The 72,089-nt window shown below is 38.4% G+C and overlaps 1 protein-coding gene and 1 non-coding gene across 2 annotated transcripts; both read left to right on the top strand.

Annotated features, from left to right (window-relative positions):
• The first annotated feature begins 34,544 nt into the window (after positions 1–34,544).
• Positions 34,545–40,706, top strand: LOC104241681 (alpha-dioxygenase PIOX-like). Its single transcript, XM_070167360.1, has 9 exons — positions 34,545–34,872; positions 35,475–35,738; positions 36,476–36,609; positions 36,732–36,945; positions 37,911–38,056; positions 38,141–38,368; positions 38,846–39,048; positions 39,311–39,554; positions 40,297–40,706. Exons 1-9 carry the CDS (start codon positions 34,765–34,767, stop codon positions 40,523–40,525), a joined length of 1,770 nt encoding a protein of 589 aa, XP_070023461.1. The 5' UTR covers positions 34,545–34,764; the 3' UTR covers positions 40,526–40,706.
• LOC138886673 (U5 spliceosomal RNA) lies at positions 37,699–37,813 on the top strand. Its single transcript, XR_011405719.1, has one exon. It is a non-coding gene; the product is annotated as a U5 spliceosomal RNA (small nuclear RNA).
• Positions 40,707–72,089: the final 31,383 nt, after the last annotated feature.

Genomic DNA, 72,089 nt, shown 5'->3' with positions numbered 1-72,089 from the left:
CGACTTTGCAAAAGCCCTTTGTGACTTAGGGGCAAGTATCAATTTAATGCCATATTCGGTCTTCAAGACCTTGGGAATCGGACAACCTCGTCCAACTTCTATGAGGCTTCAAATGGCAGACCGGTCAATGAAGCGGCCTTTGGGAATTATTGATGATGTCCTTGTTTATGTTGATAAGTTCATATTGCCGTCCGATTTTGTAATTTTGGATTGCGAAGTGGATTTCGAGGTGCCTATTATTCTTGGGAGGCCCTTCATAGCTACGGGGAAGGCCTTGGTTGATGTGGAAGCAGGAGAATTGACCTTCCGTGTTGGTAATAAAAAGGTGGTGTTCCACGTATGCAAATCAATGAGGCAACCAAATAGCACCGAGGTGTGCTCGTTTGTTGACATTGCCACGACGATGATAGTGGATGACACAAGCGCAATGGCAAATGTTGAGGACCCACTTGAGGCCGTACTATTGAACATGGATGTTGATGATGATTCTAGAATGGTGGAGTGTGTGAACGCATTACATGGCATGGGCTCGTATTCTTATGAACCGAGGAAGTTATCTCTTGATCTTGAAAATCGCAAAACTCCTCCCACCAAGCCATCTATTGAGGAGCCACCAGTGTTGGAGTTGAAACCACTTCCTCCTCACCTCAGGTATGAATTTCTTGGTCCTAATTTCACTTTTCCGATTATTCTTTCTTCTTGCTTGACTACCGTGCAGGTTGATGCCACTTTCGCGGTTCTTCAAAAGTGCAAGCGGGCTATTGGATGGACCTTGGCGGATATTCGGGGTATTAGCCCCGCATTTTGCATGCACAAGATAATATTGGAGGAGGATGCTAGGCCATCTCTTGAACATCAAAGGAGACTCAATGAGTCCATGCAAGAGGTGGTTAAAAAGGAAGTCATCAAGTGGCTTGACGCCTGTGTGGTGTATCCAATTTCTGACAGCGTGGACTTCTCCGGTACAATGTGTGCCAAAGAAGGGAGGAATGACGGTGGAGACCAATGATAACAATGAACTTATTCCGACTCGTGCGGTGACAGGTTGGAGGGTATGCATGGACTACCGAAAGTTGAACAAGGTGACTAGAAAGGATCATTTCCCATTGCCGTTCTTGGACCAAATGCTTGATCGTCTTGCGGGCCGGGCTTTCTATTGTTTTCTGGATGGGTATTCAGGCTATAACCAAATTCTCATTGCCCCGGAAGACCAAGAAAAGACAACCTTAACATGTCCTTATGGCACATTCGCCTTCTCTCGAATGCCATTTGGATTATGCAATGCACCGGCGACCTTCCAACGATGTATGATGGTAATCTTCATCGACATGGTGGAGGACATTTTGGAGGTCTTCATGGATGATTTTAGTGTGGTTGGGGACTCATTTGGTGATTTCTTGCAAAACTTGGATCGTGTGTTGGCCCGATGCGAAGACACAAACTTGGTTCTCAATTGGGAGAAATGCCATTTTATGGTAGAAAAAGGAATTGTGTTGGGTCACAAAATTTCAAAAAGAGGGATTGAGGTTGATAAGGCGAAAATTGAGGTTATCTCAAGGCTCCCTCCCCCTACTTCTGTCAAAGGGGTGAGGAGTTTTCTTGGTCACGCGGGTTTCTACCGAAGATTCATCAAAGACTTCTCTAAGGTAGGTAACCCGTTGTGTAAATTGCTAGAGAAAGATGCCAAATATGTGTTCGATGAGAAATGTATGGAGGCTTTCGAGCTTCTAAAGCAAAAGTTGATGACTACCCCCATCATTACTGCACCAAATTGGAGTTTGCCCTTTGAGCTCATGTACGACGCTAGTGATGTTGCGGTGGGGGAGGTCTTGGGCCAAAGAATCAACAAAATGTTCCATCCGGTGTACTACGCAAGTAAGACAATTAATGAAGCTCAAAGGAACTACACGGTCACCGAGAAGGAATTGCTTGCCATTGTTTTTGCCATGGAGAAGTTTCGCCCATACCTTATGGGGGCCAAAGTGATTATTCATACCGATCATGTCGCCCTTAGGTATTTGATGACGAAGAAAGATTCTAAAGAGAGGTTAATGAGATGGGTGCTTCTTCTTCAAGAATTTGATTTGGAGATTGTTTATAGAAAGGGTAGTGAAAATCAAGTGGCGGACCACTTGTCTCGATTGGAGGAGGAAGGGAGGCCTTTGGACGGCCTTGAGATAAATGATGTTTTTCTGGATGAACAACTCCTCTCGGTTTCAATGCTAGACATGCCATGGTTTGCCGACATTGCCAATTATCTTGTTACCGTTGTGGTTCCGTATGAGCTCTCTTCTAACCAAAGGAAGAAGCTCAAGCGGGATTGCTTGGATTACTATTGGGATGAGCCGTATCTTTTCAAAATTTGCACCGATGATGTAATTCGCCGGTGTGTTTCCGAAGAAGAGCAATTAAGTATTGTGGAAGCTTGTCACTCTTCGCCCTATGGTGGCCATCATGGCGGGGCGAGGACGATGTCTAAAGTGTTGAGCTATGGTTTCTATTGGCCTTCGTTGTTCAAGGATGCTGGTGACTTTGTGAAAAGATGTGATGAATGCCAACGTGTCGGAGGGATTTTGAAGAAAGATGAGATGCCCCTTAACACGATTCTAGAGGTTGACATTTTTGATGTTTGGGGGATAGACTTTATGGGACCATTCATAAGTTCTTGTGGCAACACTTACATCTTGGTAGCGGTTGATTATGTGTCGAAATGGGTTGAGGCCATAGCTTTGCCAAATAATGAAGCTCGAAGTGTGGTGGCGTTCTTGAAAAAGAGTATCTTCACGAGGTTTGGCACTCCACGTGCTATCATCAGTGACGGGGGTTCTCATTTTTGCAACCGGGCTTTTAACTCTTTGCTAGACAAGTATGGGGTAAATCACAAGGTGACCACTCCTTATCATCCTCAAGCGAGTGGCCAAGTTGAAGTGTCCAACCATGAGATCAAGAGTAGTTTGTCCAAGACTGTCAATGCAAATAGGACCGACTGGTCGAAGAAATTGGATGATGCTCTTTGGGCTTATCGTACAGCTTTCAAAACTCCGATTGGTATGTCGCCGTATTGTTTGGTGTTTGGGAAGGCTTGTCATCTTCCGGTAGAATTGGAACATAAGGCTATGTGGGCTCTGAAAAAGTTGAACTTAGAATGGGATGTAGCTGCAAATCTCCGGGTTGAGCAATTGAATGAACTTGATGAGTTTAGGTTTCATGCTTACTCTAGATCGTCCTTGTTTAAGGACAAGATGAAGTACCTTCATGACAAGTATGCCCGAGGGAAGGAATTCAAAGTTGGTGACATGGTTCTTATTTTCAATTCCCGATTGAGGTTATTTCCAGGCAAGCTGAAGTCTAAGTGGAGCAGCCCTTTTGAAGTGGTCGGTGTAACTCCCTGTGGTGCCATTGATCTCAAAAATAAAAATGGTGAAGTTTTCCGAGTCAATGGACATCGTGTCAAGCACTATTTTGGAAAGATTGATGACAGCCACATGGTGGCACGCATTCATTTGAAATGACTGTGATGGTAACATGCATCGTGCCGCGACGTTAAATCAGGCGCTTCTTGGGAGACAACCCATGTCTTTTCCTTTTCTTTATTTTTCTGTTGTAGAGTTGGATTTTTGAGCTGATAATTTGTGAAGTGTTGCAGGGAATAATGTTGAACCAGTGCAGGACAAAAGTGCAAAATATGGTCAGTCCCTGAAAATGGCCTATGCGGCCGCGCACCAAAGCAGTGCAGTCCGCGTGGGCTTGAGCAACTGAAAGTTCATTCTCAGAAGATTCAACACGGTCCGCATCCCTTGCTGTGCGGTCCGCGTGCGGAAACTTAAAATGGCATGCTCTATGATAAAATTCATACGCGGCCGCAGTCCAAAGCAGTGTGGTTCGCGTGGGAAAAGCTGAAATCACCAAGTCTCTGATAACTTCCACGCGGCCGCACACCAAAACAGTGCGGTCCGTGTGGGCTGAGCAGTCAAATGTGAAGGAATGAAAACCAGCGCGGACCGCGGCCATTTTCATGCGGCCACGCTGGTAGGTAAGTTATGAGTCCCCAAGGTTTTTCTATAAATAGAAGCCTTGGGCCTCATTTGAACCTTTTCGCAAATTTTCATCTGGAGCTTTAATTTTCATTGTACATCTGCATCTCTTGCTCAGTTAGTTGATTTCTCATTAATCCCTGGTAACAACTCTTATTTATTTCATTCATAGCCTAATTTTTGTTTCTTTTAATCACTCCCTACTAGTATAACTTCTTATTTTCGTCCTTTTTCTTCTTAGTTAACTGTTAGTTTATATTTTTATTGTTTTGGTTGAATCATGGGGCATAAATGCATGTTAATTAATTGAGTAGGGACACTTAGGACTCAAATTGTGAACAAAAATGGGACTTAATGGAAAAATATCCCGGCTCAGTTATATTTGCCCTACGCGGCCGCGCAACATTCTTGCGGGGTCTGCGTGTCCCCTTGTGTGCAATGACGAACCTTCTCAGCGCGGTCCGCGTGCCATTTCTATGCGGTCTGCGCGAGCCCAGCCCAAAATAGTGCGGACCGCGTGTGAAGAGTTCAGAGAGGTTAACATTTTGGCATTTCACCTGCGCGGTCCGCGTGCCATTTCTGTGCGGTCCGCGCTGAAGCCACGCGACCGCGGTCCAAAATAGTGCGGACCGCGTCGGCTTATTCAGAGAAACATGTGTGGGTATCAGTATACTGCATGGACCGCGTGCCTTTTGTTGCGGTCCGCGCCCCTCTGTCTGTGTAACTGTGTCTGCAACTGTGCATTCAACTGAACTGTTTATTTCATATTATGTGCTTCTACTAACAATGTTAGACACGTATTCTTTGCAGACAATGGTTCAAAATCAAGTGGCTAAAAAACGAGCGGGCAAACAAATACAACCAGGGAGAGGTGGTTCCTCCCGTGGGGGAAAAGGAAAAAGAATTGTAAAGTTGAATCCTCAAACCAGGGAAGCGATAAAGAAAAACCGGTAGATAATCCGGGAAGCTGATAGAGCTGTATCTCACTCCACGGGGAGTAAGTATGCACCTTCGAGGAGTGTCACTTCAGAGTCTACCCCCACACACATGTCCACATCTTTTCAGCTACGGGATTCCCTATCTCCGGGTCGTGCTGATGTAGCCACTTCCAAAAAGCCGGTAAATGTCATCTCGGACTCGTCTGATGAGTATGGAGCAGAAAAAGCAAATGAGAACACCTACTCCACTTCCCCCACAGCTTCACTATCAGGGGAAAGTGGAGGATATGCCGAAGGAGGTGCACCACAGGTTGGAGGTATAGAGAGGACCAGGAGACCGGAGGCATGGGAAGATAGGTTTGTCAGTGAGGTCGCTTTCCACAAATTCAGGGAATGGTGGCCCAAGAGAAAGTTGATTCTGAAAAGGCGGTTCATAGATGCTGATCTTGTCCCACTCAACCCTCATGTGCAAGCACAATTCCGTACTAGAGAGGGTTGGGGATTCTTCAAAGAGCAAGTTGAAATTGCAAACGAGCACATGGTGAAGGAGTTTTATTGCAATGTCCACCACACAGTTCGGGACTCCAAAGCAACAAAAGTGAGGGACAAGATCGTGATATTTGATGGAAAGTCGCTGAATGACTTCTTGGGGTTTGAAGAAGAGGATGAGTCTCAGTATCTTGAGAAGCTGGCAATGAAAGAGGAGGTTCGTCCGTGGTTGGCCGAGCATTTAGCAGCTCCAGGTACAGTCCCTGTGTGGTTGAAGGCACAGGAAAAGATTTTTCAGAACACCCTCAACTTTGAAGCAAAAGGGTGGTTGACCTTTGTGTGTAGTCGACTTGACCCGTCTACGTACGATCACTCCGTTCCCCTTCCTCGGGCTGTCTTGGTAGCATCTATCATGGTGGGTTTCCCTCTGAATGTAGGTAATATAATGTCGAGAGTGATTTCTACTGTCGGTAATGAGACAAAAACAAACTACCCCTTTCCGAACACACTCTCCCTTTACTTCAGAGAGTTGAAAGTGAAGAAGAAAAGATATGATGTTACGATACCTCCAGTGGCCCCCTACTCGTGGTATGATCAGTTGGGTCCGGACAACCTAAAGAGAGGCAAAAAGACTCAAGCTTCTACCTCCTCCGCACCTGGCCAGTCTGAAGAGCCAGTTGCTACTGAGCAGCCCCCTGAGCCTACTACTGATGAGGCACTGCCCCTAGGCCCTTCCTCCACAGCTGGTCCATCTGTCGCAGCTGATCCGGTGATTCCTTCATCAAAGACTCACCGGTTCACTGCCAACCAGCTCACTCACTCCCTTGCCAGTTTGAACAACTGGATGTCAGTTGCAACATCCAAGTTGTCTACTTTGACCACTGTTGTGCAGACACATGGAGCACCAGCTACTGTTGAGATTCCCTCCTCCATTGAGGATGTATTGAACAAGATCCTGGCCAACCAGGAAAAGATGATGGCGACGTAGGATGCCTTGACTAAGGCGGTTGGGGCACATGGAAAGGCATTGGAAAAGTTGGCTCAGGAGCACAAGAAGCTAAGGAAGCAGAAAGCTTCCAAGGAGTCAGTTGCACAGTTGAGAGTGGATGTGGACAAGATGCTAGCGGATCAGATGCCACTTGACTTACTATTTGGAGATCCAGCTGGAGAGCCAGCAACAATGCAGCCACAGGCAGAGGAGGATGGGCCAAGGAAGAAGAGAAAGCTCCCTAGCACAGAGGGAATAGTGATCGAGGTGGCTCCAGCTCAGATGGGCCCGTCTAGTACTGCAGATGTTGAGCCCTCTTCAGTTCCACCAGTTGATGAGCCGGATCAGGAGCAGATACCTGTCCCAGCAGCACAGCAGCAGCAGGCTGGGGACCAGTTTGATGAGGCTTGAGGGGCCGCTCTATATCCTTTGCTGATTTTTGATGTTTTATTTGGTAGTTAGCATTGGGGACAATGCTAGCTTTTATTCGTGGGGGTGTGGCCCTACTATTTTGATTAACTGCTGGATTACTGTACATATTATCTTTACATTTAGCTTGTTGACATTAGTAATTGGTAGATGGTTTGTATATAACTGTTCATTCCAGATGCTCTTCAGATTCTATGTATATATTCATTCCCCCTGGTTGTATATTCTACTCCCCTTTTGTACATAATCATTCGGTTTTCATTTTGTTTTTCTATTTTTCGATAAAATTTTTCATTTTAGTTGCATGTGTTTCTATTTCTCGTTAAAATTCTTCGTCTTAGTTGCAAAGTTAGGCTCGTAGCCTTTTTGTCTTGTTTTGACGTTTGCAATAAGCCCTTGGTTTTCTTAATGCTACGATTCTTTCCAAGGGTAGATGTTGTGCGAATCGGGTGGCTCTTCCCAATGACAGATGGCGTGACAACCTTCTTAAGGGTTTGAGTCCGTTTTTTATTTTTCTTTTCTGATTTTCAAGTTTTTATAGTTAAGGGTACCTCAGGCAAAGCCTCACTTGGACCTAGCACATTTGCCTTTGATCCTATGGTCAAAGACATTATGTTGTGTTTAGGATGGTGAAACTTGTGGCCTTGAGACTCTTGTGTTGACCAAACAATCATCATGTGATCATTTTGGGCCATTGTGCGCTTGAATCATATCTAAGGTCGTTGTTGGCCCTCGATTCCGTCTTAGGCAATCCTTGAGTGTGTGTAGTGAGAATTCGAATCGTGATCCCAAGTACCGAACCGATGGTCTAGAACTTGCCCTGAATGTTTGTTGAGGCGAAATCATAGGTGGAACTTGACTTGAGACGTGATTATAGGCTCTCCTTGATCCAAAATGCAAAAAATTAAACAATTTCCATGACCTACCAATGAAATAATCCCTAGTTCAACCCTTTTGAGCCTTAAACCTTTTTCGTTCATGATCCAAGCTACAAGCCTATACCCGTTCTTAACGAAACCCTCTCTTGGCACCCAAATTTTTCCTTGAGTAAATGGCAAATGTCTAAGTTTGGGGTGGGAGAGACAAGAAAGGCATCAATGTGGTAAAAAGGCGCAAAAGCAAAAGAAAAGGAAGGCAATGAAAAAGAGAAAAAGACAAAAAGAAAGACAAAAATGAATTAGAACCAAATAGGGAATCCAAGGACAACAAAAAAGTGAAAAAGGTGTGGAAAAGGGATAAAAAGGAGAAAGGATTTAAATTGCAAAAGAAAAAGTGACAATGCGTCTCTCTAACCCCTTGAGAGAAGTGAATTACTCAATTGAGTCAAGAAAGTGTGCCAAAATAAATCAAAAGAAGTGCTTGAGGGAAGATTGAACCCATTTGAACAAAAACACGTCCTACCTTTACCCAAAGCCTTCACAATGACTCCTCAAAAGCCCTATATGATCTTGAGTTGAGGGAAGCCTACATTAGTGGATACTTACATAAGGGGCAAGCATATGGTACTTAGAGCCGGACTTAGGGCCTTTTCTTTGTGAGAGATGAGAGAGAAGTCCATTCACCTCGATTTGTGTGCAAATACTCTAAAAGGTGAGGTTCACTCAGGGAAAGTCGAAGATGTGTGAGTTTGGGTTCCACAATGACCAAAGAAATTGAGAAAGGTTCCTTGATGAAATGTGTCAACTCTTGATGCTCTTGCGTCGCACTTGATCCACAAGTTTGCAAAGTTTAAATGTGTTAATGATGCATTCGCATTGAGGGCAATTGTTAGTCCCAATTGAGGCTTGTTGAGGTTATTTTAGGATAAATAGGAATTTCTTGAGTGTTGTCCATTGAGGGGTAGGTCTCATTTTATTTGCTTGAAGACAAGCAAAGGTTTAAGTTTGGGGGAGTTGATAACTGTGATTTCTACATGTTTTATACCTATTCTAACCTAAGCTTTGTGCATTAACTGCTAGAAATTAGTCCCAAAATGCTTACAAGTTGTACTTGATTGCAAGTTTGAGCGACAAGATGACAAATACTAAAGATCGGCTCAAAAAGGAGTGAAATCTACCAAGTGTCAAAAGACAACTGAAAGGGGCGATCAAAAGGACCTGAGCGGTCCGCACTGTTTTGTCACGCGGCCGTGCAGGAGAGTTCAGAAGTTGGACATCTTCAAGTTCAACCTGCGCGGTCCGCACTGTTCTACCACGCGGCCGCGCAGGAAAGTTCAGAGGCCATGATATCTTCAAGTCAAGTTGCGCGGTCTGCGCCCCTTTTCACGCGGTCCATGCCCCTTTTCACGCGGTCCGTGCCTAAGAGTATCAGAGACTCAATCATTCAAGGTAAAAGCCCACGCGGCCGCGCACCTAATCAATACGGTCTGCGTGGATGAAGTTCACGCGGCCGCGCGTCACTTTTGTGCGGTCCGCGCCCCCTGTGCCAGAAGTAAGATATGAAGGCCCAAAACCCTACGCAGCCGCGCGTCATTTGTGCGCGGTCCGCGCCAGACCCTCAGGGGTATTTTTGTCCGGTGTTTCCTGTGTAGTATAAATAGAACATTTTACTTTTTAGCAGCAAGTTTTTCCAGATCTGTTTTGAGACCATAGAGCAGCTGAACTCGGGATTTCATGATTTTAGCCTATTTTGGGCAATTTCTTCTAGTATTAATGTGGATTTGAGTAGATTAACATTGTAGTTAATTGTTATGTCAATTTCATCTATTATTTCTTCAATTTCTATTCCTATTATGGCTAACTAAACCCATTATCTAGGGTTGTGGCTCAACCCTAGTGTGGGTAATTAATGGGTGTGATTGTTTAGTGCATGAATGATGTTGGGTATTTGTTATTTGAATTAATCTTATGTTTTCATTAAGATTTGGTGGTTGCAAACACTAAGTCTAGCTTAGTGAGTCTTGACTCTTCTTGAGAAAGAGAGTCTATGACCCCAAGATTAATTCTAACAAGGAATTGGGATGGACCCATGAGAATGGTAGTCCCAATTAACGGGTTAAACCTCGAGAGAGTAATTACCCAACTTGAACCATAAGTTGCTTGGGCAAATTGGCCTACCCAATTGGTCTCGAGAGAGTCAATTGGCAAAATTACTCTCTCTACCGAGAGGTGTAAGAGTGAGTGCAAAAGTGCAACGGTTATAGCATAAGTCCCATAGTCATCATTCTTGCATTAGGAATCTCTACCCGTTAGTTGACCACCTAGGTACATGCCACGACCCTAGTGCCTTTCTCTATATTGCATACAACTTAGAATCATAATTTTAGCATAACTTAGTGTTACAATTGTAGGTGATAAATTGTAGCTATTAATCAAAAGAAAACCAAAAATGTTAGAAGATCAATTAGGAGCTAAAACATAGTCCTAGACTATACAAACACGCAACTCCAAATTGAAGTTCCCTATGGAAAATTGACCCCGATACCGCTATTGGGTAAAAGTATTAGCGCCCACTCTTCCTCAGGTTGAGTCCGCTGCGATCAAATGCCATCAGCTAACCACCATTTTAAACTGACATAATTTTCTTAGATTGAAATAGGGGCAGAAAAATTCGTTTGATTCGGAGAAACTCTCTGTAGGGGAAAAGAGCAAGCACCAAATAGGTTTTATCGTAAACTTTCAAGACCCTCCTGGAAAATGTGGCGTAGTCAAATTCAAGAAATCATGAGTAGGATAATTTAGCATAATGTTCCCAAAGGAATATAAGTTGGTTTCAATGTTTGCATGTTTAAAATAGGATTCAATTAGGAGTTTTTCTGGACCTTCCTGGATAATAGGATGTAATTTAAAACCCTCTTAGATAACAGGACTTAGCAGAAGTAATACCTTTAGAAGATACATCTTAGGTCTATAATTGTCAATTGTCAGGACCTCCCTGGATAATAGGACTTAGTTTTCAAATTGTTAGTAACAGTTGGTAGAATGATTCAGTTTAACACTCACCCATGTGCCCAGTTACCCAAGCTGGGGCAGAAAATTTTCTTTGTTTTATCTGTTTTGTCGAAGTCAGGAGCTCGCCTGGAGAGAAGGGAATACTTTCAATTGCAGCAGTCAGGAGCCTACCTGGAGAGTAGGGAATACATTTCAAGCCAGCAGTCAGGAGCCCGCCTGGAGAGCAGGGAATACTTTCAAGCGTAGCAGTCAAGAGCCCGCCTGGAGAACAAGGGAGTACAATTTAAATTTTAACTTTCAAATTCTTTGTTTTGTCTATGTTGAAGTCAGGAGCCCGCCTGGAGAGCAGGGAATACATTTCAAGTCAGCAGTCAGGAGCCCCCTGGAGAGTAGGGAATACATTTCAAGCCAACAGTCAGGAGCCCGCCTGGAGAGTAGGGAATACTTTCAAGCGTAGCAGTCAGGAGCCCGCCTAGAGAACAACGGAGTACAATTTAAATTTTAGCTTTTAAATTCTTTGTTTTGTCTATGTTGAAGTCAGGAGCCCACCTGAAGAGCATGGAATACATTTCAAGCAGTCAGGAGCCTGCCTAGAAAGCAGGGAATACTTTCAAGCATAGCAGTCAGGAGCCCGCCTGGAGAACAAGGGAGTACAATTTAAATTTTAGCTTTCAAATTCTTTGTTTTGTCTATGTTGAAGTCAGGAGCCCACCTGAAGAGCAGGGAATACATTTCAAGCAGTCAGGAGCTCGCTTGGAAAGCAGGGAATACTTTCAAGCGTAGCAGTCAGGAGCCCGCCTGGAGAACAAGGTAGTACACTTTAAATTTTAGCTTTCAAATTCTTTGTTTTGTCTATGTTGAAGTCAGGAGCCCGCCTGGAGAGCAGAGAGTATATTTCAAGTTGAAGTCAGGAGTCCGCCTGGATAGCATGGGAATACATTCAAGTTCAGCAATCAGGAGCCCGCCTGGAGAGCATGGGAATACATATCAAGTTCGGCAGTCAGGCACCCACCTGAAGAAGGGGAAAACATCTCAGACTACAATTCAAGGCAGCAACAAAGGGACTCCACCGAGAGAATAGAGGACAACAAGGCAACAAGAAACACAAGAGCAAGTTTGAAGATCTAGATAGGATTTTGTAAAACACAGATTATAGTCTAGTCTAGCTTCTTTTATTTTTGACATGGTGTAATAAGGGGTTCAGTAAGCAGCAACAACAGTGAAAGCCCAGCTTCACGGTAGTCCCAGCTACCAAAATTTCCTGAATTATACTGACCTGATTCCTTTTTAGCCGAGGATATGTAGGCAGCCTCAGAAGTAGGGTACGATCAAATCTTTCAAAAATGCTTCCCACGGAGTATTCAAACGGGCAAAAATCGCTCGTATTCGCTCACTTTATCTTTGCACGAAAACTCTTCGTGTTTCCGAGCAAAGAGGGGCAGCTGTGAGCACGTGATTTTATCCCTATATGAATTATTCCAACAAATTCAAAACAAAATAATTTCTTTCAGTGTTTGCAATTTTGTGGATTTCGTGGCAGTTTATGTTAATTATTTGCATTTTGTTTGTGCATTTTATTTTGTTTAATTAATGAAAAAATACAAAATATGCTGCATTTGCATTTAGGATTTAAATTTTGTATTTTTGAACTAAATAATAATTTAATGTTTTATAAAAATGAGAAAATCACAAAATAGTTGATTTTTCGCACTTAAATTTTAATTTTTCGAATTTTTGTTAGTTTTCTTTAATTTGGCATTTAATTAGGGGTACTGAGCATTATTTAGAGTTAGTTAATTCAATTTGATAGGATAATTTGGTTAGGAATTAATTTAGGTCTTATTTTAATTTTTAATTTTTAAATTTGATTTTAAAAGAAATTAGAAAAAAATCAAAAGAAAGGAAAATAAAAAGAGTTGGATTTAGAAGACCCTGATTTGGGCCATTTGTATTCGAAATTCCCCAGGCCCAAGTCGTCCATCCCCGCACTCATCCAAACCCCCTCACCCGGCCCAAACCACCTTAAACCGGTCCGGTCTTCCCCCCTTTAAATCAAAACGACCCCGTTTCGTTGGCAACAGATCAGGACCGTCGAGGTTTCTTGATAGGACGGTCCTGAAGCTTGGGTCAGTTTGATATATCAGTGTCCAAACAGCCCCCCTACCCCCTCTCATCTCCTTCACCAGACCCTCATCACCTCCGCCGGAACCGCCTGCCGGAAATCATCTCCGCTGGCGGCGGTACTCCAATCGATCCCAAATTTACACCCTTGATTCCCCTCCATCTCCCCATTCCAAAACTCCAAACCATCTCCCTCGAATCCCACCAAAACGCTTCGAATTTTGGATTGAAGAGGACGACCGAAACCCTAACTCGTCCAATCGGGTCCAAAATCACACCAAACAACCACCTCCCCCTCCTCATCTTGAATCCCCACCCCGTTTGCTTCCAATCCTCCTGGAGTTTCTCAAATTTTAAATCAAAGATGCAAGCCCTAAGTCCCAAAATCAGAGTAGCAGGGTCTCGAGATTTTGAGTTTGAAATCGACTTTAATCGCGTGTTTTCTCACACGATTAAAGTCTATCTTGGCCAAAAATCAAAGGTTCGGTTGAAGATTATTTCAAGATTTGTGTCTGTTCGGCTTGGCAGGTTTTCCTAGTATTTTCTCTATCCCATTTTTTTATCCTTTTCTTCTTCTTCTTCTTTGTTGCATGCGTTTCTTTTTAAATCAGGAATAGTGGTTAGTTATTAGCTTGTTTAGTTTTGTTTGAATTCGTTAGTTTAGCTTGTTTGATTATTCCCGTTAGTCTTGGGCTGATTAAGAGCATTTGGTTCGAAAAGCTGAATGAAATCTTAATTGCCTTTCATCTTTCTGCTCTCTAGTCTCTTCTGAACTTCTCACTTGGACCTAGGTCCAAAAGAAGGGGTCTAGCCCGGGATTTTCAAAGGCCCATATCTGGTTCACCTTAGGTCAGCATTGACCCATACCCATTGGGTCAAAAGGGGAAATAACAAGGGCATGAGGGTTAGTTTGGGTATTTGGTTGAGGGAATCTCCCTGATAATAGAATAGGAAGCTTCCTGGAAGCTGAAAAGCAGGCTTACTTGGTAAACAAGCCAAAAATTCAGGGACTAAGTAGCAAAAACAAAAATATGAAAAGGGTCTAGGTGCAAGTCTGATCCTCCTTTAGCTGCCCTAGTGCCTTGCTTATAAAGGTAGCTTTTCTTGCCTTTTAAGGAGAGATTTGTTTGAGAGCTGGATATCTAAAAATACAGAAACTGCAAAAAATTTACTACTTTCATAGACTTCGAGAACAAACATTACTGTTCCATTGCATTCTCTTCTATAATTTCAAAGACTTTTAACTTCTGAAGAATTCTGATTAATCTGGTGCTGAAATGAATTGAGTTTTGGGTGTTTGAAGTTTGATTTGAGGTTGCTTTGGGTTATTGTTCGATTAAGACTGTCTTGTACTGTTTCGTATCCATTTTTCTGGTTTGCATTGGTGTTGTTGGTGCTGAATTCTATTGTTTACTGCTGAGTGTTCACTTCTTTTTCCTTGTCAATTTCCAGGTACACGCTCTACAACTTGTATAAGGTGAATGCTTGACTTGAAGGGTGAAATGAAAAATGAAATTGTAGAGCTTAGCATTAGTTTGTTATTCATAATTTAGTTCATCTCCTTCCTTATTTTCTGAATCTTTATTCTCTGAACCTATAGTAGCAAATCTGCTTTTGTAATGATAAATGAACTATGGACTCTAGCTATATAGTTTTCTTCTAATGAGTTCGAGTGTGTGCTGGGTAAAGGAGTTGTTAAGGCTTTGAGGTTTAATTTAATGCTTTGGGGGTTGTATACCTCTGTTTAGTTTGTGCTGAAGATCAATGTAGTTTTAGCTGTGATGACCATTTGAATTCATTGAAATGCTAAGTATTGGCTTGTATGTATATCAATTTACCCAGACTCTATTTTGTAAGCATGTTCACTCTCGAAGTCAAGGTTCAGATTCATGTTGAAACTAGTTAAAAACTGGTTTCAGGCGTAATGATCAGATGATTGCTTGATTTGGAAATTTGTGGTCAGAATGTTTATTTGGTCATTTCATGTGGGAATATCTAAGATTAGAAAGCTTGATAGGTAATTGGTGTTTGATATTTCAAAATCGGAGTTTAAGTTTGCTAAGTCAATTTCATGTTCCAATTAATATCATTAATTTTCATTCCTTGATTGGCATAAAATTTGGGGCATAAAACTAGGGCCTAACGCATGCCCAGCTGAATGGTATGTCGAATACAGACCCCTGGACGCCTTTGCTTCATCAAAAATTAGGCTAGGTTTGAGCCCAATTTCTAAAGACATTTTAAAAGGGGTCTGTTCAATGGTGTTTGAAATAGTTTTCCTTTGGGTCTTTAATTCTCTAATACAATACGTTTAGTAACTTGTAGGGTAGAACCCTTAGTTTAAACAAGTAGAAGTGTCCGCAAATTTTCCTTAGTTAATTAATTGGGCTTTTCAAATATAGATCGGAGGTGCGTCGTGCCAAATGAAATCTTAAAATGCATGGCCCTCTACTAATTTCTTATGATTTAGATATAAAATAACAAGTGTTCATAGTTTGCTTTAGGTCCGTTTAATATACCACTGTGATTGTGGACACGTTCGCGTGATATGATTACGATTTCTAAAAACAAAACCGGAGTATGCGTTCGCGCAACTTCGGCTAAACTTTCTTAATAATAGTAGTGCGTTATTAATTGTGGACACGTTCGCGTGACATGATGAGTACATGTACGCGTGACTCATTTCACGATAATTTTTCTTTAAGCTGTAAAAGATAAAAGCACATAGGTTCTAGAATCGAGTAATTGGACAATTTAATAAGCCACGTATGATCAAAGAGACCGTGCTAGAACCACGGAACTCGGGAGTGCCTAACACCTTCTCCCGGGTTAACAGAATTCCTTACTCAGATTTCTGGTTCGCGGACTATAATACAGAGTCAAGTTTTCCTCGATTCGGGATTCAACCGGTGACTTGGGACACCATAAATCTCCCAAGTGGCGACTCTGAATCTTTTAACAATAAATCTTGTTTCGATTGTCCTTTAATTGGAAAAACTCCACCCTTCCGGGGGTGTAGTAAAAAAGGAGGTGTGATAGGGAGGTGATTTCGAAACTCACCCGAGGCCCCCGGGACCTCAACCAAAGGCACCTACATATCCTAAAACCTTATTCAAACTTGTTTCAATCATCAAAACACCTCAAACAACAACAAATCACCCAAAACACATCGGATTCAAGCCTAAGTTTCTAAAATCTTCCACATTCCGCTTTTGATAAAAAACCTAACCAAACCACGTCTGAATGATCACACATCCCAAATGACACAACGGAGCTACTGCAACTCTCGGAATTCCATTTCGACCTTTATATCAAAATCTCACCTACCAACCGGAAATTGCCAAATATCAACTTCGCCAATTCAAGCCTAAATCTTCTCCGGACCTCCAAAACTCATTCTGATCACGCTCCTAAGTCCCAAATCACCTCCCGAAACTAACCGAACCATCAGAACTCACATCCGAGCCCTCTAACACATAAGTCAACATCCGATTGACTTTTCCAACTTAAACTTCCTTAAAAGAGACTAAGTGTCTCAAACCTTACCAAAATCATTCCGGACTCGATCCGACCAACTCGATACCACAAAACACGGATTATGAATCATAATGAAGCAGAAATGGGGAAAACAGAGCGGTAACTCATGAGACGACTGGTCGGGTCGTCACATCCTCCCCAATTTAAACAAACGTTCGTCCTCAAACGAGTCAAGAAACATACCTGAAGCCACGAATAGATGAGGATATCTGCTCCGCATCTCCCGCTCGGTCTCCCATGTAGCCTCCTCCACGGGACAACCTCTCCGCTGCACTTTCACTGAAGCTATATCCTTTGACCTCAACTTTCGAACCTGACGACCCAAAATGGTTACTGGCTCCACATCATAGGTCAAATCATCATCCAAATGAACCGTGTTGAAATCCAGAACATGAGACGGATCCCCAATATACTCCCGGAGCATAGAAACATGAAATACCAGATGCACACTCGACAAGCTGTGTGGCAAAGCAAGCTCATAAGCCACCTCCTCAATCCTCTGAAGCACCTCAAAAGGCCCGATAAACCGAGGACTCAATTTCCCTTTCTTCCCAAATCTCATAACACCCTTCATGGGTGAAACCTTCAATAGAACCTTCTTACCAACCATGTAGGACACATCTCGAACCTTCCTATCATCATAACTCTTTTGCCTCGACTGCGCTGTACGAAGCCTCTCCTAAATCACCTTCACCTTTTCTAAAGCATCCTGTACCAAATCAGTCCCTAATAGCCTAGCGTCACCGGGATCGAACCAACCAATTGTAGATTTACACCGCCTCCCATGCAAAGCCTTATATGGAGCCATCTAAATACTCGACTGGTAGCTGTTGTTATAAGCAAACTCTGCAAGTGGTAGAAATGGATCACATGACCCTCTGAAATCAATGACACAAGTATGCAACATGTCCTCAAATATCTAAATAGTGTGCTCGGACTGCCCGTCCGTTTGAGGGTGAAAAGCTGTGCTGAGCTCAACTTGAGTACCCAACTCTCGCTGCATAGACCTCAAAAACTTCGAAGTAAACTGAGTGCCCCTATCTGAAATGATGGAAACTGGGATACCATGCAAATGAACAATCTCACTGATATAGATCTCTGTCAACCGCTCTGAGGAATAGGTAGTACACACAAGAATGAAGTGCGCAGACTTGGTCAGCCAATCGATAATCACCCAAATAACATCAAACTTTCTCAAAGTCCGTGGAAGTCCAACAACAAAGTCCATAGTGATCCTCTCCCACTTCCACTCGGGAATATCTATCCGCTGAAGCAAGCCACCTAGTCTCTGAAGATCATATTTCATCTGCTGACAATTGAGACACCGAGCTACAAATCCCACAGTGTATTTCTTCATTCTTCTCCACCAATAATGTTGCCTCAAATCCTAATACATCTTCGCGGCACCCGAATGAATGGAATACCGCGAGCTTTGAGCCTCCTCCAGAATCAACTCTCGAAGTCCATCCACATTAGGCACACAAATCCGGCCCTACATCCTCAACACCCCATCATCACCAATGGTCACATCTCTAGCATCATCATGCTGAACTTTGTCCCTAAGGACTAGCAAATGTGGATCATCATACTGGCGCTCCGTGATACGATCATATAAGGAAGACCGAGAAATCACACAAGCCAATACCCGACTGGGCTCCGAAATATCTAACCTCACAAACCTATTGGCCAAGGCCTGAACATCAACTGCAAGAGGTCTCTCCCCAACTGGTATATATACCAAACTCCCCATACTCACTGCCTTCCAGCTTAAAGCATCGACCACCACATTGACCTTTCCCGGATGGTACAATATAGTGATATCATAATCATTAAGCAACTCCAACCATCTCTGCTGCCTCAAATTAAGATCATTTTGCTTGAATAAATGCTGAAGATTGCGATGATCAGTGAACACCTCACAAGACACACCATACAAGTAATGCCTCCAAATTTTCAATGCGTGAACTATGGCAGCCAACTACAGATCATGAACGGGGTAGTTCTTCTCATGGGGCTTCAACTGACGAGAAGCATAAGCAATAACTCTACCCTCTTGCATCAATACACAAGCAATCCTAACTCTTGAAGCATCACAATACATGGTATATGAACCTGAAGTTGATGGCAAAACCAATATTGGAGCTGTGGTCAAGGCTGTCTTGAGCTTCTGAAAGCTCTCCTCACACTTGTCCGACCATACAAATTAAGCACCCTTCTAAGACAACTTGGTCAGGGGCGATGCGATAGATGAGAATCCTTGAACAAACCGGTGATAATAACCCACCAAACCAAGAAAACTACGAATCTTTGTGGCTGAAGACGGTCTGGACCAACTTTAAACCGCCTCTATCTTCTTCGGATCAACCTGAATACCCTCGCTGGACACCACATGCCCTAAGAAAGCCACCGAATTGAGCCAAAACTCACACTTGGAGAATTTTGCATAAAGCTTCTCCTCCCTCAATCTCTGCAAAATAACTCTCAAATGCTCCGCGTGCTCCTCCAGACTACGCGAATATACCAGAATATCATCAATGAAGACTATGACAAACGAGTCAAGATAAGGCCGGAACACACTGTTTATCAAATGCATGAACGCTACTAGGGCATTGGTCAGCCCAAAAGACAACACTAAGAACTCATAATGACCATAACGGGTCCTGAAAGTTGTCTTAAGAATATATGAATCCCTGATCTTCAACTGCTGATAACCTGAACGGAGATCAATCTTGGAAAATGCTCTTACTCCCTGAAGTTGGTCGAATAAATCATTAAGGCGAGGTAAACGATACTTGCTCTTAATTGTTACCTTGTTCACTTGCCTATAATCAATACACATCCTCATAATGTCATCCTTCTTCTTCACAAACAGAACCAGGGCACCCCAAGGTGACATACTAGGCCGAATGAACCCTTTATCAAGAAGTTCCTAAAGCTGTTCTTTTAATTCCTTCAACTCCGCTGGTGCCATACGATACGACAAAATAGAAATGGGTTGAGTGCCCAGCACCAGGTCAATACAAAAATCAATATCCCTGTCTAGTGGCATGCTCGGCAGGTCTGCAAGAAACACATCGAGAAAATCCCTCACAACTGGAACAGAATCAATACTGGGAGTCTCAGCACCGACATCCCTCACAAATTCTAGATATGAAAGACAACCATTCCCACTCATACGATGGGCTTTCAAGAATGAGATCACTCTACTGGGAATATAATCAGTCATACCTCGCCACTCAATCCGTGGCACACCCAGTATGGCCAATGTGACTATCTTAGCGTGACAGTCCAGAATAGCACGACACGGAGATAACCAATCCATGCCCAAGATGACATCAAAATCCACCATGCTCAATAGTAATAGATCCACTCGGGTCTCCAGACCCCCAATAGTCACAACACACGACCGGTACACACGGTCTACAACAACAGTATCACCTATCGGGGTAGATACATAAACAGGTAAAACAAGAAACTCATGGGGCGTACCCAAATAACGAGCAAAGTATGATGACACATAAAAAAAGGTGGAACTGAGATCAAATAATACAGAGGCATCTCTATGGCAGACTGAAACAATACCTGTAATAACAACGTCTGAAGCAATAACATCGGGTCTGCCTGGGAGTGCATAAAAACGGGTCTGACCGCTACCTAATCGACCTCCCCCTCTGGGCGACCCCTAGCTGACTGTCCTCTACCCTAGCTGGTTGGGTGGGTGTTGGTGAAGTAACTGGCGTTGAAACCGATTGCTGACCCCTCTGCTGAGATGAACTCGCAAGATGACGAGGGCACTGCCTACACATATGAACTATCTCACCACACTCATAACAACTCCCAGGTGCTGGAGAAGGGGACTGAAGGGAACCCCTCACGCCGGAGTGACTAGCAGATGCACTAGGCATAGAAGAGCCCTGGACTAGTGGAGCATGGGACAAACTCTGAGTTGGAAGTGCATTAAGTGATGACTGGCCATGCTGAGAACTATGATAACCATGACCCGAAGACGCCCCACGATAATCTGGGCGAGTTGGCTGAGCAGACCTGAATGAACGGCCTCTACCGTGCTGAAACTGATCCCTTGAAGGAGCACCACTATAACTACCAGATCCTCGCAGCCTCTTGGCCTCCCTCTCCTATCACTCCTAGTGACGAACAGACTCAATCTCACGGGCGATATCCACAACCTCCTCGAAGGTAGCACCAGTCACCCTCTCCCTGGTCATCAGAATACAAAGCTGATAAGTAAGACCATCAACAAACCTCCTAATCCTTGCTCTATCTATTGGGACCAACTAGATGGCATGACGAGCCAACTTAGAGAACCTCAACTCATACTGCTACACGGTCATCTCCCCCTGATACAACCACTCAAACTACCTACGCAGCTCCTCTCTGCGAGACTTCGGCACATACTTCTCCAGAAAGAGAACGGAGAACTGCTGCCAGGAAAGGGGTGCTGCACCAACATGCCTACGACTGTCAAAATCCTCCCACCAAGTGAAAGCAGCTCCTGAAAAATGATAGGTGGTAAAAGCGACCATGCTGGTCTCCAGAATACCTGCAGTACGAAGCATCCTCTGACACTTATCCAAAAAGCCCTATGCATCCTCGCCCTCTACACCACTGAATGGCGGAGGCTAAAGTCTACCAAACCTCTCCAACATATGCTGGTCGTCCTCCGACATGGCAGAAACTACATAGTCCTGAGCAGCTGCAACCGGTCGGGCTGGATGCGCCCTCGGTGTCTAGAGTCCCTGCATGACTTGCTCAAGCGTGCGAGCGGCGGGAGTCTGATTGCCTCCCCCGGCCTGAGAAGTAGTTGCGGCTGTAGTGGCTGAAATCGCCTAAGCTAGGCCAGTGCAAACTAATAAGATTTGAGCCAAGGCCTCCTGAAGACCCAGAATCATGATGGGCACAGCTGGTGCCTGAACTGGTGCTGCTGGAGCATCCATAGCTGGAGCCTGATCCTGAGCTGGGATAGCTGGTGGATCTACAGGTGCTGCCCTCACTGCTCTGCCTCTACCACGACCACGATCGCGTCCACGGCCTATGGTGGCCATAGCTGGTGGTACTGGTGGTCGTCCACCCTGTCCGGTAGCGCGTGTCCTCACCATCTGTGAGAGAATAGAATAACAGAAGTTTAGTACTCGGATCAACAAGTTCGAACGATAAGAATTTCAAGAATATGAAGTTTTCCTAAAGGTTCTGCAGCCTCTCGAGGATAAATACAGACATCTCCGTACCGATCCGCGAGACTCTACTAAACCTGCTCATGACTCATGAGACCTATGTAACCTAGGCTCTAATACCAACTTGTCACGACCCTAACCCGGACCCGGTTGTGATGGCGCCTCTCGTGTAAACAATGCCAGCCAACTATTCCCAATTCGACGTTAAATAGTTAAACCAGCAGTAAAATAGTCTAAAGACATGATTAATAATACGAAGTACCAGATAATATCGATAAAAAATGCGGAAGTACAACCCAACACAACCCTAACCGGGGTGTCACATGTCACGAGCATCTAACAACACGGAATCCTCAAATGTAATTACAGGATGTAAACACTGAACTAAGGACATAAAGGAAAAGAGATAGGGAGGAGCTCTGGGCTACGACACTAACAGCTACTTAAAGACTCCTCGAGATCCGCCTGAAGCTGGAATGAATTAGCACTCAAGAGCGGGACCAGCTACGCCTGAATCTGCACACGGGGTGCAGGGATTAAAGTGAGTACTCCAACTCAGTGAGTAACAAATGTAAATAACGACTGAAAGTAAGAAAACACGTAAGGCACAAGGCATTCTATAATGAAGTAGTAAAACCATTTAAAAGCAGTAAACCAGCGAAAAGTCAAGTAACAATCCTTTCTCAACAAGTAAACATGTAATTAACAAGCAGTTAACGCAAAGTAAACAATTAGAAGTTCGCCCCTCGGGCACAGTATCAACAAATCCGCCCCTCGGGCAACATCTCAGAACAATACCAGCCTATCGAGCTCAATCTCACATCACAATGGGTACTCGCGCTCACTGGGGGGTGTGCAGACTACTGAAGGGGCCCCTTACGGGCCAAGCGCAATAACAAGTCATCTCATGGCATCAAATCTAGACCCTCGGCCTCATATCAATCAAGCCACCTCATGGCGTACATATCTCAGGCCCTCGGACTCAAATCAGTATCAGTGTTTCCTCACAATGTTGGCCTCCGGCCTTACTCAGTCAAAAATTATCACAAGCCTCTCGGGCAATAGTAAAACAATGTTTCTCAGCCCAAACATCATTTAAAATATCATTTAAGTATTAAAACTGAGTAAACTTGGTTGAGTAGTAAAACAGTGGAAAATAACATGTCTGAGTTCAAGTATAAAGTCTAAATAGTCTGAAAATATCAATAAAAAATCTCCGAAGGATTTAAATAGTTGGCACTAGGCCCAAATATGGCATTCATCCCAACTAATGATGATAGCAAATAGTTTTCAATCAAATACGTGGTAAAATAGTCATTCGGGACGGACCAAGTCACAATCCCCAACAGTCCACGACCCCACGCTCATCATCAAGCGTGTGCCTCACCTCAATATAGCACTACGATGTGCAATCTGGGGTTTCAAACCCTCATAACATCATTTACAATCATTACTCACCTCGAACCGGCTAAATCTCTAACTCGCGATGCCTTTGCCCCTCTAATCAACCTCCACGCACATCGAATCTATCCAAAATCAGAACGAGGATATCAAAATATGCTAAGGGAACAATGCCCAAGCGAAAACAATCAATAAAGGGCACAAATCCCGAAATTAGCAAAACCTGACCCCTCGGGCCCACGTCTCAAAATTAAGAAATTTTTATACCAATAGATTCTTCCCACGAGTTCATACATATCAAAAGTTCTCAAATCCGACCCCAAATGGTCCTTCAAATCCCCAATCAAAAGTCTAAATTTCCAAGCCCTAGTTCTTCAATTTTAGGCATAGATTCCATGATTTTCTAGGTGGAATTCACATAATAATCTAGTTTTTAAGTCCAAGAATCTTACTCCAAGTGATTCCCCTCGAACCCCTCTTCAATCTCCTTCAAAAATCTCCAAAAACGACCAATTATGGAGGAAATGAGCCCCAAAATCGCGGACAAGACGAGTTAAAAACATTCTGCCCAGGCCTTAATTTCCTTCTTTGCAAACGTGGTCAAAGCCTCACGTTCGCGAAGCACAAAAATAATGTTGACCATAATCCTCTTACGCGAACACGATACAACCCACGCGAACATGATGCTTTTCCCAGATGAACCATTGCGAACGCGGTCCTTCCATCGCGAACGCAATGGGTTATTTTCCACTGAAGCTTGACCTTTCAATTCCTTCTATGTGAATGCGACTACACGCCCGTGAACGCGATGCACAACCTCGCAGCCCTTTGCGAACGCGTCACCTGCCTCCCGAATGTGAAGGCTAAACTTCAACCTCCCTAAGCAGACTCTTTGCAAACACGAGGATCCTCTCGCGAACACGAAGACCAAAATGTCTGCAACTGTTGGAACTCAAAATCTAGAATTTTTCAAACTTCAAATGATCCGGTTGACCACCCGAAACTCACCTGAGGACCTCGGGACCTCAACCAAAGGCACCAACATATCCTAAAACCTTATTCAAATTTGTTCCAATTATCAGAACACCTCAAACAACATCAAATCACCCAAAACACATCAGATTCAAGCCTAAGTTTCTAAAATCTTCCAAATTTTGCTTTTGATCAAAAACCCAACCAACCACGTCCGAATGACCTGAAATTTTGCACACACATCTGAAATGACACAACGAAACTACTACAACTCTCGGAATTCTATTCCGGCCCCTATATCAAAATCTCGCCTACCAACCGGAAATTGCCAAAATATCAACTTCGCAAATTCAAGCCTAAATCTTCTCCGGACCTCCAAAACTCATTCCGATCACGCTCCTAAGTCCCAAATCACCTCCTAAGCTAACCGAACCATTGGAACTCACATCCAAGCCCTCTAACACATAAGTCAATATCCGGTTGACTTTTCCAACTTAAACTTTCTTAAAAGAGACTAAGTGTCTTAAACCTTACCAAAATCATTTCGGACTAGATCCGACCAAACCGATACCACAAAATACGGATTACGAAGCATAAAGAAGTAGAAATGGAGGAAACAGAGCGGTAACTCATGAGACGACTGGTCGGGTCGTCACATTTAAATATGAGGGAAGCTCTGTCTATCACCTTTTTAATCTTCATGTTGTTACAATTTCCATTCGTGAGCAAATCCACTATGATCTTCGAGTCCATCTTGATAGGGAAATTACTGTACCCATTCTACCTACACCATTTCCCTCCAAACTCTGCCGCTTTAGCCTATGCTATGGTATTATTATCACAACTGATAGGAATAGAAAAAGCCGTAATAAGGTCCCCTTGACTGTTCCTGACCACCCCTCCAATGCATGCCTTACCACTCTTTTTTGCAGTAGCTTCCATCCTATTAACTTTGACAGTGCCAGGTAGAGGAAACTCCCATGTAACTTGTATCCATTTTTGAGATGGTCTGAGTCTCTCGATCTTATCACATAATAAGGTTCATTCCATCTGAGTGTAGTCACCAGGTACCATATTGGATATAGTTGCTTTCAATGCCCATATGATTTGGTGTCTCATAGAGTTCAGCTGAAACTTCTTCTCTTTTCCATATCTGCAAGCATTTCTTTATTTCCAAAGTTCCCAGCATATGATTGTGGGAGCTATCTAAAGCATTTGATTGTGCACTTTATTGTTGGTCGTTGTCTCCCACTATCTTTTGAAGGTAGAAATAATAGGCTCCCATTGATGTTCGATTCCAAATGCATTTCCTATGTTGTTCCATATGAAGATGGTAGCTTCACTATTATTAAAGACATGTTGAACTGTTTCTACCTACACAGAAGAACAACAAGAACATCTGAAAATAATGTTAGTACCAAATCTACAAATAACATCATCAAATGGCAGTCTGTTTTTGAAAATTCTCCAAGATATAAAGGACATTTTAAAAGGGAGAGAATTATGCCAGATTTTGTTTATGAAGATATTCTTCTGTTTCTTGAATCTAATAGAATGTCATGCTGAGTTAGAAGAAAATCTCCCATCATTAGAAGTAGTCCAAAAAGGGAAGTCATCCTTATTTGGGTCTCCTATTTCCAAGTGAGCAATATTATCAATAATATGCGTAGGAAGAACATCATTGAGTTTGTCAATATTCCATTCTCCATTATTCATGAAGAATTTCACGTGTACTTTAGAAGATCTCCCACTACCTTGTAAGATGTTGGCTAAAGCATCTTTACCTATTCAGTTATCCCACCAAAAGCTACAATTACCTTTATGTATTTCCCATCTAATATTTTTCTCCGCTTTTTCCCTGATTTTGAGCATGTTTCTCCAAATATGAGAATCAGTGGGATTTAGTTTTTTGTTTGGTGGATGGGTTCTTTTGCAATATTTATTCTTGAGAAAGTTGGCCAAAAGGGAAGGTTGAGTTCTAAATCTCAACCATCTTTTAATGCTAAGTGTATCTATGATATTCTCCATTTTTTTGACACCAACTCCTCCCTCATCTTTAGGAAGACAAAGGTTATTCCATGAAGACCAATGGTATTTGTTTTTACCTTCATTTATACCCCAGAAGAAATTTGCAAAGTGTTTCTCCATGACCTTAGTAATTCCTTTAGGAGGGTTCATAGCATATAGGATGTATGTGGGGAGGGATTACAGGACATGTTTAATCAAAATCATTCTCCCTCCAGAGGACATCATACTGGCTTGTCATCCATTGAGTTTCTTGATAACTTTAGAGAGCATACCGTCAAAAAGATTGCTAGTCTTCCTCCCAAAATAAATGGGGCATCCCAGATAAGAGAAAGGGAAAGGCTTATCCATATAGCCTGTAGCATTTCTAATTCTATTGATTCTTGCAGCACAGGTGTGATGGGCTGTAATAAAGAAGCTCTTGTCATTGTTAACTTTCTACCCAGAAGCCTTTTCATACCTGTCAATAGCCTTTTTGATTAACTTGAGAGTCATGTTTTTTCCACCACAAAATATAATAATATCATCAGCATAGGCTAAATGATTGATCATCGGACCTCTCAGATCCAAGCTAAAAGGAGTGAAGCCAGTAAAGTCATTTAGTGCATTTAGAGATCTAGAGAGAACCTCGGCTCCAATAATAAACAAAGAAGGGGATAAGGGATCTCCTTGTTTGAGGCCTTGAGTAGATGTGAAAAAACTAGTTCTAGCCCCATTGATAATGATAGAGTACCATATATCTTGTAGAAGTCCCGAGATCATGTCAATCCAATTTTTAGAGAAACCAAATTTTCTCATAACTACCATCAGAAAGGTCCAGGATATTCTGTCATAAGCTTTTGCCATGTCAAGTTTTATTGTAACATTGCCTCCTCTGTTCTTCTTGTTCACGCCCTGAGCAATCTCCTAAGCTAAAAGGATATTTTCAGTGATCAGTCTTCCTTTCACAAAGCCACTTTGGTTCTCTGATATAAGCTTCCCAAGAATAGGATTTAGCCTTCTAGAAAGGATCTTGGAGATAATCTTGGCTGTAAAATTACTCAAACTAATAGGTTTCAAATCTGAGAAACTACTAGGAGAGCCAACTTTAGGAATAATAACTAAACAAGTATGAGAAAAAAATTTAGTGAGCCTCCTGCCATTGAAAACAACTTGAACAAAATCAGTGATATCCTCCTTAATGATATCCCAACAAGATTGAAAGAATTTTCCATTATATCCATTCGGCCCTGCTGCACTATCAGGACTCATGTTGAAGACAGTATCTCTAACCTCTTCTGTGTCAGGAATGGCAGTGAGACTTTCATTGTCTTCATCAGTTATGCATTGAGGGATACAATTGATGATATCATGATCATTGAAATGGTGATTGATGTTAAAGAACTGTTGAAAGTGATGGACAGTAGGAGCATCCAGTCGGCAATCTTTTTGGCTTAACCAAGAAGTCTTATATCCTCCGAGTCACACGGCGTTTTAACCGAAAGAACTTCTTGCACAATTCATGCCTTTCTGTTTTTATGACCAGAAATTCTTTCTTTATTTTCGTATAAAATTGTTCTCTGGACTTTTTATCAATATGAGGTGATCGTAATACAGTATATAAGACATATTGGAATCCCCTTCAATCCAGTGGCCTCTATGGTCTTTGATTTTAAGAATTTGCAGCCTTCTCCTTCTCCCTTTGATGGTGCTGTGGAAGTATTTAGTGTTAGCATCTCCTTCTTCAAACCAGTTCACCCTAGCTTTCTGTCTGAGAATGTCATCCTGCATCCCCATCCATCTCATGTACTCTGCTTGACCTTTGTTTAGTTCTGGTGGTGTCCTTACTGTGCATAAGATCCATTTATTCAAGGTCCTTCATTTTATTTTCCCAATATTGAAATTGGTTGAAAACATTGCCAATGTCGTCTTTAGACCATTGAGTCAGTCTTCTGCTCAGCATTTTAAGCTTTTGTTGAAGTCTCCACAGAGGATTTCCATTAACATGATTCCTCCAAACTTCTTCAACTACCTGCAAAAAAGTTGGTTGGTTAGTCCAAAAATTTAAAAACTTGAAATATTTAGGCCCCTGCTGGTTAGTGTCCTTGCATTGAATTAGAATAGGTCTATGGTCAGAGTCAATTCTAGCCAAATAGTTGACAAGATTTTTTTGAGGTCCTTATACTCATTATGCCTAGCATTGAATAGACTGGGTATTCACCTTATCAAGATCTCAAATCAATGATGGGGTCTGTTTGGCACCATAGTAGTCGGAATTCACTTCTGAGCTTTTCTGATTTTTTTGATAATCGTCAAGAATCGGGAACTTTCACTGCAATTGAAGAGGCTCACATATTACATCAAACTAACCTATCAATATTGTTATGAAAAATCTGGGACCAATCATCATTGGTAAAAACTCTATCCAATCTCTTTCATATTCTTCTTATTGGCTCCTAATTGTTACACCATGTGTATTTTGGACCAACAAAACCCAAGTCCATCATACCACAGTTATTCATGCAATTACTGAATTCTATACTTTTGTTCATTCTGTGAGGTCTGCCACCTTTTTTCTTATCCGGATCAATAATGACATCGAAATCACCCCTGATGCACCATAGACCATTCACTTGAAGATTGGTTAACTCTAAAATACCCCACAACTCTCTCCTTTCTTCAGGAGTACATTTAGCATATATTGCTGTGATGTAGAGATCACTTTTGGCAGCCCCATAATACAAATTGATAGTAAGTTGTTGTTCGTGGTTGTTCAATATAGCAGTCATGTTGTTGTCTGACCATATGATCCAAATCTGACCATTTGAATTTGAGATACAGTGTTGATAGTCAAGGAACCTCCTGCACCTTTCTATTTGATTAATACTGACAAAAGGTTCCATAATAGCAATTAGTTCCACCTTATAAATGGAGATCAATTTTTTTAACCTTGGTAAGACTTTTTTGGTATTCACTCTCCTAATGTTCCAAAAAATGGCATTTATCATGGAAACAGTTTAGGCTAGCATGAGTGTCCCCCTTTAGGAGGTGTAGTATCTTTGCTTTTGTCCTGTTTCCTTTTTTTTCTTTTCTTTTCTTTTCCTTGGAACATATGATCTAGAAAGACTTATCATTTGAATCAGTTTGTATTTGATCTTCAGGAACCATTACTATCATCCTATTAGGAAATGTCACCTCTATTTGGTGACTAGTCACATATCTATCTTGTTTTGATTTGGATTCCATATTGAGATCAACTATCATCTCAATCCCAAGAAGATTTCGAATTTCAGAAGGCACACTAGTAGATTCATTGACATAATCACTTATGTTTAGGGCTCTCTTTTGTATTTTTCTATTTTCAGTATCTTTCATCTCACTCTGATTATCATTTTCTCGAATGGACTCCTGCATATTTTCCTTTGTTTCACTGTTATTGATATAGACTTTCTGCTCATGTTTGTGTAGCTTTGTTCTCGAAGGCAACTGATTATTAACAACCTTAGCTTGATCGTTGACAGCCTTAGCTTGATCTCTCTGTTCATCAGCATTAGGCTGCCCTTGAACATTCATAGCATTATCAGTGGTACTGTACTGGTTCACGTTTTGAAGGGCCAAACTTATCTCTTTGTTATGTTTCTTCCTCCTGCTAGAATCATCAGATAAGTTGAGCATTGTTTTGAAAATGACTTTCGCTTTCTTCTTAGGTAGTTTTCCATATTTGCTTTTTTTGGTTTTTTTCCTGGATCTCTCCCTGATGTTGCTTGATGGCTGTTGCAGGGGTTTATCAAATTCTATCTCACTCTTTTGCTTTGGAGTAATTCTGTTTTCAGTCTGCCCATTGTTAACGACAGTTCCAGATTCTGCAGATTCAGACTCTCTATTTTGATCAATTTGTTTAGCAGCTTCTCTGTTAAAGACAGTTCCAGCTTCCAGATTTTGATCAACAATTCCCCTATTATCCTCATTCTGATTTTCAGCATGATCAATCTGTTTAGCAGCTTCTCTGTTAAAGGCAGTTCCATCTTCTAGATTTTGATCAACAATTCCCCTATTATCCTCATTCTGATTTTCAACAGTCTTTTGAGCCTCTAACTCCCCATTTTTAGCAGCTTTTTTCCTCTCTAAAGCTCTACAACTGACAAATTATGCCCCAACTTTCGGCAGAACTTGCAGTATTTTGGTACACCCTCAAATTCAATTTTTTGCACAAAGCCTTTTTGAGGTGCATTGTCATATATTTGACCAACACAGACAGAGTTCGGTTGGTCTTTCAGCAAGTCGATTTCAACTCTTACTTTGGCCATACTAGGCTTTGTTCTTCCCTTAGTAGCTAAGTCCATTTCATGGGGAGTGCCAATTGCACTCACCACTTGTTTAACATAATTTCAAGTGTGCATATGAAAAGGTAGGCCAGGGAGAAGGACCCATACCGGAGCGATAGGCAAGTCTTCCTCCGGCTTAAAATCCGACGACCATTTTTAAAGCCACATTTGCTGCCCTTCAATCTCGATAACTCTTGTAAACCAAACGGAATTAAAATCTTCTTCATTAGTGAAATCTAGGAATACATTATACATATCGTAGACTCCAATCTTGACAGAGCGCTTTAGGGGTGGGCGTAAAATCTGAAAAATTTCGGTATTTCGATTTCGGTTTTTTTCGGTATTTCGGTCTAATTCGGTATTGTATTTTTGGTATTTCGGTATGGTTCTCGCTATTATAATTTTAAAATTTTGGTATCCCAAAATTTTAAAGACATTTTTTTGGACCCTATATCACACTGCCCAGCCCCAAGCGCCCAAGCCCAAGTTTCTAATTTAATTCATATTTTCCATTGCCCCAGCCCGTCGCCCCAAGCCCAACTGACCATGCCCACTCTAAAGATTAGGGCATTACTCATTAGGTTAGGCCACTAGCAATAGCAACGCCGAGTTTCTGTTTCACTCTCTCTCAGTCTCTCACAATCACATAGTCACCATTTCCGTCTCCGATCTGGGCATCTGGCGTTGGTGATTTTGACTCCTCTCTCCTTACTCCTCACTCAATCATTGGATTACGCAGAAGCTCTCTAAAAAAGCAGTCTCTTTTATTTCGAAGCTCAACGCTCCGGCCAGGATCATATGAATTTTTTTCGTTGAAATTTTTTTGTGTATATAAAGATTTCATTATCTTTATTCTGTGATTATTTGAGGCTTCTTTCTATATTTTGTAAATCCGGTCTCTATTTTTAAGTTTTGAACTTTAATTTCTGTGTGGTCACTCTTCTCTACTGTTCATTGAGAGCAACCGATAAAGATTTGATTTTGATTTCTGGGGTTTCTTCAGTTCTTTGTATCTTGAATTTGAAATCCTCTTTGGCACGGGTCAAGAGGTCTTTGTATGTTTATTTCTCCATATCTTGATATTTTGATTTTCCTTAATAAATGTCTTGAATCTGTCGCTGAAATAGTGAAATGTATAAAAGTTACGCTCTTGTCTGTAATTGTTCTGTTTTCAGATGTTGGAGAGCTAATTTGTCCTGTAACTGTTATGTTTCAGATGTTTGGTTCTGCTACAATGCTGTATTTCTTGTTTGTTGAGCTGCATTTCTTGTTTGTATTTTGGAGGCTGATTGTATTTTAGCCTGTTGAGCTGCATTTTGGAGCTGCTACAGTGCTATCCTAGATAGTAGAATATTAAAGTTTGTTTGTTTGTTCTTTTCTGCTGCATTTACCGTTGGTATTTTGGACTTTTGGTATTAGTTGTAGTGGGTATTAACAAATTTAAGGGGTCGTTTGGTAGGGCGTATAAGAATAATGCTAAATAAGGTGTATTAGTAATGCAGGTTAGTAATGCATGGGTTAGTAATGCAAGCATTAGTTATACAGAGATTATTTCTTATGCATTGTTTGGTGTGGTGTATTAAAAATTAAAATGCATTGCATAATTTTTAAGAAATTTAATTGTTTACAAAAATGCCCTCCATATTCTTTAACTTAAGGGACTTTAAGGATAATTTTATCTTTAACCATGCTAATGCATGCATTAATAGCCTTTGTATAGCTAATGCCATGGTTTTCTATGCATTAGCTATACATAGGGTAATACCAAATAGAGTGTATAACTAATGCTTGTATTAGTCATACATAGGTTGAAAAGTGTACCAAACAAAACATTACTAACACACAAAGCTAATGTATGCATTATTTTCTCTAACACACTCTATCAAACGACCTCTAAGTGTTTTAGATTAGTGACATGTTAAAGTTTTAGGCCAGCACTCTATTTTTACTTTTTTAGTGCAATGTTAAAGTTTAGAAACAACAATTCGTTGTTCTTTTTATCAGCATTTTGTTGTTCTTTATCACCGAATATTAACCCGAAACCGTACCGAACCAAAATAATAAATACCAAACCATACCGAAATACTTTGGTACGGTATTTTGTATACACAATTGATAAATCAAATACCGAAATACCAAATCGAAATTATTAAATACCGAACCGAAATACCGAATGTCCACCCCTAGAGCGCTTAATCGATATTAATTCCTTGAATTTTGACCTAATTTTGTCAATTTGGGGCCTTAGTTTGAGGAATCTCCCAACGATTGTGAGTTTGCACTCCTCCTCTATAACACCATTGTAATCTGTGTCTTTAAATAGAATCGCCGGGATGCATTGTGCATTGTGTGAGTCGCAATGACAGACTCCCGGCCATGGCAATTTGAAGGGGTCGGAGCAATCGATGAAGAAATGACCTTTGTAGCATAGGTTAATTTTATGTCAATTGGATCTGATGGTTGGTTCGCCATGTTAGTAGGAGTCTATTGACCACCCAGGTGCGCCGGAGCGGCGCCATCCGGCGGGTTCATCGGATGGCGCGTGAGAGATACAAATATTTATAATATAGCCGTTGGGGTTCAGTTGTAAAGAGAGAAGAGAGAGTTTTTTTTTCCTAAGGTATGCGTTTTTTGAAAGAATGATATATTCATGGCCCGTTTATAAATTTGACATGTTTTGACTCATTGAAGATTGATCCATTCCACCTATTTGGCACCTAATATGTAAATATGCTACTTTCTCCGATCCACAATAAGTGATCAATTTGCTTTGGGCACACCCATTAAGGAAATACTAAATTTTAGACAAAAGTAGTTAGTATGACTAAACTATCCTTAATTAAATATTGAAGCATAGTTAATGCGAAGAGTAAAAGACTTTTTAGGGATACGTACATGAGAGTAATTTTGAAAAACAAATTGAATTGTTTCTTGGTTATATAAATGTACACTTATTTTGGACCAAAATAAAAAAACAAATTTGTCACTTATTGTGAACGGGAGGGAGTAATTTTTTAGGGACTTTGAGGTCCTAATCCAATTACTATTGCTCCACTTTAGTTCAACAGAGTTAATACAGAAAATTTCAAGAGAAATCAATGCTTACATTAATGGATGCCATTTAATTTCCAGAAGTAGAAAAAGAGCTGCTCAAACTTCTATCTTGTTTATTCTTTCGTCTATTAAACATTTCTGAAGATAGCCCCCTTCTATTATTTTTCATAATAATATTATTTGTCACCATCTTGAACCAGTTCCATATCCATCTAAAACTATTTATACAATTATGATGTAACAGTCTTTTTATTAGATTAAAAATAATTCTAATATATTCTGCATTTATCTGGCGTTGTTGCCAAATTATGAAATATAAAAGATATTGATTGATAATAATAAAAAGAAAAAGATAGAAAGAGACGTGTTTGACCAAACCGATACTTAAGAAAAACATCTGGAAGCCGTAGCCATCACAAATAGCCTACTTTTATCTGTGGTGGAATTGATGAAGCAGACATTTTAATAATTGAATCCCTTAATTAGTAAGTGGCATCGCCACTGGTTTGAGACCAAAATGTTTTGGAATTCGTAAAGTCTTATTATCATCAAACTAAACGAAAATTCGGCAGCATTAAGAATGTATTTCAAAGTGATTAACAAATATTTAGTACCCATAAAAGGAAGTAGAAAAAAAGCTACATGCATGGTACGTGGTTTTCCAATTCACAAATTCAAGCAAACCCTGCGGATAACAAATGCTTAGTTTGTATTAGGAAATTTGTTCATTTGATTACTAATGCATTTAAGAAAATATTCGTCAACCAAATAGCTAGAGGTGTAATGTATCACCTTAGTTTTTCCAAGAAATTTTTATTTCTACTAGTATTAATTTTTCAAAGGGATAATATTGACCTCCTCTTTATTAGAGTACAATTTTAAAGTGGTGTTAACTTCAAACTTGAGACCATTCATCATCTTCGATTAGCAGTGTGGCACGTTGGACCCTGATGTATTCACATTCTGATATATGTTAAATTGGTTGATTATTCTACCTCATAGAGGACGCGTCAACCGTAATTTGTTTCTTTATAACTGAAATAGTCATCTACTAGTAGTTGGTAAGTGGTAACCTAACATATATTCGTCACATGAAAAATGATTATTCATCTCTCTTTGTAGTTTCTTCTCAACGTGTACGGTACATATATTTTTCTCCCTTTCAAATTCAAGTGGAACTGCTTCATTTGGCTACGTTAGAAACGTCAAAGCCATCCAACATGCTATTATTTTTTCCAAATTAAAGGATATATCTTGCCTTCTGCCTCTGTTTCTTATCTCTATATGTATAGAGGATTTTGTCTCCATATATATGCCAAATTAAGCATAGACCACCATATTACAAGTGATATTTAATATTTCGTATAAACTAGGAAACATATCTTAGGTTATGGATACCCTCAAGAATCTCTTGCTCTCCCCTCTCCGTAGATTCATCCACAAAGATTTTCACGAGGCCGTAGATAGAATGGCTCTCGTGGATAAATTTTTGTTTCTGGTAATTATATTCTTTACTTAATATATTATCTACCCTAATTGATGATTGCTCTAGACTCTAGAGTGTGTGTTTTGGTGGTGCAACGGAAAGTATTTTTATGACAATGTTTTTCAGAAAATACGTCATTTTTTGTTGTTTGATTGCTAAAATTTGTATTTCCATGAATAATTTCCACTAATTAATGGAGAAAAATCAGTGTTCTACTTCGAAGTCATTTTCCTTTATAATTATTTCAACTCTTAACTTTATATCACTGTTTTTACCCAACAACTAGATATTAATATCAACCTCTAATGCTCAAATATTTCATCGAAGTACAACCTGATTAATTTGCTTATATTATTAACAATCTTTAATAGATTCTTTTCCTGGAATTATTTTTCACTTTCAAACAAACTCCGGAAAATATTTTCCAGGGAATGAGGCAATTTCTTGGAAATATTTTTCGAAAATGATTTCCTAATACCATACTGCTTCAGAAAAACAAAATTCTACCTTTTGAACTGACGGGAAGACAAATTCGTAAGATAATATTTTTGCGGTTTCCTTTTCTTATTTTTGATTAAAAGTCTGATTTAATAATTAGTGTGACATGCATGCAGATTGTTCATTTCATTGATAAACTGAATCTGTGGCACCGGCTACCGGTGTTTTTTGGGCTACTTTATCTTGGAGCGCGGCGGCGTCTTCACCAGGAATACAATTTGATCAACGTCGGTAGAACACCTACCGGCGTTCGATCAAATCCGGCCGATTACCCTTATCGAACTGCTGACGGAAAATACAACGACCCGTTTAATGAAGGTGCAGGCAGTGAATTTTCCTTTTTTGGAAGGAATATGCTACCTGTTGATCAGCACAACAAGGTATAATATATATATTTGCATATATATAGACAATTATCTTTGATCTTAAAAATATTGGTTAACTTGACTTATGTTCTTTCTTCCCCGGCCCATTTTTTTTTTTTTTAATGTTAAGTGGTTTACCAATAAATCATAATATTATCTACTTCCTGAATCCATAAATCATAATTGATTTTCTATATAGGAAGTCCAATAAGTTTGTTAGAAGTGAGAAAAAAAAACAGAACAGATATAACATAATATTAAGAAAAATAAAATCAAGAAATTAAGAGGAGCAGGAAGGTGATAATATAAAGGGCAAAGTAAGCACTGCATTTTAAAAATCACTATTTTAATGACAGGATTTTGAGATGGGATAAAAAATTGAAGATTGATTTTCAAAAAAAAATTGGAACGGAGAAATGGTTTTCACCCTTTTTAATCTTTGGAGGGGTGAGGGGTAGTGAAAATTTTAGTTTTCTTCTCATCTATCTTTCAGGTATAGATGGTAGGGATGGCCAATATTCATATGTCTGGTAATCTTTTTGTAAGATGACATAATTGACTTTAATTTATAAGAGCAAATGGTGTAAACTCCACACACAGTAAAAAAAAAGAACTTTAGAGATATATAGTATTGTAATAGGGAAGTAAAAAATAAAATTTACAATAACTTTATTTAATATATTTTGTGAATAATATAAGTGGACTGTGGGATTAATGTTTATTTTGGTATTGCATGTCAATTTTGTGCACAGATTGAGCTTCATGCACCTAAAGAAGTTGCAAGTCAGTGTCCTCTCAAGTCCTTCAAGTTTAACAAAACCAAGGAAACTTCAACGAACTTTTATGAAATCAAAACTGGTCACTTGAACAGGCGTACCCCATGGTGGTAAGTGCTCAAAAGATTTGATGACAAAAATTATTAATTATTTTTACTTATCAAGTCAGAAAAAGCGTATTTTTTTGTCTTTATTTATTGTTCGCGTACGTACATGCTTGTTGTGCATGAAGGGATGGAAGCGTTATATATGGAAGCAACGCAGAGGTTTTAAAGAAAGTTAGAACATTTAAAGATGGGAAACTGAAGATATCAGAAAATGGACTTATCCAACAAGATGAAAATGGGAATATCATCTCTGGTGATGTTCGTAATACTTGGGCAGGACTTTTGACATTGCAGGCGCTCTTTGTTCAAGAGCACAACGCTGTTTGTGATTCCTTGAAGGTACTAATAATCATGTTAGAGTTTAATTTATATACAGCATAACATAATTACAATTGACAAAAAAAAAAAAAGAAGTCAAATTGCTAATATAAAAACTAAGTCAGTTGTTCACTACGTACAAGCTAAAATGCATTGATAGAGTATATATTATATTATATTATATTATATTATATTATATTATATTATATTATATTATATTATATTATATTATATTATATTATATTATACTATATTATATTATATTATATTATATTATAGGCATGAAGATCAAAACTTGAATATGAAAGACCAAAATAATCCTATATTATTATTGGACTTTTATGCCCTTAAAAGTTATTTTAATAATACCTTCAATATTAATAACAAAATTTAGTTTTCTAATATTAAATTTGACTTGGGGATTACCGAAAAAATTTAGTAAGGTTCATGTATCTAAATTCTTCGCTTTACAAAGTTAAGCTTTTTAACTTCAGCATATAATAATTTTTTTGAGCTAACATTTACAATTCTTAAAAAATCAAATAATTTTTTGAGCTAACATTTTATCTTCTCCTTTTATTTTTCTTAGCAAAAATATTTAGATTGTTATTAGAAATGATTTCTAAGCGCAATCTTTTTCTTATAAATACAATCATGATTCAAAGTGTTTTATCATCTATGTAGAAGAGGATATAATTTTACTAATTATATGGGATAGACGCGCAACGCGCGTGCCCAAGGACTAGTTTATATATATATATGCTAAACCTATGCAGCCACGCAGTGAGCACAAAGCGAACTATTCTTTCGCCTTTTACTAAAGAATACTGTGTGCGCTGCATTTAGTGGCATACGCCTGTTTTTGGAGGGGTTCTCTTTTTTGATTGCCCCCTAATTTTAAATTAAAAAAATATATATGCTAAACCTATCATATTGGAGATAATGGACATTTGAATCTTTCTTTAACTTGATTTGCTACGTTACAGAAAGAATATCCAGAATTGAAGGATGAGGACTTGTACCGTCATGCACGGCTAGTAACTTCTGCTGTAATTGCAAAAGTTCACACCATAGATTGGACTGTTGAGCTTCTCAAAACCGACACCATGCTTGCAGGAATGCGTGCCAATTGGTCAACACTCTCTTACACTTGTTATTTCTGTTTTGTCATACTCATTAACCAGTTGTTGTGTGACTAAAAAAAAATTAATCGCAGGTATGGATTGCTAGGAAAGAAATTCAAGGATACATTTGGGCATGTTGGAGGTTCTATTTTGAGTGGTTTTGTAGGAATGAAAAAACCTGAGAATTATGGAGTGCCTTACTCCCTCACTGAGGAATTTGTGTGTGTGTATCGGATGCATCAACTTCTACCGGACAAGCTTCAGCTGAGGAATATAGATGCAACACCTGGACCAAACAAATCTCTCCCTTTGACTAATGAGTAAGGCATCACTTTGGATATATATTATAAACTTTGTCCACTAATTAAAATAGTACATAAAATTCAGTTATTTTAATATAAAAAGAATAGTTTTGTGACTTTAGTGTGTTGAGTTGTCCCACGTCCACGTCTGTTAGATTTGAGGTCATTGGTCTCCTTATATGGTTTTGGGCAATCCTCACCTTATAAACTAGCGGTTGGAGTTGAGTTAGGCCCAAGATTGATTTATTACGGTATTAAAGTCAGATCCATTCCAATTATTATTACCAATATTAGATTCCCATTTATATTGTCCACGCTCCAGTTTGCAGGCTTGGGCGTGAGAGGGGAGCCCAATGTCCATTTATCATAGTGTTATTGATTAAAGTTTCGATTATATTAATGTGATAAAAATTATATTATGAATTCATTATTGTAATGGATATAGTTCAGTAATTATATGTAAAATTAACAATCAAAATGCTACTATTATTGTAGGATTCCCATGGAAGATTTAATTGGGGGTAAAGGAAAGGAGAATTTATCAAGAATTGGTTTTACTAAGCAAATGGTATCAATGGGTCACCAAGCTTGTGGAGCTCTTGAACTTTGGAATTATCCAGTGTGGATGAGGGATCTTGTTGCCCAAGACGTTGATGGAAACGATAGGCCAGATCATATTGACCTTGCTGCCCTTGAAAGTAAGTATATATATATATATATATTGTGTTATTTGTATATTATGCCATTTTACAATTTTGAATTTAAGAAAATGACCTTTTTAAATCTTTTATGTGTAAAAGACAGATCTCTTACGTGTAAAAAAAAGAGGTAGAATCGTAAAACTAAAAACAAGGTTGTAAATATTTTCTACTAAAACCGAAATAAAATAAGGGGTATGGTCAATGATTTTTTTCTTTTAATAATCCACACGGTTCACTGATTATTATATTTGGATGGCAGTTTATAGAGACAGAGAAAGAAGTGTTCCTAGGTACAATGAATTTCGCAGGAGGATGTTGCAAATTCCTATTTCCAAATGGGAAGATTTGACGGATGATGTAGAAGCCATTAAAATATTTCATGAAGTATATGGAGATGATGTAGAAGAATTAGACTTGTTGGTAGGACTCATGGCGGAGAAAAAGATAAAGGGTTTTGCCATCTCAGAGACTGCCTTTATCATATTTCTTCTCATGGCGGCAAGGTTTGTAAATGAAAAAGAAAATTTTCATGCATACTATAAAGATAGTAAAAAATAGCTTTAAGGTTTACTAAAATGTATTTACATAATCATAACATTTATAAGGTAATTACAGATTAATTTTTTAAAGTTAAATACATTAGAGCCCGTTTGGCCATAAGAATTTTTTCACTTTTTTCCAAAATCAATGTTTGGCCATAAAATTTCCAATTTTCACTTGAAGATGAATTTTGGAATTTTTAAAAAATTTGAAAAACTCCAAAAAGTTATTTTTCAAATTTTTACGCAGATAACTCACCAAATTTCAAAAAATAACCCAAAATTATATTTCATGTCCAAACACAACTCTAATTTTCAATAATATTTTCACTTGAAAAAAAAATCACTTTTTTTCAAAATTTTATGATTCTTATGTCCAAACGCCCACTAAGAACTTTTACACAATTAGAGTATTATACTTGTTGTAATAGGGAATATATCTTATTTTCGAGATCACCAATATACGTTTGGATGGTTACCTATAGTTATTTTTTAGGTAACCTCATAGTCTAAATATTTTTAACATTGTTAGTGTAACTTAACATTAATGTTTACGATAACCTAAAAGAAACCTAGTAAAAATAATTACTAACCTAATATTACATATATATTAAACTACATTAATAGCATAAAAAAAATATTACTATCCATGTATATGACTTAAATTCTTTTATACTAAGAGAAAGTTTGATTTGCAAATATGCAGGAGGCTAAAGGCAGACAGATTTTTCACCAGCAATTACAACGAGGAGACATATACAAAGAAAGGACTGGAATGGGTGAATACAACAGAAAGCTTGAAAGATGTGTTAGATCGACATTGCCCTGAAATAACTGAGAAATGGATGAACTCCAGCAGCGCATTCTCTGTTTGGGACTCTACTCCTGAACCTCATAATCCTATTCCACTCTACTTTCGTATTCCTCAACATTAGATTCCTCATCCATATACTTATCGAGTCAATCACATATTGCGATTTACAATGTACACATACATATATAATATATTAGATTCCTATTTTATTTTGACATGTTCTATCCGCTGAGGCACGAACTATTTCGGTTTAATTTGTAATATGACTATCCTAGTTTAAAATTAATGTTGTTCATCTCATCTATTGCTTCTTAACTAGAGAATTGATTTTTTTAAATATTATACTTGCGGCTGTGGATTTTATTAATTGAATTTTTTCTTACTATATATATATATATATATATTAGTCTCTCGGCACGTGCGTTGCACGTGAATTATAATATAATAAATTATTTGTCGAGGTCAAAATGATTGAATATTCTCCTAGCATATGAAGATGAACAATCAAAGTTTAATTAGATATATGCAATTTTTATTTTTCAATTTTTTGAGGTAAAAAATTAAAATGAAGCACATCTCACTTAACACTTCTTTATAGACAATACAGAAAAAAGTCAAAATTGCCCATGAACTATAGACTTAGGGCTAAATATATCATCTGTTCACCTGTTGAGGTAAAATTGCCCCTAACGTTTTTATTTCGGCTCAAGTTTACCCTTACGAGTAACAGTCATTTCCACCAAATAATATATTTTATTTAATAATGACATGATAGCTTCTCATCGGAAGAATTTAAAATACATGTTCCCATTAAAAAGACCCACATATATGTACTCATTTTTGGACTAACCCTCCCTAAATTGTACTAACCCGATCTGAAGTGCCTAATTTTTTATTACCAAATCAAAAACAAAAAAAAGAAATCAGAAAATTAAAAAATAGTATCATTGTTTGATCAAATGCACTTGCGTTCATTCTTTGTTTCTGAGTTTTCGAATTTCATTGGTATAAGTATTTGAAAAAAACTGGGTTGATTGGTGGAATTGAGAATTGATCATCCGTTGCTGAATTGAAGAGTTTTAGTGCTTAAGACTTTTCTTAATTATTCTACTGATTGGGATCTTTGATGGGTCAAATTCGTGGCTTAAAATTGTCAAAATTGTTGGGAGAGTTTGGTATTGAAAGTCAAAATTGTTGTTTGGAACCTGCTGATTGTTATTATTTGAGGCAAAAGTCAAGTTTATCTATTGTCTTGGTTGCTCGAAAACGCAAGGAACAAAGTTGACCGCCATCGAAGCTAAGCTTCGAAGCTTGTCAAAATTTTCAGATCTAAAATTTTAGAGAGTATTTAATGATTTGTGAATGTTTATGTATGTCTAAATTTATAGTTCTCTACTAATTTGAACTAATTTTCTTGTGAAAAAACAAACTAAAAGTTTCATTGCAGCCATTAACACGACTCTTCTTTCTTTGAAGAACCCTAATTTGAAGAAGAGGCACTTAGAAAAAAAAAAGAGTGTGTGTGTGGGGGTGGGGGTGGGGGTGAGGGTTCCTTTTTTCAGTTAGATTTTTGGTCCGGAGCGGGTTAGTCCGAAAATGGATACATATGGGTGGTTTTTTTAATGTGAACAAGTGTTTTGAATTCGACAAATGACAAACTGCCACATCATTATTAGATAAATGGCCGTTAGTCACAAGAGTAGACTTGAGAGGAAAAGAAAACGTCAGGGCAATTTTAGCCTAATAGGTAAAAAGAAGATATATTTGATCCTAAGCCTGCAGCTTGAGGGTAGTTTTGGCTCTTTTCCATAGACGATATCCCATTGTATGTTGCTTTTGTCCATATTGGTTGAGTGTGACGTATGAAATCTAAGCTCAACTTTGAACCTCATATTTCTTATTAAATTTTACAAAGTCATACCTTTAATCTATTTTTCGCGCCTATATGCGTTATCTCAATTCATGGAAGAGCCAATCAGTTCTTCCAGAAAAGAAAAGGAGAAGTAGATGTTTGGGTCGCTGATTTTATTTTTGGAGCATTTTCGTGGTCCTCATGATTCCTTCTTTGATCAAATATTGGGGGGAAATCAACGTCAAATCCTCATACTATAGACTGTAATTATAACCTCCTTCAGCACCATACAATCAACTTTCTTTAACTTTGTCCATTAATAAAAGACTTTGTATTTGAATTACAAAGGAAAAGATTAACATGTGAGTGTACGTTAAATTTCTTGTTCTTTGCTTCCTTTAAGAGCCAATAGCACTTTCTTTTGTGAAATTGATGCAGATTTCAAATAATTGACCACCTTCTCTTGAAAACTTGAAAAAATTATAAGTACTTTCAAGATTTGATTTTACATTTTAAAATGTATCACCTTTTTTTCAATCCCAAACAGCTATAAGGTACAATTTGTCCTAAGTGTCTATTTTGGAAATAGCGTTCATAAATTAAAGAACCACAAAAGGTAGAAACACTCTTAAAATGACGAAGGGACATAATTATATAATTACTTTTCTTTTTACGAATATAAATTGCATCATCGTTCGAATATAAGTTATTTTGAAATTGTATCTTAACAGAAATAGGTATAGTTCCAAATTTCACTACTATATTAGACTATTAGTATTAAGTAACAAATTAAATGATTTAGTCTTATATGATTGCTGCAATGAATGGAACCTGCGCTAAATCTAAAGACAACAGTTATTAATCACATAATAGCAAAAACTATAAGCTAACAAGAATCACACACCATGCAACTATCAGTCAACTTCTCCAAAACCATATATGTTGGTTGCTTTTATTCTTCCAAGCTTCTCTAATCAGAAAACAACAACTAATCAACCAATTAATGCATTTCGATGCATTTGGGATCCATATCCTCTTTCTTTTAGCTCAATCCAATGATGTTGATGTTTAGTCAGTCAAAATATCATGATCCGCCTCTCCTTAAATCTGACTACCAGTGGCAATCTGATGCAAGAAAGGTTGGTAATTGGTGTAAAACTCCTTATTCTGAATGGATATGTTATGCAACAGATACCATATATAAATATTAGAAATGTTGTGCTAAAACATGATCTTGGTAGTTCCTATTAATCTGGCTTAAAAATTAGGTAACTTAGACTAAAATTGTTGTGTTGTAATATAAGGAAAAGTGAAATTCTATTAACTATACAACTAAATTTAAGGTTCTCCAGTTGAGCATATATTGAGTATAGGGATATAGCAAACAAGACCAGACCAGTTCGAAATTTTCTTTAAATGGATGTTAATTTGAATTTAACAAAAACAATCATAACTAATACAACCAGTTTGATGTTTACACCAGTAACATTTTTCTTTCTAATGGTTTTAATTACTATGGAACACCTTTAATTATTAAACCTTAATTTGTAAAATAATTCTTTATTGATGACATTTTCGATGAAGATAAATCAAATGCATGTTGAAGAGCAATCATAGCAAATTATGGTTCCACGTATATGTTTAATCTTCTTAACAAAATGCTCCCTATTTTCATGATACAGTAAATAGAATCAATAACTGGAACTAAGTTAATTTCAGTTGACATACCTTTACTCCTTCAATGAGAGGTACCGTACTCACTGCAGACTATAAACATTCAACAGAATTCGAGATTGATGAGGAGTGCTGCCTTTCTAATGAACCGAGTCCTCAATAACTTAATCAGCACAATCCATAACGAAACATCTTACCTTTCATAATTGTAACGGTTTTTTTGCGTTTGGTACATAAATACCTTTTGATAAATATTGGTTAAGGGTAGTTCTTACTTGAAAATGGCATTTATGGGAGGGCTAAATAATTGTATGCTAAATTTCTTTCCTAAAAAATGACTTGTCAAGTGCTGTACTTCATTCCACAGCAGAAATTGACACCACGAATAAAATAAGAGTTTCTTGATAAGTAAGGATGGCAGGGCAGCCCTTTCATAAAGCAAGTAAAACAACCACTTTAGGTCCCATATTTGTGAGGACCCCATTTTTTGTTACATCTAATAGACTATGTATAAGTTTAAAAAAAGTTCTGTAAAGTGAAAACGTTTGATTTCTTTCTTTAACAAATATAGGATTTGCAACTGCTATGATTTCTACCAAGGAAATTGCACTTGAAATGAATATCGAACCTGAATTTCGTAAGAAACGTGTGATATATATAAAAAGTAACAATTTAATGCGAATGTTGATAATGAAATCTCAAAATCTTTCTTAGAGTCTTTTAGAGTTGATTACTTTTATACATATTAGACAAGGCTATTTTTTCATTTCAAAATAGATTTGAACAATTCGAAGCATATGAAAATATATTTGATTTTCTATTTGGCAGTAAAAACTAAGATCACTAAATGTTGGAAATTTTAAAAAAAAAAATATTGCCTTAATCTTGAATGTTCTTTAAAGTATAATAATCAATCTGATATTGATGGTTTAGATTTATTTTCTGAATTAAAAATATTAATGAAAATGGTACATTTAGAAGATATATAACAGTTCAATTGATATACTTAATCAAATAAAAAGATTTAATTTTTTTCCAAAAGCCTAAATTGCTTACGAAATAATGTTCATAACTCATGTTACTGTTGCTTTAGCGAAAAGAAGTTTTTAAAATTAAATTGATAAAATCTACCTAAGAATAACAATGTAACAACGCACAAGAAAAGTTAAATGGATTAACTATATTGTCAATTGAGAAATACTTATTAGGAGTTATTGATTATAAGAAAATTATTAATAACTTTGTATCTAAGAAAAGTTTAAAAAAAATAAACTTCAAATAAATAATAAAAAAAATTAAATAGTTAAGGCCCCTCATAAAATTTTGCTTTAGGCCACAAAATTCGTCGGGCCGCCCCCGGATTAAGGAGTCCATATATTCAATCCTGACTCATATACTCGCATTGGATAAACCAATTTCATAATCTTTGACACAGAACAATAAGAAAACTTGATTTGTTATAAAAATATGACCAACAGTGTTCGACCAATTTATCTACTACGACATTGAAGTACCAAAACTCTAAATTTTGAGAAATTATTTGGACTGTCATCTATGGCGTCAACCACTTCTCCAGAACACTATAAAATACTATTAAAATTGTTCACTTCTCCATTTATTGTACAAAATCAGCCAATAAATCAGCACAAAAGAAAATGAAAACTAACACATAAATAGATTGATAAATAAAGAAAGAAGATAAAAATCACAAAAAAATCCAATACCACAGATAACACAGACAAAGTGAAACTAACTCTAATGAAATTCTGAAACGAAACTAAAAGCACAACAAATAATGGAAGAAAGCATAACAGAGAAGAGAATTTGGTACGAAAGTTTAGTTGCTTTAACAGATTAGAGCGAGACGTTGTCATGGGATTCTGATTTTTAAGCACAAGAAAATTAAACGGTGCAACTCTTTGGTCTTTGGGAAGATGATCGTTAAGACTTGAGAGGTAAGTTCTCTCCCAATAGGCGTCTGTCCCTACAATAGGCGTATTTGTAGTGTTTTGTTTTATTAAAAAAATAATTTAATAGGGAGGGTAATTTCGTAATTTACTTTTAACCTACAGAGCTTCCTGTTTTTAATATATATATATATATATATATATATATGGGTACGCGCTTTGTGCGTGTACCTATATCAATGAATATACAAATTTTAAAAATTACATACATATTATTAGATAATTTATTTTATAAAATAAAATTGAAGAATTTTTTAAAATAATAAATATTATTCCTATGAATTAGCTTAACAAATGAAGGAATTTTATTTAGAGCCTTATTGTGATTTATCCGGATTTATGTCGAAATAAAAATTTTGTTGTTTTTATGTGACTTAATAGTGAAAATAAAATATAAAATATTTTTTATCACAATTTTTGAAAGATTTGACAAATAGTACAAATTAAAAATAAATTAAAAAAAGTTGGTGTTATATCTTCTAAAAATTTGATAGCGACAATTTTAACATATAAAGAATGACTAATATTGAACTAATATTTTACAAGAAAAAATTTAGTATAAATATTTAGCGAGATGTTTTCATTTGTTGGACTGAATGCAAGAAAGAAACAAATAACAACTTATTTATAACTGGTTGTCTTCTACAATTTTATCTTATTGCTAATTTGTACTTTTACCTATTTGAATCTTAATTTTATACTATAATTGACTTTGCTATATTTATGATTTCTTTCACCATCGATACTCTTCTTATAAAAATAAATTAAGTGTTTTGTCAATTTAACAAATAAATTTTCTTATATGATAAATTTGTAAAAAAAAAAAAAAAATTGGATTTGCTAGTTAGTTAATTCAATAATTAATTATTTGTTCTATACATTAAAAGAAATAACTTAGTTTTTATTAATTTAAATTCTAAAAATTAGCTTATTCTAATTTTTAAATATTTGACAATAATTATATTTTTTTCCCAATAAGAATTCGATTTTATAGTAAGAAAAATCATATGTTTTGAATCTTTATTTGAGAATTCGAAGTTGCTAACTCACGTTTTGCATAGTAAAGAATCTCATAGGAATAATTCAATACAACTCTAATATTAATGGTCTTTAAATAAGGAAATCTATATAAGGTAAAAGTGTTATTCGATTTTAAAGTCCCTTCCTACCTAGTTTAATTACGAAAAATATAATAATAAAATTTTAGGTGATCTTAAAATTCTTAAATTAGGAAATAATTAAATAACTATTTTGTCTAATATAAAAAAAATTTAAAGGGTAAAATAAGGGAATAACATTTCGCTAAGTGCTTTTACGCTTTTAATATAGTATAGATAAATAGATATAGATTTTATTGCTCTAATGATGAGATGCATAATTGCCCCAATATTATGGGACGGTTCTAGTTAAATCTATCAAAAAGTTAACGTACCATTTTAATAAATGGAGAAAGAAACAAAAATTCAAAATAACAATTTGTTAAAAACTTTATTTTGCCTGTTTTTCGCTTTTGGTTACCAAATTAGCCGATAACTCTAATGGAAATAGACTAAAAAGATGTAAAAATTATGTATAATTTGTATTTGGCCAAAGATTTAATTATATAATATTTAACTATTCAAGTTCAAGCAAAATTTAAATTATTTATAACAAAACAAAAAGATTAAAAACTTGAAAAATAAATATGCGTGATGGGGATTTGAAAATATATAGAATTTTAATATAATTAATTATCTAAGTTTGAGACCAAGAATAATTAAATTATTTCTATCAAAATAGAAAGGGCAAAGCCTTGGGGAAAAAATTGCCTACGGTTCCTAGCATGGTTAAAAAACAAACTTGGAAACCTAGAAGGGTTTAAGAAGAGTCCTCGTATTTAGGATTTTGTATATATTTAAAATAAGAAATTATTTGATAAACGAATTTTTAGTTGATTTCAAAGTCCAAAATATTAGGGAAATAATTAAATGACTATTTTGTCTAGTATAAACTTTATCTTTAGAGGGTAAAAAAGGCGAACGACATTTCGCTAACGGCCTTCGTGCTTTTAATATAGTATATATATATATATATATATATATATATATATATTTCGGCAATTATTTTGAAAGCAGCTATACAGTGTCATTTTTCGGTTTTCATAAAGATAACTGGGCCGATGGAATCAGTGTCCGACTGAGAAAATAGGGACAAATCATAAATATTTTGATTTACTTCAATTAGCAGCCACGATTTTAAAAGTAATCAAAAATTAACCACTTTTTTATATAAAAATAAAATCTCAATAAATATACACTTAAAAATTCAAAAACATTCATCATAATATGATAGAGTTCAAATTTTTTACATATAAGATTCCATCATAACACGCTCGAATTTCATAATGTGCAGGAGTTCCAACATAATTTGCTGAAAGTTTATACGCATGAGCTCCATAATCCAACATATTATACTGCATATTTTTGTATTTTAGTTAGGGTATTTTTGTCCAGATATTAGCCCCATATAAAAATAGTGGATATTTTTCAATGATTTTACAAATTTTGGCTATTTTTTAATTACCAAACCGGAAACTAGCTAGCCCGAATTATTTTGACGAGAAAATGGAATTTATTTTGGGTCCAAATGCTGTGAATAAGCGGAGCCAAACTAAACCTCACAATTGCATCAAATAATAATAGGTAAAAAATTGACTAGTCGATCGAAACTAATTGTATTCGCTAGCTAAAAATATATTATATATATTTGGAAAAAAAATATACGTATTGACAAAGAATTGCATCAATTCAAATGATGACATGAATTTGCTAACATTGGCCCAAAGCTGAAAGGAAAAATCTTTACGCATAGCCGATCATATTCATTGCTTACTTTTTCTAGTCTTATACATGGATTATGCATTGATTATACACAATTACACACATACAATACATAAATTATGCATATAGTAAACCTCCACCGACTATTTTTTGTTTAAGTGATGGGATTTTTACCTAGCTATACTATAATAGAGACCTATTTATTACTTTTATTTAGGTTCCTTATTAATTACTTTATATACCTATATTTACTAGTTTTATACAAAAAAAAATTTAAAAAAAAGAGAGAAAATAAAATATACCTTAAATAGTGGGTATCAGTTATAAAAAATATCCTACATTTAAGATGCCCAAAATCAGTACTAACCCAAAATCCCTTCACCATAAGAGACCCACCCCAAAATCATCAACTCTGTTCGCAATTACCAAATCCTTTCACCGTAAGAGACTCACCCCAAAATCGTGCTCTTGCAAACGATTGAGAATATAACTTAGAGTTTATATCTCAATTTTGAGGAAGATTGGTTAAGTTTAGAGTTGTTTTTAGGTAAAATTTCATATTGAAACTCGAAGAATAAAAGTTTCTGAATTATATCACGATTGTATTATAATTGTATCATATTTGTTTCATAATTGTATCACAATTGTATCAAAGTTGTATATAATTTGTATCTGATATATCAATACCTAAAATAATACCTAATACAATTATAGTACACTATTATTTCAGAATTTAAGCTTAGAGTTGTCATTGAAACTTGAAGAAGATAAAGAAGATAAGGAAGATCATAATTGTATCACGATTGTATCATAATTATATTTGTATTATAATTGTTGTAGAAATGGTATCACAAATGTATGATAATTGTATATGGTGATGAGCAATTGTAAGTTATGAGCTATTATCCTATTAAACAGCTGAAGCATAGTTAGTAGCTTCTTGCTGAAGACGTGCAACTATTGATGTGACGACCCGACAAGTCATCTCATGAGTTACCACTCCGTTTTTCCTATTTCTGCTTCTTTATACTTTGTTTATCCGTGTTATGTGGTATCGGGTTGGTCGGATCGAGTTCGGAAAGGATTTGATAAGGTTTGAGGCACTTAGTCTCTCTGGAGTGAGTTTAAGTTGGAAAAGTCAATCGGATGTTGACTTGTGTGTTAGAGGGCTCGGATGTGAGTTCTGATAGTTTGATTAGCTCGGGAGGTGATTTGGGGCTTAGGAACGTGATCGGAATGAGTTTTGGAGGTTCGGAGTAGATTTAGGCTTGAATTGACAAAATCGGATTTTTGGTGATTTCCGGTTGATATGTGAGAATTTGATGTAGGAGTCGGAATGGAATTCCAAGAGTTGCAGTAGTTCCGTGGTGTCATTTGGGATGTGTGCGCAAAGTTTCAGGTCATTCGGACAAGGTTTGGTCGGGTTTTTGATCAAAAGCAGAATTTAAAAGTTTTTGAAAAATTGGGCTTGAATCCGATGTGTTTTGGTCGATTTGATATTGTTTGAGGTGTTTTGAAGATTGGTACATGTCTGAATAAGGTTTCGGGATATGTTGGTGCCTTTGGTTGAGGTCCTGAGAGCCTCAGGGTGATTTCGGATGGTTGACGGGGAGTTTGAAACTTTGTTGTAGCTGCTGAATTTGCTGCTTCTCGTATTTTCGCACCTGCGGATTGGGGACCGTAGGTGCGATGCCGCAGGTGCGATAAGGGAAGTCGCAAAATCGGAAATGCCTGGGAAGGCAGAGACCGCAGATGCGGTTGATCGACCGCACCTGCGAAGGCGCAGGTGCGGAATGTTGATCACAGGAGCGGTTTTGGCCGTTAAGTGAAGAACCGTAGAAGCGGTTAGTTGGCCGCATTTGCGGTACCGCAGAAGCGGTGAATATGCGAAAATGACTTGGCAGAAGGTAAAAATTGTGCCCTTCGCGATTTTGAGTTAGTTTCACCATTTCTATCTCGGCTTTGGAGGTTTTTGGACGAATTGAAAGAGGGATTTCAAGGGAACTTCGTTGAGGTAAAGAATTCGTACCTAAAACTCATTCCTATGCTATTATTTCACGGATTAGAGCGATGATTAATGGAATTATAGGGCTAAAATTGAGGAAACTAGGGCTTTGAAACTTAGACCTTTGCTTGAGGATTTGAAGGACCATTTGAGGTCGGATTTCAGAACTTTTGATATGTATGAACTCGTGAGGAGATGAGGAATATATTGATGTAAAAATTATCGAATTCCGAGATGTGGGCTCGGGGGTCGGGTTTTGGTAATTTCGGGATTTTTGGTATTATTTGATTGTTTTCGCTTGGGCTTCGTTCCCTTAGAATATTTTGACGCCATGATACTGATTTTGGATAGAATCGACGCGAGTGGAGGCCGATTCGAGGGGCAAAGGTATCGCGGAGTAGTATTTTCATCGGTTTGAGGTAAGTAACCATTGTAAATCTGAAATTGAGGGTACAAACCCCGGTATTTGACTTGTTTTGATAAATGCGGTGACACACGTGCTAGGTGACGAGTGTGTGGGCGTGCACCGGTAGGGATTGTGCCTTGGTCCGTCCCGTAGCGACTATTAAGCCGCGTGTTTGATTTGGAACCTTATGATATCCCGTACTTTAGCTATGTATACTATATTATGGGTTGTATGCCATGTTTGGGGCCTTGTGCCGACCTGTTGAGACCCTTGGGGGTATTTTTGCTGTTTTTCCTCACACTAATTGTTGAAAGCATATCCTCAGTCATGTTTTACCTGTTTAAATGTTTAAAACTAGTTTTATCACTCCACTTCTAATTGTGAGGACTATTTGGGCTGAGTTCCCTAATTTCTATTGTTTTGCCCGAGAGGTTGTGAGGTTAATGACTGACAGATGTTGAGAACCTAATAGTGAGGAAATTATATGTATATATTGTGGATCGGGCTGCACGCCGCAACGATACTTATATGGATCGGGATGTACGCCACAACGATATATATATTGGATCGGGCTGCACGCCGCAGCGATATATATATATTGGATCGGGCTGCGCGCCGCAGCGATATGACACTTGGGTTGTAGAAGCCCCTCCGGAGTCTATACACCCCCAGTGAGTGTAGTCGACTATAAATTACGGATCGGCCTACACGCCGCATCGGTTACTATGATTTCTATTACTATGAGATATTAATGAGCCTGAGTGCTGAGAGTGAGTATTGAGTGATGAGAGTTGAGTCACGAGTGACTGAGAGGCTTCCCGAGAGGCCATATTCTGAGTGATACCTTGCCCGAGGGGCCCAGTTATGATATTTTTACTGATTTCACTCTTTTTTTAAAATAAGCCTCTGTTGGAAAAATTGCTAAGTATATGATTTCAAGTGTTTAAATTGAAATTTGATGATGTTACAATGAAACTGGTTTTAAACTGTGAAGTTGACCTGTTATCATGTTGTTTCTTCAGTTATATGATTTTTAATTGCTCGTCACTACCTTCAGACCTTATTTACTTTAGTTACTTACTATGTTGGCGTACTCACGTTACTCCCTATACCTTGTGTGCAGATCCAGGTGCCCGAGTGGCAGAGTGAGGGTCCTCAGCTAATCCAAAGGTTGCCGGAGATTTCAAGGTAGCTGCATGGCGTTCGCAACCCTGTTTTCTCCTTCTTATATTGTTCTTTTCCGCATTTCCTAGAGATATGTTGTATCAGACAGTCAGTTATATCGTAGAGGCTCTAGACTCGTGATATCAGATATTTGGGGCTGTGTAGTTTTCATGTTTATTTGACATTTCACGTATGTAATTGTGTTTTAAACACTTATTATGAAAATTTGGTATCTAAACCTAGTTTACATAGGTCTCGCGAGTCATGAGCCGGTTTAGTAGAGTCTCGCGGATCGGTACGGAGACGTCTGTATTTATCCTCGAGAGGCTGCAAAACCTTTAGGAAAATTCTTCATATTCTTGAAATTCTTGTCATGCGAACTTGTTGATCCGAATACTAAACTTCAGTTATTCCACTCTCTCATAGATGGTGAGGACACGTGTTAACGGGTAGGGTGGACGACTACTAGTTCCACCAGTTGGGGCCACCAGAGGCTGAGGACGCGGTCGAGGCCTTGGTAGGGCAGAGCAGCTAGGGCAGCACCTGCGGATCCACCAGCTGCCCCAACTTAGGATCAGGTCCTAGTTGTGGACGCTACAGTAGCACCAGCTCAGGAACCAGCTGTGCCCATTGTGATTCCAAGCGTTCAGAAGGCTTTAGCTCAGATATTATCAGTGTGTACCGGTTTGGCTCAGGCGATTTCAGTTACTGAGGCAGCAACTACTTCTCAAGTCGGGGGAGGCACCCAGACTCCCGTTGCTCGCACACCTGAGCAGGTTGTGCAGGGACTCCAAATACCGGGGGCACCTTCAGCCCAGCCGGTTGAACCAGCTCAGGAGTTTTGGTACCAGTTATGTCGGACGATGAGCAGCGTTAACTAGAGAGGTTTGGTATACTCAAGCCTTCTACTTTTAGCGGTGTAGAGGGAGAGGATGCCCAGAGGTTCTTGGATAAGTGCTAGAGGATGCTTCGTAAAGCAGGGATCCTAGAGATAAGCGGTGTAGCTTTTACCACCTTTAAGTTTTTCGGGGCTGCTTTTACTTGGTGGGAGGCGTATGAGAGGCGTAGGCCTGTTGGTGCAGCGCCTCTTACTTAGCAGCAGTTCTCTGTTCTCTTTCTAGAGAAATATATGCCACAATCTCGCCGAGAGGAGTTGCGCATGCAGTTAGAGTAGTTGCGTCAGGAAGAGATGACTATAACGTAGCATGAGATGCGGTTCTTTGAGTTAGCACGTCATGTGGTTTGGTTGGTTCCCACTTATAGAGAAAGGATTATGAGGTTTATTGATGGTCTCATATATTAGCTTCAGATTCTCATGACTAGGGAGAGGGTGACCGGTGATACTTTTGAGGAGGTTGCTGACATCGCCCGTGAGATTGAGTCGGTTCTCCACCAGTAGCGAGAGGAGAGGGAGGCCAAGAGGCCTCGGGGATCTGGTAACTTTAGTTGAGCTCCTTCGAGGGGTCAGTTCCAGCAGGGTAGAGGTCGTCCCTTCAGACAGGCTCATTCAGCTCGCCCATGGTATCGTGGGGCATCATCGGGTCATGGTTCTCACATTTCTCATCAGGGCCACTCATCACTCAGTGCCCTCCCAGCCCAGAGTTCGTCCCGTGCTCCATCAGTGCAGGGTTCTTCTATGTCAGGCCCTTCTACTGGTCATTCTAGTGTCAGGGGTTCCATTTAGTCCCCATCTCCAACATCGGGGAGTTGTTATGAGTGCAGAGAGTTTGGGCATATGAGGAGGCAGTGTCCTCATCTTCATGATAGTCAGTCTCAGCAGAGGGGTCAACCCTCGACTTCTGCTAGAGTTACTTCACCACCCGCCCAGCCATCTAGGGATGGAGGTCAGTCAGCTAGGGGTCACCCTAGAGTGAGAGGTCGATCAGGTGGTGGTCAGACCCAATTCTATGCTTTTTCGGGTAGACCAGATGTTGCTGCTTCAGATGCCGTGATTTCAGGTATTGTTTCAGTCTGCCACAGAGATGCCTCTGTATTACATGATCCCGGTTCCACCTTTTCTTATGTGTCATCATACTTTGCCTGTTATCTGGAAACGTCCCATGAGACTCTTGTTTTATATGTTCATGTATCTACTCCAGTGGGCAAAACTGTTATTGTAGACCGTGTGTACCGGTTGTGTGTAGTGACTATGGGGATCTGGAGACCCGTGTGGATCTTTATTATTGTGTATGGTGGATTTCGATGTCATTTTGGGCATGGTTTAGTTGTCTTCGTGTCGTGCTATTCTGGACTGTCATGCTAATTGGCTATACCGGGTGTGCCACGAATCGAGTGGCGAGGTGTGACTGATTATGTTCCCAATAGAGTGATCTCGTTCTTGAAAGCCCAACGTATGGTTGGGAAGGGATGTCTTTCGTATCTAGCCTTTTTAAGGGATGTCGGAGCTGCGACTCCCAGTATTGATTCTGTTCTAGTTGTGAGATATTTACCTGATGTGTTTCCTACAGATCTGTTGGGCATGCCACCAGACAGGGATATTGATTTTGGTATTGACCTGGTGCCGGGCACTCAACCCATTTCTATTTCGTCGTATCATATGGCACTGGCAAAGTTGAAGGAATTAAAGGAGCAGCTTCAGGAACTCCTCGATAAAGGGTTCATTCGGCCTAGTGTGTCACCTTGGGGTGCGTCGTTTCTATTTGTGAAGAAGAAGGATGACACTATGAGGATGTGCATTGATTATAGGCAATTGAACAAAGTAACAATTAAGAACAAGTATCCTTTGCCTCGCATTGATGATTTATTCGACCAGCTTCATGGAGCGAGAGTGTTCTCCAAGATTGCTCTCCGTTTGGGTTATCATCAATTGAATATCAGGGACTCGGATATTCTTAAGACAGCTTTCAGGACCCGATATAGTCATTATGAGTTCTTGGTGATGTCTTTTGGGCAGACCAATACCCTAGCAGCGTTCGTGCATTTGATGAACAACGTGTTCCGACCTTATCTCGATTCGTTTGTCATAGTCTTCATTGATGATATTCTGGTGTATTCGCGTAGTCAGGAGGAACACGCGAACCATTTGAGAGTTGTGTTGCAGAGATTGAGGGAGGAGAAGCTTTATGCAAAATTCTCCAAGTGTGAGTTTTGGCTCAGTTCAGTGGCTTTCTTGGGGCACGTGGTGTCCAGCGAGGGTATTTAGGTTGATCCGAATAAGATAGAGGCGGTTCAGAGTTGGCCTAGACTGTCCTCAGCCACAGATTCACAGCTTTCGTGGTTTGGCAAGCTATTATCGCAGGTTTGTTCAGGGATTCTCATCTATCGCATCGCGCTTGACCAAGTTGACTCAGAAGGGTGCTTTATTTGTATGGTCGGACGAGTGTGAGGAGAGCTTTCAAAAGTTCAAGACAGTTTTGACCACAACTCCAGTGCTAGTTTTGCCATCAGCTTCAGGATCCTATACTATGTATTATGATGCTTCGAGATTTGGTATTGGTTGTGTTTTGATGCAAGAGGGTAGAGTTATTGCTTATGCTTCTCGTCAGTTGAAGCCCCATGAGAAGAACTACCCCGTTCATGATTTGGAGTTGGCTGTCATAGTTCACGCATTGAAGATTTGGAGGCACTACTTGTATGGTGTGTCTTGTGAGGTGTTTACTGATCATCGTAGCCTCCATCACTTGTTCAAATAGAAGGATCTCAATTTGAGGCAGCGGAGGTGGTTGGAGTTGCTTAAGGATTATGATATCACTATATTGTACCATCCGGGGAAGGCCAATGTGGTGGCCGATGCTTTGAGCTGAAAGGCAGTGAGTATGGGGAGTTTGGCATATATTCCTGTTGGGAAGAGACCTCTTGCAGTTGATGTTCAGGCATTGGCCAATCGATTTGTGAGATTAGATGTTTCGGAGCCCAACTGGGTATTGGCTTGTGTGGTTTCTCGGTCTTCCTTATATAATCGCATCAGAGAGCGCCAATATGATGATCCGCATTTGCTTGTACTGAAGTACAGAGTTCAGTAAGATGATGCCAGAGATGTGACCATTGGTGATGATGGGGTGTTGAGTATCCAGGGCCGGATATGTGTGCCCGATGTGGATGGGCTTCGGGAGTTGATTCTGGAGGAGGCACATAGCTCGCGGTATTCCATTCATTCGGGTGCCGCGAAGATGTATCAGGATTTGAGACAACATTATTGGTGGAGAAGAATGAAGAAAGATATTGTGGGATTTGTAGCTCGGTGTCTCAATTGTTAGCAGGTGAAATATGAGCATCAGAGACCGGGTGACTTGCTTCAGCAGATGGATATTCCCAAGTGGAAGTGGGAGAGGATCACTATGGACTTTGTTGTTGGACTTCCACGGACTTTGAGGAAGTTCCATGCTATTTGGGTGATTGTGGATCGGCTGACCAAGTCCGCGCACTTCATTCTAGTTTGTATTACCTATTCTTCAGAGCGGTTGGCAGAGATCTATATCGAGGAGATTGTTCGTTTTCATGGTGTCCCAATTTCCATCATATCTGATAGGGGCACTTAGTTTACTTCGCAGTTTTGGAGGTTTGTGCAGTGAGAGTTGGGTACTCAGGTTGAGTTGAGCACAGCTTTTCACCCTCAGACGGACAGACAATCCTAGTGCACTATTCAGATATTGGAGGATATGTTGCGTGCTTGTGTCATTGATTTTGGAGGGTCATGAGATAAGTTTCTACCATTGGAGAGTTTGCTTATAACAACAGCTACCAGTAGAGTATTTAGATGACTCCATATGAGGATTTGCATGGGAGGCGGTGTAGATCTCCAGTTAATTGGTTCGAGCCCGATGAGGCTAGGCTATTGGGGACAGACCTTGTGCAAGATGCTTTAGAAAAGGTAAAGGTGATTCTGGAGAGGCTTCGTACAGCGTAGTCAAGACAGAAGAGATATGCTAATAGGAAGGTCCGGGATGTGCCCTACATGGTTGGCAAGAAGGTTATGTCGAAGGTTTCACCTATGAAGGGTGTTATGAGATCTGGGAATAAAGGGAAATTGATTCCTCGGTTCATAGGGCCTTTTGAGGTGCTTTGGAGGATTGGGAAAGTGGCTTATGAGCTTGCTCTGCCACCCAGCTTATCGAGTGTGCATCCGGTATTTTATGTTTCTATGCTCCAGAAGTATATTGGGGATCCGTCTCATGTTTTGGATTTCAGCACAATTCAGTTGGATGATGATTTGACTTATGATATGGAGCCAGTAGCTATTTTGGATCGTCAGGTTCGAAAGTTGAGGTCAAAAGATATAGCTTCGATGAAAGTGCAGTGGTGAGGTCGACCTGTAGAGGAGGCTACCTAGGAGACCGAGCGGGAGATGCGGAGCAGATATCCTCACTTGTTTGAAGCTTCAGGTATGTTTCTCGACTCGTTCGAGGACGAATGATTGTTTAAGTTGGGGAGGATGTGACGACCCGACCAGTCGGCTTATGAGTTACCGCTCCATTTTTCCTATTTCTACTTCTTTATGCTTTGTTTATCCGTGTTATGTGGTATCGGGTTGGTCGGATCGACTTCGAAAAGGATTTGGTAAGGTTGAGGCACTTAGTCTCTTTAGAGTGAGTTTAAGTTGGAAAAGTCAACCGGATATTGACTTGTGTGTTAGAGGGCTCAGATGTGAGTTTTGATGGTTCGGTTAGCTTCGGAAGGTGATTTGGGACTTAAGAGCATGATCGGAATGAGTTTTGGAGGTTCGGAGTAGATTTAGGCTTGAATTGGCGAAATCGAATTTTTGGCGATTTCCGGTTGATAAGTGAGATTTTGATGTAGGAGTCGGAATGGAATTTCGAGAGTTGAAGTAGTTCTGTGGTATCATTTGGGACGTGTGTGCAAAATTTTAGGTCATTCGAACGTGGTTTGGTCGGGTTTTTGATCAAAAGCAGAATTTAGAAGTTTTTGAAAAATTAGGCTTGAATCCGATGTGTTTTGGTCGATTTGATGTTATTTGAGGTGTTTTGAAGATTGGTACAAGTTTGAATAAGGTTTGGGATATGTTGGTGCCTTTGGTTGAGGTCCCGGGGGCCTCGAGGTGATTTCGGATGGTTAACGGGGAGTTTGAAACTTTGTTGCAGCTGCTGAATTTGTTGCTTCAGGTATTTTCGCACCTGCGGATTGGGGACCGTAGGTGCGATGCCGCAGGTGCGATAAGGGAGGTCGCAGAAGCGGAAATTCATGGGAAGGCAGGGACCGCATATGCGGTGGATGGACCGCACCTGCGAAGGCACATGTGCGGAATGTTGATCGCAGGAGCGGTTTTGGTCGTTAAGTGAAAAACCGCAGAAGTGGTTAGTTGGCCACATATGCGGTACCGCAGAAGCGGTGAATAGGGTTGCAGATGCAAAAATGTCTGGGCAGAAGGTATAAATTGTGGCCTTCGCGATTTTGAGCTATATTCACCATTTCTATCTCGGCTTTAGAGCTTTTGGGGCGATTTGAAAGAGGGATTTCTAGGGAACTTCGTTGAGGTAAGGAATTTGGACCTAAAACTCGTTCCTATGCTATTATTTCATGGATTAGTGTGATGATTAATGAAATTTAAGGGCTAAAATTAGGGAAACTAGGACTTTGAAACTTGGACATTTGCTTGAGGATTTGAAGGACCATTTGAGGTCGGATTTCAAAACTTTTGATATGTATGAACTCGTGAGGAGATGAGGAATCTATTAATGTAAAAATTATCGAATTCTGAGACATGGGCCTAGGGATCGGGTTTTGGTAATTTTGGGATTTTTGGTATTATTTGATTATTTTCGCTTAGGCTTTGTTCCCTTAGCATATTTTGACGTCGTGATACTGATTTTGTATAGACTCGACGCGAATGGAGGCCGATTCAAGGGGAAAAGGCGTCACGGAGAAGTATTTCACCGGTTTGAGGTAAGTAACCATTGTAAATCTGGAACTGAGGGTACAAACCCCGGTATTTTACTTGTTTTGATAAATGCGGTGACACACATGCTAGGTGACTAGCATGTGGCCGTGCACCCGTAGAGATTTTGACTTGATCCATCCCATAGCGACTATTAAGCCGTATGTTTGATTTGGAACCTTATGATATCCCGTACTTTAGCTATTTATATTATATTATGGGTTGTATGCCATGTTTGGGGCCTTGTGTCGACCTGTTGAGACCCTTAGGGGCATTTTTACTGTTTTTCCTCACTCTACTTGTTGAAAGCATATCCTCAGTCATGTTTTACCTATTTAAGTGTTTAAAACTGGTTTTATCACTCCACTTCTAATTGTGAGGACTATTTGGGTTGAGTTCCCTAATTTCTATTGTTGTACCTGAGAGGCTGTGAGGTTAATGACTGAGAGAGGTTAAGAACCTAATAATGAGGATAATATATGTATATATTGTGGATCGGGATGCACGCCGTAGCGATATATATATATATATATATATATATATATATTGGATTGGGCTGCGCACCGTAGCGATATGACGCTTGGGCTATAGGAGCCCCTCCGGAGTCTGCACACCCCCAACGGTTACTATGATTTCTATTACTATGAAATATTAATGAGGCTGAGTGCTGAGAGTGAGTATTAAATGACGAGAGTTGAGTCACGAGTGATTGGGAGGCTGCCTGTCACGATCCGGATTTCCCACCCTCGGGAGTCGTGATGGCGCCTACTCGTAGAAGCTAGGCAAGCCACTAAATATAGAAAATTTCTAACTCTTTCATTTTTAACCCTTTTTAACAATCTGAATTAACAGGTATCCAACATTTAGATATTAACGATAAATAAACTCAAGCGGAAGACTTAATCTAATATAATAACCAAGACCAGTACGATAATGACAACACACATCTCTACCCGAAATCCGGTGTCACAATATCATGGACGGACTAATATTACTACAACAAATGTCTAAAAGAAATACAATTTGTCTCGAAATCTAATGAAAACAAAATACATAATAAAGTAGAAGAGAACGTCGGGCCTGCGGACGCCTGCAGGACTACCTCGGGATCTCTGGCTGGACTGAAGGCAGGCTCCCCAAGTGCTACTGTCCAAAAGCTGCTCCAGAATCTGCACATAGTGCAGAGTATAGCATCAGCACAACCGACCCCATGTGCTGGTAAATACCTGACCTAACCCCTGCAAGGTAGTGACGAGGCTAGGACCAGACTCTAGATAAACCTATGTAGTTATATAATATACAGCAGAAAATAGAACTAAATAAACAATTATCATGGGAGGGGTACATGCTATGGGGGAAATATCGAATCCAGCAGAAACTTAAAAGAAATATGAGAGAACAATTTATGATTTACAACAAAATCATAATAACACTGTTGCGGCGTGCAACCCGATCTCTATCATTTAACACTGTTGCGGCGGGCAACCCGATCCATTTATATCACTGTTGCGGCATGCAACCCGATCCAATATAACATCGTTGCGGCGTGCAACCCGATCCAACATAACATTGTTGCGGCGTGCAACCCGTTCTATATATAGTATTGTTGCGGCGTGCAACCCGATGCAACATAACATTGTTGCGGCGTGCAACCTGTTCCATATATAGTATTATTGCAGCGTGCAACCTCATCCAACATAACATTTATATATCTTTATCAACAACCATACCAAGAGTCCCAGCAAGGGATCAACAATAAGCTACACTATCCCGGCAAGGGATTCGATAGTAAAAGTAAATACGTCCCGGTAAGGGAGAAACAACTATAACCAATCTTAACCCGACTTCTACTCATCTCAACTAACACCAATACTCAATAATAAGTAATTTTCACGAACACAAACTTAATCCTTGCTCAATATCGAGAATCATCAATTAAAGCATCTGTAGTACTATTTAAGAACACAAAATAAATTGCAATTTAAGACTCACGGTCATGATCGACACCAACGTATAGATACTCGTCACCATTCATATATGTCGTACTCAACAAGAAGAAAATAGCAAATAGGACATAACTCCTAATCCCTCAAGCTAAGGTTAGACCGAATACTTATCTCGAACTTCCACGGCCAACTCAAGCCTCAAACATCGCCTTTCCTTTTGAGTTTGACTCCAAATCAATTGTATCTAGACATAATCGACTTAATAACATCAATAAACGCTAAATAATCCAATTCCAATGCTTAGTTATAGCTTTCCCATTATTCTTCCCAAAAAGTCAAAAATTGACCCCGGGCCCACTTGGTCAAAATACTAGGTTCGGACCAAAATCCGATCACCCATTCACCCACGAGCTTGAATATATATTTTATTTTGAAATCCGACCCCAAAACGAGGTCAAATTCTCAAATAATCAAAAAGCCCTAACTCTACCCAAATCCCTAATTTTCTACCCTTAATCTCATGTTTTAGGCCTAGAAATCTAGTTGGTATTGATAAAAATGGAAGAAAACGAGCTTAGGATTACATACCTATGAAGATATGGTGAAGTTCCTCTTCACAAATCGCCCAAGAGGTGTGGACAAGATGAAGTTTATGAAAAATGGTGGAATTCCCGTAATACATTATGTTTTAGGAACTTAGAATAACTGGGCGAATTTGCTCTATGCATTTGCGACAGGCTCATCGCGTTCGCAATGAGCTAGGCCTGAGAGACCTTCGCGTTCGCGGAAATGGGCTCGCGTTCGCGGAGAACTAACTCCTCGAGTCTTCGCGTTCGCGTCCAGGTGGTCGCGTTCGCGTAGGTATAATTAATACCCCCCTGCCCAGGCTCATAAGCTATCACGTTTGTGTATGTTGGGTCGTGTTCGCGAAGGGTATCCCCCCTTAGCCTCGCGTTCACGTCACCAGCTTCGCGTTTACGAAGAAGAAATTTGGCACCTGGGATATTTGCCTTACACGTTCGCGAGTATGCCCACGCGAACGCGAAGAGAAAAATCCCGAGGCACTGAACATCAAATACCTGCAACTTTTATGAGTTCAAAAACCTTTTGAAACACATCCAAAACACACCCGAGCCCTCGGGGCTCCAAACCAAACATACGTACTAACTCAAAAACATCATATGAACTTATCCGTGCGATCAAATCGCCAAATTAACCCCTTAAACAGCGAATTAAACCTCAAAATCAATGAAATATTTCAAAACTTCTTAAAACATCAGATTTTACATTTAAGGTCGGCATCACGTCAAACAGATTCTGTTTCTTACCAAACTTCACATAATTATCTTAAATCACATATAAGACCTGTACTGGGCGTCAGAACCAAAATACGGGTCCGATACCAACATGTTCTAATCAAAATTCATTTCCAAATCCTTTAAACAATTTCAAAAAATAATTTTCTTTAAAATTCATTTCTCGGGCTTGAGATCTCGGAATTCGATTCCAGGCATACACCCAAGTCTTATATTTTTCTACGGACCCTCCGGGACCGTCAAATTATGGGTACGGGTCCGTTTACCCAAAACGTTGACCGAAGTCAAATTAATTCGTTTTATAGTTAAAATTTATCATTTTTCACAGGGTTTGACATATAAGCTTTCCGGCTACGAGCCCGAACTGTGCACGCAAATTGAGGTAATGCTAAAAGAGGTTTTTAAGGCCTCGGAACGCAGAATTCAATTTAAAAACAAGTGATAGTGATGACCTTTTGGGTCATCACACTGCCCGAGAGGCTATATTCTGAGTGATACCTTGCTGGAGGGGCCCAGTTATGATATTTTTACTGATTTCACTCTTTTTTAAAAATAAGCCTCTATTGGAAAAATTTCTAAGTATATGATTTCAAGTGTTTAAACTGAAATTTGATGATTTTACGACGAAACTGGTTTTAAACTGTGAAGTTGACCTGTTATCCTGTGGTTTCTTCAGTTATATGATTTTTAACTGCTCGTCACTACTTTCAGACCTTATTTACTTTAGTTACTTACTGAGTTGGCGTACTCATGTTACTCCCTACACCTTGTGTGCAGATCCAGGTGCCCGAGTGGCAGAGTGAGGGTCCTCAACTAATCCAGAGGTTGTCGGAGATTTCAAGGTAGCTGCATGGCGTCCGCAACCCTGTTTTCTCCTTCTTATCTTGTTCTTTTCCGTATTTTCTAGACTTATGTTGTATCAGACAGTCAGTTATGTCGTAGAGGCTCTAGACTCGTGGAACCAGATATTTGGGGCTGTGTAGTTTTCATGTTTATTTGATATTCCGCATATGTAATTGTGTTTTAAACACTTATTATGAAAATTTGGTATCTAAACCTGTGTTAGAAAATGGTTTTATAAAAGGAACTTATTGTGGTTAATGATTTGGGTTGGCTTGCCTAGTAATGTGATAGACGCCATTACGACCGGGTATTTGGGATCGTGACAATTGAAGAGAGAGATAAGAGGAGATATGCGTATTGAAAAAATTAGGAAGCATGAAATGAGGAGAAATGTGAAAAAAAGGAAAGGATATAAATGAATCCTTTAATTAAAGGCATTAATAATGGGATGAGAGATTTTTAAGGGAGAAATGTATATAATTTGTAAGAAAAACCTAGATACTTTTTAAAAACTACAAAATCTAAAGAAAATAAATTAATAAGTTCCTATCATATTATATATATGAAAAACTCCCTTAAGTGATTGGGTGGGCATTTGTGTTAATTCTTCAAAGGAAAGCAGCATACCCCCTACCTTAGATATATAGGCCCATTTAGTTTTTAGCCAGAACAACTCATACATCTCTAAATCGCACTTGTGAAATTTCACTGGATTTGTTAGTAGTATCGTCTATATTCACTAATTATATAAACAGGTAAGGCTTTGCTAATCACAATTGAACAGAATCTTCCTGAACAAATTTATTTTTTTAACTATCCATTACAAGATTAGTGATTTTGAATGACAAAAACTAGTTTAGTGATTTTTGCCGAATATATCGTTGGTTGGAAAAGTGATCAATTACTTTAGTGAGTGTAATCGAAAAAAAAAAATCTTAAGTTGAAAAACTTAACTCTTGGTCTTGGCATGGTAACAAAAATTCTCTGTACGAGCGCTTTTCTCAATTAAGGCAACTCCACAAGAATTTCCAGAATTGACGACAATATTTATTTATAGAGCATATCTTAATATTTAAAGTCGTATTCAGATATCTTGAAAAAAATGTGCGTTTTTTTTTTTTTTTGGATAAAATGTGATTACGTTGTACGTCGTACTAATATGCTTGTACAATAAACTAAAATTCTTATTTGTGATTGATTGAAAGTTACAAGAATTCTAAAAAAGTGTTGATTTATTTCCCAAAACCGACCAGCTAAAATGATTGGGTAAACATTATCACCCTTCGCACAGTTCCTAATCAAGTAAAAATCATTTTCATTATCCATTCAAACTTTAATAACCAAAGTACACAATAACTAACTATATAATTTTTATTTACATAAATTACGATGAACGTCTATATGCAAACAATTTCTATGTTTATAATATATATTTAAATATGCTTTAAAAGGTAAGATGACTTAATTAGGGATAATTAAAAAGGTAACAATTCCTTCTGTACTTCAATCACCTTAATATACAGGAAAAATGATATTGTATAGCCGCTCCAAAACAATAGTCGTACAATTGTATATTTTTTTGTATATATATATACATTTCTGTATGTTATATACAAAATATATACAAATTTTATATACTTTCGCAACTACCCGATGTAAATAGTTTCGCTCGTGAGGTAAAAGTGATTTTTGCCCTAATATATACATATCAAAAGTCAAAACATTAAAATTTTAAGAAATCTCTACAAACAAATGCATTCCCTATTTATGTACTCTTGTTGTCAAATTATAAAAACATAAAACGAGTTTCTTTAATATTAAAAAAACACATGCTATATGTCAGGAAGCTTATCCACCACAACACAAATAGACCCTCTTTTGTTTTTTGTTTTTTGTTTAGTGGAATTATTGACATTTTAATATACAGTTGGCATTCTTTTGGATTCCTATGCATTTCAAATAATTTTCTCGGTCAAATACTAATCCTCAAAATTGACGATTGGTGCAATGTACCAAGGTATTTTTTTCCTTCAAGAAAAATAAAATAATTACAACTAGTATATTAACTTTTCAATGGATGAGTCTGATAACACGAAATTTCAAAATTCATCCGTGTAAATTAAAGTTGTAAGCGCAAAATTCATATTGAGCCACCATCCAAATGGCGTCGTACACGACTTTGAATGAAAAAATTTGTGAAGAAGGGAAATTGATGACTACTTGTTGGCCTCGAATTTTAGAATATTAATATTTCAAAATATTGACCCATTCATTGTATTCTATAAAATAGAAAATATTCTAGTTGATCTGGATGCCTTGAAAAAATTATATCCATTGGCATTTGCTCCAATGATACTAGTCTAGACGACTGATATTTTCTCTGTGATAGTGTTTCTATCATATTTCATTACAGTCGTTTTAGCAACCTATCGAGATTATTTTTCTGTTTTTTTTAAACCAATATAATCAATACCTTTAAACATACGTTAATATGAGAACTAGGAGTGTACATAGGTCGGGTTGGTTCGGATTTTACGATTACCAAACCAAACCAATTGTGTCGGGTTATTAAATCTAAAGACCAAACCAAACCAATAAAACTCGGATTTTTTAATCTCAATTTTTCTCGGGTTTTCTCGGGTTTTCGGATTTTCGGATTTTTTTCCGGTAAAATCTTCGTAGGACAAAACATATAACTTGTGGTCAAAATATTTCTTTAATCCTAGTAAGATACAACTATATAAAATATTTTTCAAGAAAATAATACAAATATGAGATGTGTCATGGCATTATCCTAAAATATTCAACAATAAAGACAATAAAATTATGTAATATAAATATTGCTAATTAAAAAATTATAATAAAAATAAACATAATCTAAAAGTACTAAGTCATGCTAAAGTAAGTAGACTAATAATGGCGTATTAATTACATGACTAAACGCTAAAGAAAATATAAAAATAGGTTATGCATTTTTATCTAAATTATTGTAAAACAAAAAATAGATATTCGATACATTCCCGTTCGTAGTATTGACTATTGAATTGCATGTCTTTTGTTAGCATTAGTATTGATTTGATTTTGGTTTGGGCCTTTGTTAGCATTATTTAATTTACTAATATTAATGGTTATAAAACTTATTGGAACAGTCAAAAGTTCCTAAGTCCAACCTTAAAATAATATCTTAAAAGATAAAATTATGAAAATTTTTAAGAAATATTTATAAATTACATCACAATAAATATATTTATATATTAAATATATATAAAATTTCTATATATATAATGTCGGGTTGGTTTAGTTTCGGTTTGACTTTCTTTAGTTAAAACCAAACCAAACCAATTATGGTCGGGTTTTTTTCCAACACCAAACCAAATCAAACCAAACCATAGTCGGGTTTTTTTCTCGGTTTGATTCGGATTATCGGATTGGTGCGGTTTGTCGGTTTCCCTTGTACACCCCTAATGAGAACACTAACAAAATAATTAGCTACACAAATCTCTTGATGACATTACTATCAGGCCAAAGTATTCGTTGGCTTTGTTTAGTTATCTTAGAAAAGTCTAAATTGAGCAGGTATATATCCATATTTAAATTAAAAGAATATAATTCATGAATGATTAGGCGTTTTTAAAGAAATAAAAGCTTGACTGCAAAGTAGGATAAAGATATTGACGGTATTTTGGCATTTAAGTTTTTATATATTTTTGTCTTTTGTTTTTCTTATTTAACAACCCAAGTATGGACTCTCTTCTGGAACTCGCTATCTGTCTTCTTCAACTTATCTGTTTATATTTGCAAAGTCGATCGATGTTAGTTGTAATAGTGAAAATTGAAATTCATACTGTAGATTTTCATTAGAGTAGGAAAATGTTTTTTCTTAAAAAACAATTAGATTGGAGCAAGTTTTTCTACTTGGTTAAATTGTTATGAGATCAAATTATTCATTGTTTTATTACTTTTATGTATCGTGTTAGGCAATTCAACTTTAAAATAAGTGGAGATGGCTTATGTTGAAAAACTTGATCAAAAAATGGAAATGAAAAGTACTACTGCATATTTTAAAACGCACCCCTTAAGAATAGTCTGAGCACGTAACAATAGTCATTTAAATTTTTTCTGAATCAACTGCTATTTCTGCATGAAAGCGAAAGTGACGGGTATGTACGTGGGCTCAGACCTAATAAATAAGTGTGATTTATCTGTAAAAAAAAAAAACAGTGTGATTTATCTGTAAAAAAAAAAAACAGTGTGATTTATCTGTAAAAAAAAAACAGATAATTGTTATACTGTCATTTGTTATGAATTTCATGATATATATATATATATGCATTGTGAGACCTATTTGATGAAGATCAGATTTTAGCTCGATTGAGAAGAGAGAAGAGAAATGAACTAGAAGATTCTGGAACAAAGGCTCCATTGGAGAGCAAATGAGCTGAAAAATTATTCTCTCAAATCTGCTAACTGAATACAATGACACGTGTCTAATATATATACACTACGACTAAGAGCTAGCATAATCAATCTTAATACTTTTGCTACTTCACTAACAACCAATCCCATAATTAGTTATAATTAACATCCTAACTAATTTATTAACTAACTCACTGATTCACGTGATAGTCACGTACTGCTTCTCTCTTCAATACTCCCCCTCAAGCTAGGTGGTACAAATAGATTGAGCACTCCTAGCTTGCTCATCAAGTACTCGTGTTGTGATCTCCCCAGTGCCTTTGTGAACAGATCTGCTTCTTGATCCTTAAACATCACATATTTGGTTCTGACTATCCCTTATTGAATCCTTTCTCTGATGAAGTGTAGGTCTATCCTTTGTACGCTCATGAAATATGGGATTTGCAACAATTTGAATTGCTGCTTTGTCGCCACAGTGCAGCTCCACTGGCAGTTCAACTTTTGCACCCAATTTTTTACAAAGTTCTGTCAACCATAAGATTTCCGCAACTCCTGCTGCCATGCTCATGTATTCTTCCTCTGTCGAGCTTCTCGTGATTGTGCATTGTTTCTTTCGATTTCCATGACAGTAATGAATCTCCCAATTTCATTACATATCATGTTACTGATCTCCTAGAAACTGGGCATGATGCCAATCAGCATCACAAAAGGCTGTGAGCTTTGTGGACTGTTTAGAGCTCATTAGCAACCACAGTCGTAGTGCACCTTTAATATATCTAACAACTCTGACTGCAACTTCCATATGTGATTCTTTGGACAGTGTGAACTAACTTAGTACATGAACTGCATAGCATATATATCTGGTCTAGTCATAGTGAGATACAGTAGCTTCCCAACTAACCTCTAATATGGTCCTGAGTCTGCCAGTTTCTCATCTTTTTTCTAGTTCACATGATAATTATACTCCACAGTGGTGAATCTCTGGTTGTATTCCATTGGTGTGGCCACTGGTTTTGACCCAGCTAATCCAAGTTCAGCAATTAACTCATTACAAACTTCCTTTGATTCATCAGTATTCCTTTTTTGGACCTTGCTATCTAAATCCCAAGGAAGAACTTTAATTCCCCCAAGTCTTTGATTTTGAAATTACCCTGCAGTATGGCTTTTGCCTTCAGAGATCTCTCCTTGATCATTTTCAGTTATGAGAAGATCATCTACATACACTAAGATGATTACTAGTTTAATCCCTTGCTTCTTTGTGAACAAAGAGTAATCAAAGTGACTCTGCACAAAACCTGAACTGAGTAGTGTCTCAGTTAGTTTTAGGTTCCATTGTCTTGAAGTTTGTATTAGACCATACAGAAATTTATGCAGCCTGCAGACTTTCTCCACCTGGCTGGGAAATCCCCGAGGCAAACATATATAGACCTCTTTAATGAGGTCTTTTTGTAGAAATGCATTATAAACATCCGTCTGATGTAGATTTCAGTTGTTTGCTGCTGCCAAAGCTAGAACCACTCTTATTGTCACCATCTTGACTACATGAGAGAATGCTCCTTGGTAATCTAACCCTTCTATTTGATTGTATCCTTTGGCTACTAGCTGTGCCTTGTATCTTTCAATCTCCTCATTGGCCTTATACTTTATCTTGAATACCCACTTACATCTAATAGGAGTCTTCTCTGTTGGTAAGTCTACCAAGGTCCAAGTCCCATTTTCCTTAAGTGCATTCAGCTCTTGAGTCATAGCATCAATCCATTTTGGGTCTGATGCAGCTTCATCATAGTTCACAGGCTCCTTAACGCTGGTAATATTGGACAAATAAGACTAGTATTTAGTTGATACTCCTACATGGCTTAAATAGTTTTACATTGGATGCCTGCAAATGTGCTTGCTAGCTGATGTTGTTTGCAGACATAATTATGCATCCACACAGGCTCTTTAGCAGTCCTAGCTGATTTTCTACAGGAACAAATGTGTCTTGTTCGGAAGGAAGCAGTTTCTGAGTTTGTGTATCTTCAAGGGGCAGGGAATATGGTGATGACGTTCTGTATCAGCAGCATTTTTATCTACAATAGGTGGTGTTGCTGAAAAGGGTGTGTCATCATCTGGTGATCCTGCTGGTTCTGTGATATCTGCATTGTGAGGTGGAATTGCATCAGTAATGGCTGGAGAGTCTAGCACACCATTAGCAAAGAGCTGTAAATTTCCTTCCTTAAGTAATTGTAATGGGAAGATATGTTCCTTAAACTTGATATCCCCGCTGACAAAGAAAGAGTTAGTTAAAATATTATACAGCCTGTAACCCTTTTGGGATGAAGAGTATCCCATCAACACAGCTTCAATTGATCTAGTTGCAAACTTGTCTCCTTCTCCTACTATCTTAGAAAAACAAAAACACCCTATGATTCTCATATACTGCAGAGATGATGTTCTCCCATACAACACCTCAAAGGATGACTTTCCTGATAGAGGCAGTCTATTTATCACATAAACAACTGCCTGTACATATTCCCCCCAAAGCTTGAGAGGCAAAAAGTCTTGCAATCTAATGGCTCTAGCCACTTCCAATATGTGCCTTTGCTTTCTTTTCAACACCCTATTTTGTTGTGGGGTGTAGACACAAGAACTTTGGTGGATCATTCCATAAGACTGAAACAAACCATTGCATTCAGAATTAAAAAATTCGGATCCATTATCACTCCTCAAAATTTTCACAGTCACATCAAATTGAGTCTTTATTAAGGCTAGAAATTATCTCAAACATACAACCGCATCACTCTTAAGCCTCAACATGTAAATCCATATCATTCTACTACCGTCAACAACTACAGTAAGGAAATATCTATGTCCACTATGAGTTTGTACTCTATATGGACCCCAGATATCTACATGAATCAACTAAAAAGGTTTACTTGATCTGTTTATACTCTTCAGAAAAGGCAATCTGCCTTGTCTAGCCAAAGGACAGATTATGCATTCCTTTATTCCATCACTACTAGCTTTGAACTTCATGTTTGGAATCTATTTTACCACTCTATCTGGAGCATGCCCAAGCCTTCCATGCCATACTTTCAAATCCTTCTCTTGCATAGAATGATCCTGAAGGTGTACAACTGCAGCCCTGACTTTAAATTTCTGATGCTGCGAGTTGTACAAACCCTCCAGCTCTTTACCAACCCCCTTCACCTTCCCAATGTGAAGGTCATGCATTATTCAAAAATCAGGATAAAAGGATATAAAACATCTTAAGTCCCTTGTAAGCTTGAACACAGATAGCATGTTATATTTAAAGTTTGGAATATACAGAACATAACAACAATGTTTTCACCAATTATACTTTCTCTTGTACATTCAACATCAAGTGAGGTCCCATCAGGTAAGTATACCTTTGGTGCATTGCCTAAACTACTTGTGTTTATCTTGTCAAGTAGCTCTCTAGTGTGAACCATATGATTGGTTGCACCAGAGTCTACTATCCAATTCTCATTTTTAACTGATTCATTTGTGACAAAAGTCTTTGTTGTACCTGCAGATTCTTTTGTGTTTTCACCTGTGTCCTTATCGATCAACTTTAAGATCTGATCGTATTGCTCCTGAGTGAACATGATTGGCATTCCTTGTGCTAGATTGTCAATAGGTGTGTTCATCATCTGGTGTCCTACTTGTGAAGCTACATTGGCCATTTGTTTTGTCATTGACTGTTGTCCCTCTTGTGTAGTTGCATTAGCCATAGGTCTTTGAGGAAAACCTGTAGCTTGAGGAAAACCTGTTGTTTTCTTCCTCATTTTGAAGTCAACTGGGTATCCATGTAGTTTGAAACAGGTATCTCTTGTGTGCCCTTTATAGTTGCAGTAATCACAGAACAAATTCCCTCTTATGGGCTTATAGTTTAGTTATTTCCTGAGTTCATTCTTTTGTTGGTGAATAATGATGTTCTCTCTGCTATGTCTACAGCCTGGGAAAATTTTCCTAAAGTTGAATAGAAATCAAGGAACTGCCTGGAGTCGCAAGGCTGTAGATACAAAGGATGGTGATGATCTACGGTTGTTCCTGTGCTTGTTCCACTTGAAGTTTCTTCTCCAATTGCCATAGTTGACATATTCAGTTGAATTAACTCTTCGCTTCAATGACTTACAGACTCACTAGTTGCAAATCGAAAAGAAAAACAAAACCTAGGTTAATCGATCAAGAAAAGCTCGAATAATCAGCAACAGAGCATCTCTACAAAAAAACGGAGGAGATCGATCACAACGAGCATGTATCTAGATACCATGCTCTGATACCATGATGAAGATCAGATATTAGCTCGATTGAAAAGAGAGAAGAGAAATGAACCAGAAAGTTCTAGAACAAAGGCTCCATTGGAGAGCAAATGAGCTGAAAAAGTATTCTCTCTAATCTAACTAAATACAATGATATGT

This window comes from Nicotiana sylvestris, chromosome 2 (genome assembly GCF_000393655.2).
Source record: "Nicotiana sylvestris chromosome 2, ASM39365v2, whole genome shotgun sequence".
Classification (NCBI taxonomy): domain Eukaryota; kingdom Viridiplantae; phylum Streptophyta; class Magnoliopsida; order Solanales; family Solanaceae; genus Nicotiana; species Nicotiana sylvestris.
Note: the sequence above shows the minus strand (reverse complement) of the source record. Positions and strands in the feature narration are given on the sequence as shown.

Bases quoted from the DNA above. Each gene is read 5' to 3' on its own strand.
- LOC104241681 (XM_070167360.1), top strand. From the start codon at position 34,765: ATGGATACCCTCAAGAATCTCTTGCTCTCCCCTCTCCGTAGATTCATC. The intron at 36,946-37,910 runs GTACTAATAATC...GCTACGTTACAG, and splicing joins CTGTTTGTGATTCCTTGAAG to AAAGAATATCCAGAATTGAA. The intron at 39,555-40,296 runs GTTTGTAAATGA...GCAAATATGCAG, and splicing joins TTTCTTCTCATGGCGGCAAG to GAGGCTAAAGGCAGACAGAT.